This window comes from Nelumbo nucifera, chromosome 8, assembly GCF_055504915.1.
Source record: "Nelumbo nucifera cultivar China Antique chromosome 8, China Antique-T2T, whole genome shotgun sequence".
Classification (NCBI taxonomy): domain Eukaryota; kingdom Viridiplantae; phylum Streptophyta; class Magnoliopsida; order Proteales; family Nelumbonaceae; genus Nelumbo; species Nelumbo nucifera.
In genome coordinates, this window is record NC_142656.1 from 32,586,138 (window position 1) to 32,651,612 (window position 65,475).

Below are 65,475 nucleotides of genomic sequence, written 5' to 3' on the forward strand. Positions count from 1 at the left end.
TAAGATGAACCGTTTGCTATTCTTCAAAGTATGGATGCATCACTTGTTATTCTTGAAAAGTTGTAGAGGATATTGATCATGAATGGTGGTTACTCAGTGCTCACAGTTTGCGAATAGAAAAGACGGAGGGAGAGAGGAAAAGGGAAGGAGGAAAAAAATCTATAGAGGATATTGATCATGAATGGTGGTTGCTTGGTGCTCATAGCTTGAGAATAGAAAAGACGGAGGGAGAGAGGAAGAGAGAATGAGGAAAAAGCAAGAGGAATGAAATTAAAAGTGATGGAGGGGAATGGAAAGGAGAGAGAGAGAGAGAGGAGGGGTTATCAAGAATGGGAGTACTCAAGTAGGTGACATGTTGCAACCTTTTTGGCTGAGATGTCATCTTTGAGGGATATGACCACTCTTAAGTTTAAATTGATATAAATTTTATTATATTTATTATTAATATATATTAAAGTTATATAATAATTGAATTCGAATTTTAATCGAATCGGATCGATACGAATTCAAATTCAAATTCGATAAACTAATCGGTAAGATATACAAATTCGAATTCAACCATTAAGTTTATCGAACCATTTGAATTCAATTCGATTATGTCAAATATCAAATTTGGAATCAGATAATCGGATACCGTTTACACCCCTACTTGTATGGCAAATGACCCACATGCCAATTGGATCAATCATTATTGGGCCCTCTCATTCACTTGAAATGAGTTAAGGCCCACTAAGCCAATTTCACTCTAATTAAAGAGTGAATCACCTCATAAGTTATGGGCTTGAACATTTCAGTAGTATTGAACACTTGCTACTTAGTGAAGGGATGAGAGATCCATCATATGGATGGCTGAACCCTGCAGGTAGGTTGGGCGAAATTTCAAAAATTTCTCTCTCCCATGTGGGAATCACATTTCCTATTTTAGAAAACTGCATTTTCAAGGATCAATCTTGAACCCAAACAAAACCAGATCTGAAACCAAAAGGTAGGAAAGGGATATACCTGATACGGGGTAGTAGTAACCTACAACAAAGGTGTTCACACCCAAGGAGATTACCAAATACTGCTCCCACTGAAGATGACACAGCATATGGTGGAGCAGAATCAGTAGGATGGTTCTTCAGCAAGAACCGAATTCTTCAGCAAGAACTCGATGGAGGGCAGGTGAGCACAACTTCTGATTATCTTTTCTCCCAAAAGATAATATCAATAAATCTTTTTGATCGCTCTTACAGGTGGAGGTCGAACTAGTAGAGGCGGCAAGAGCAGGAAAGGGTAGAAATTTGAAGTAGTCGAACTACAAGATTTCTTTCTTGTGATCTGCGAACCAGAAGATCTCTCTTCTTTTCTATGTGTTTTTGGTTCGCCTTTTGCTGCTCTATTTATAGCCTTTAAAGAGAGGTTCTCCTAATCCCATTAGGAGTTTCCTGATCCAAATCTTGTATTTGGATCTAGACTCTCTTTAAAAGATAAGGATAATCCCTTATCTTATCTGCAGATAAAGATCAACCCTCTTAATCTGATTAGGAGTTTCCTAATCCAAATCTTTATTTGGATCTGGACTCTCTGAGTGGATAGGGATAATCCATTATCCTATCTGCTGATCTGAATCCCAAAATCGCCCTCTTTTAATTAATCACATTAAGCTAGTTCGATTTGGGCTTTAGGCCCATTAAGTCCATTTGCTCACTTACCCTCCTATCTGCTACCCAGTTGGATATCCTTGTGTGGCGTGGGACCCAAACATTGATCTACACAACAGCCACATGGGTTCAGCCCAGCCTCTGTTATAAGGCCTGGCCGAATTCACTGTAGGAGACAGTGAACCCATGAGTCCATCACCATGGGCTCTTAATGGGCCCAACATTTACACTAAATGGTTCCTGGGTCAAGCCACCTTATAAAAACCCAAGAACTGTGGGCAGATGCAAGATTAGCCCATCAGGTATTACCCTCAATGGTCTTACACTTAACCTCCCAGCCCATAATGATCAAACACTGCCCGACAAGAGAGGATCTCTCCCTCGGCTGCAGGGTACAGTACTGCACTCTCTACTCACATGGATCCCGGGAATTAAAACCTTTTGCAAACATTTTAAAACCATTATATATATATATATATATATATATATGTATGTATATCTCTATATAAATATATTTTGCAAAAACAAATTTCAACGGTTGAAATTGACTGCCGATAGTTTTGGTTTCCACCAGAGAGAGTGCATCATCGATCATTCACTTTGTCCGACAAAGGGGCTGATCCTGTCACTATGATCACCCACTTAGATAAATTCTCGAACTGTCCCAACATACCTAGGTTTTGACCCCCTCTAAGGATCTCACTGATTGGAATATCAAAGACAGCCCAATCTGACACCTAGTGCAGTATCATAATCGAGTCTAGGGGTCAGGTGTAACATTCCAGTTTTGCCCATCTATCTCCAAGGTCCAGGGCAATACTGGAATTCTGGTCCGGTTCAGGGTTTCAAGAAAAACCCACACTGCATGTACTTCTAGTCTCACCCTGGCAGCTGAGACAAGCTACCCCAACCAACTTGGCGGCACATTAGTGTCAGCCTTGGCAGAATAAATCTCCCCATATCTATCCAACGGCTGTGAAGATTTTAAACTAACACGAGTCTCATATGTGTCTAGTTTAAGGGTATTACACAAAAACACACCATAATAACATGAATCAAATATGTATTTTATTCATTTACATTAAATGTTATAATGTACATCATTCTAATTGGAGCTAAGGGCATACACTGTCTAACACTTAGGCCTTAGGCACCCTATGAGTCCAAGTCTTAATGGCCCAATTCAATTATATGTCCATCAACATTTTGGTTCAAATAAGACATTTGCTACATGATTTCTCAACTATTAATATCCAACACTGGGATTCAAAGGACTTATTCCCTCAACATATAGCCTAATGTCACACTCTCATTAGTGGATCCCGGGAAAAATTTCTTTGCAAACAACTTTCAAAATAAATTATTTAAATTTATACATGCACTTTTGCAAAACAAATTTCAACATTTTTTGAAATCCACTACCGACAATTTTAACCATCCACTAAAGAGGGTATGCTTACAAATTAGGGATGGCAATTTTCTCCATCCTCGATGAGGGGGATGGGGATTATTTTGGCAAGACGGGGAGGGGACGGGGATTAATAGGAATCCCCGATTGGGGTTGGGGTCGAGGATGGGGATTGAGGTCCCCGCCCCGCCCAACCTCGATTATATTATATATATATATATTAAATGGTATTTATATTAAATATATATTATTATATTATTTCTATATACCAAAACATATTTAAAATATTATTTATAATTTTAGTTTTTTATTTATTTTAGGTAAATTTATTTTTAAAAAGCTACTGTTATTTAAAAATATTTCGGGGATTCGAGCCCTGTAGGGAACCCATCCTCATCGGGATGGAGGACACATTTTATCCATGACGGGGATCGAGGACGGGGATGAGGGTTAATTTTAGAATCGGGGTTGGGGACGGGGAATATGATCCCTGCCCCGTTGCCATTATTATACAAATATACGAGTAGTTTGAAACTAAAAGGATCTCACTAATTAGCATATCAAAAGAAGTTAAGTTAAATATATGACTATGTACCATTATCAAGTCAAGGATCACAAGTAATGGTTTAGCTATTCCATCCATCTATCCAAAAGTCTAAGAGTAGTTTGAAACTTGATCCAATTAAGTGCTTTAAGTAAACACCCATTCCAGTATATGCCCTTAGCTCTAATATATACTGTCTAACATCGTTAATAGAAAAAAAAAAACTTATAATCCATAACAAATTGATTTAGATGTAATATACAAATAAAATACAAGAAAAAAGCTCATAAAATAGTTGAATATGTATTTACTTTTATAGGCTTGGTTGGAAAGTTTCTCCATTGGTTCTCTCATATTGCCACACATATTAAACATATCAAAGTATGTCCTTAATGTTGATACTCACCATTCTATTTTTCCTTCTTATGATAACTTCATAAATTAATGCATTCATGATCCACTCTAAAAAATGATAGTCTCATAAGACAGAATTAATTTTGAAAAAAACTAAAAATATTAAATTAAATTAATAAATCTAATATCCATGTGTTAAGTTTAAAAGAAGCATTGAGAGCATTTTCTATTCTTTTGTTTTTTTGATTTAGAAAAATAAAGTTCATTTATTAAATTTTAAATGGAGGATACACCCATAGATAAATATATGTAGATGTATGACATTTTTCACAATTAAATACATTCTCTCTCTTTGCCATTAATAAATACTATGAATTAAAGCTTTCAAAATGTTATGGATTCAAAGACATCTTGAATTTACAATGTTTTGAATTAGTATAATTTATTTTTAAAATGATAAATTAAAGGGAAAATCTATGCTGCAGAATAGATATTGTATAGAAAGAGTTTTGATCAATCAAAACCCACCCATGATTTTTGATAAATAACACCATGTTTATGATTCCAATTTATTAATCAGTTGTTTTTCAGATATCATATCTTTTCTATATCATAATCGAACCCTAAATTAAAAAATATCATCATGTGCGACCTGTGAACATTTACTAATAATCTTAAAATGTACAAAGATTAAATTAATAGAAACATACACATGGCACATGAAATAATTGCAATTTTATTTGTAATTATAATCAATTATAAACATTACTGGACCTCAGGGCATACATTGTCCAATGTATAGTTACATGGACAACTTATGTGAGCATAAGGTAAGATTTGAACAATAAAAATAATAAGGGCCTTTCTAAAAGTATTGAAAAGTCATGGTAAATTTGAAAGATTCAAAAAAAGTAATGGTGAGATTGTAGATAATATCTCTAATTCTTTCCGGTTCACAAATTTCGTTTTTATCCATACAAAATCAGATGATGAGGCTTGAAGATAATTGCCAAGTTTTTGAGGCTCGCTTTAAAAAGGGGGAGAGAGAAAGAGAGATTTCATGGCGCATATCACCATCACTGTCACTGCCAAAGCCAAGTGGTCGACTTACTCCCACAGATTATTAGACTCTTCTGATCTTATGTACGTTTTTGGTTTCTCTTTGAACTGGGTTTCACGGGTTATACGAGAAATTTCAGCTTCCATGACCGAAAAGAAGAAGAATCCACCAGCTAAGTTCTGACATTTGTTGGGCTTTCTGGAAATTTTAATTTTTGGGTCTCTGGATTAAATTTTGTTCTTTATTTCTTCTTTAAGGAGTTGTTTAATTTATTTATTCTTTGGAGAGCTAATGGCTGTGGCTATGGCTGCTGGGAGTTTGGGGGTTTGTTCTGGTTTGAGAACTGTTGAAAATCGTTTTAGTAATGGGGGTTTTATGAAGAGGCTTTTCGGATTGGATAATAGCCGATGTTGGGCTGTTTCCAAGAAAAGGTATGCTAATTGGTTTTGTATGTTTTATTTGTAGGACTGTTTTATAATTTAAAATTTCTCACTGAATTCTGGGAGTTCTTGTGAATTAAGGATATGGGTGTCCATCAATGTAGCTTATATTCACTTGAATAATTCTTATTTGGATTTGTTTTGTGTGTCTGAATGAATTCTGGAGTTCAGTTGAATAATTCATATTTTCACTTGAATAATTTTTTCACTGTCTTTTGGATATGAGATACATTGCGCGGTGTTGTGTCGATATTATTAATGTCTTATCGGATTCTTCTATTTTTTTTTCCTTTTTCCTTGCTTTGTGGCCTTCTTCAAACAAAAGGTTCCGGAGATGGTTGTGATTCCAACTTTGTTATTTTGGTTTTTAATAGTCGTGCTTTCAAAATTATTCTTTTTCCTTGGCATTGGTGTTGGTTTAAGCTAAAATTACCCCCTCCCCCACCCACCCATCAACCGTCAAGTGAACATTTCTTCCTTTTTCTTGTTTGGATTTTTTTTTTGTACTTTTTCCTCCATGGCTATTCTTTTTCCTCTTCAGACCTGCAAAAATGAATGGTTAGATTTGTGTCTATTCTATTAAATTTGAACCCTTTTCTTGTAACGTTAGGTCTTCAGAAATTTGAAAGAGGAAGGGGCTTGAGTTATTTCTATTTCATGATATTTTAGCTCATGTCATTTAAAAATTTCAAAAATTCGTGCTTCTTATTTAGTGTCATTAATGTCTATTAATGCATACTGGTTTCATCCAATTTGGAAGTGGACTGGCCAAAAGGGTCATTACCTTATGTTTGTCCCAGCTACCTAGGGTTTTGGGAGGGGTAGACTGGATATGGACCTAAGCTTTATGGTAAATGAAGATAAAGAAATTGATTTTACATTTACATTCACTCTTCTGAGAAAAAGATTACATAATGTCAAGGAAAAGAATGCATTAATAAGTGTGTATAATTGATCTCTGACATGTCCATGCTGCAGTAAGGTGAATTTATATCCACTAAATAACATGATTAGATGATAATTATTGCCCATATATTGATTGTTTATATGTCATCAAATCATAAGGATTTGTATTCTGTGACTACTTTTTTGTGTTAAGAGATAACTTAAGTTGGATATACCAATTGGATGGCCAGATGACTGAGCATTTGCATATTATGGCAGAGCTGTGTGGTATTCTGAGATGAAACTGCCATGGTGGTCCACCATTTTTATGAAAGCTACATTATTATCATTCCTCAACTACCAAATTCTTTCTTAGCTGTGGTTTAGGGTGTTTCCTTCTGGTCATTAATAAGTGCATGTACATTGATATTTGGTTTTCAGAACATCATCTTATACAGGTGTTATTATTCCACAAGCTTTATCCAAAACTGCTGTAGAGGTATTGAACAACCCATTGTGTCTTTGTGTTTTTATTTTTACTTTGTGCCTACTTATTTAACCCTTTGTTTTAACAGGACGGAAGTGCTAAAGAGGCTGATACAATTCCTACTCCTAAAGTTATAATAGACCTGAATTCAGATCCTGATGCAACTATTGTGGAGATAACGTTTGGTGATCGTCTTGGAGCTCTCCTTGACACGGTATATGTTTCTATTTCCTCTATTAATATTTCCATACTATCCAGTTTCTATTGTTGGACATAGGTTGTTTGATAGGGGAGACTTCCTGCCTCCTCCTTCCCAATCAATGTTTGAAAATCATAATCGTATCGTAAATCGTAAGATTTTTTTCTGATTTTTCTAAAAGCTGTCAAAATAACTATAGAAAATACCCAAACTTCTCAAAAAACAGAAAAAAATGACTTGTACTAATTTTCAACCTATAGACATAATATAAGTAGGTAGTAATAGTGAGCCAATGATCTTACTAATCTACAATACTACTAATCTACTATTGAAAATTTAGCTATCCTGTGATCTTACCTCCACATTTTTAAGGGAAAAGAATCATAATTTTATCTAATCCCTAATTCCCTATAGTTTCAACTTCAATTTTCAATAATTTAAGTCAGACATGCAATTGATGAAAAATATGAAAATAAGAGAGAGAGGGAGAGAGAGATAACTTCTCAACCCAAAACACATCCAAGAAGATGATAATTCAACAAAATAGCACATTTATAATGAATTACATAAGGAGTTAACAAATTATAAGCCAAACCATGTCCAACAAACTAGCATAAATAAAGACTTACACACTGCCATACCGGAGCTAACAAAGAAATCTTCAGAGTTTCAGAATTCAAACACAAATACCTTACCAAAACAACATGGGGCGGAGGCCCTGTTTTCATGTCATAAAAGACTTAAAAAACCATGGAGTAGAGGTCCTATTTTGCATACAGAAGAGGATGAAAAAACAATAGGGCAGAACCCCTGTTTTGTGTTAAAAACAATGGGAGAAAATGAGGAGCAGACCCTGTTTAGCATAAGAAAAGGAGATAAAAAAATAGAGTGGAGCCCTTGTTTTTATGTTAAAACAGCTGAAAACACGATGAAGCACAGCTCCTGTTTCACATTACAAAAATAGGCGAGAAAAATAAGGTGGAGCCCCCTCTTTTGTGGGGTGCAAGTCAGGTGGGTTGGGCCGGGTTTATGGTCAACCCAGGCCTGACCCTAAAATTTGGGCTCAAGGCTTGAGCCCGGACTGAGCCCAGGGTCAAGCCTAATCTTCCCAACCTGAGCCCAACTCGCACTGTAATTTGATGCACTTAGGTTGGGCTCGAGCCCAGGCTTGGTTCAGGTTGGTCAATGAACTCGCTCTAAAATTATATATGTATATATGCATTTATGTAAATATGTATACATGTATGTATATACGTAAATATGTATGTATATAGGAAAAAAAAAAATATATATATATATATACATATGTTTGTGCGAATTTGTATAGTTGGGCCAGGCTCGGGCCAAGTTTGGGCTCCCCTAGGTTAGGGCCCCACCGAAAAATAAAGAAGCTTGACTTCTTGGGCCCAAGCCCAGCCCGAGGACCGAAAATCCAAGCTCATCTCATGTTAAATTTCAGGCTGGGTCAGTTCGGGCTCAGGCTAGGCCTGCCCAAGTTGCACCCCTACTCTTTTGTATCAGAAAAAGAGAAAACAATAAGAGGTCAGAGCCCCTATTTTTTGTAAGAAAATGCTCCTATTTTGCATCTAAAGATGAAGGTCAGAGCCCCTATTTTTTGTGGAGGTTCTTTAAAAGAGGTGGATATATATGTAAATATGTATGCAAAATTTACATATATATACATATGTATGTATGAATGTGAATGGTTGGGCCAGGTTCGGGCTACCTAAAGGCTAGGCCAGGGCCCACCCGGAAAATAAAGAAGCCTGACTTCTTGGGCCCAAGCCCAGCCCGAGGACCGAAAATCCAAGCCCATCTCATGTTAAATTTCGGGCTGGGTCAGTTCGGGCTCAGGCTAGGCTTGCCCAAGTTGCACCCCTACTCTTTTGTATCAGAAAAAGAGAAAACAATAAGAGGTCAGAGCCCCTGTTTTTGTGTAAGAAAATAAGTAAGAAAATGCTCCTGTTTTGCATCTAAAGATGAAGGTCAGAGCCCCTATTTTTTGTGGAGGTTCTTTAGAAGAGGCGGGTATTTCAAATCTGGAAGCCGCCACCACGAGTCTATGAGCTTCCAAGCCGAACAATATTCTAAGGGCCTGTTCGTTTGCTCTGAAGTCTGACATCTGAAAGTGCAATAATTACATTAAGAGGTGATAATATTTCAGACTGCTCTGAATTCTGACATTTGGAAGTCGCCACCATGAGTCTATGAGCTTCCAAGCCGAACAATATTTCAGACTGCTTTTCCTCTTTATTGGTATTGGTGAACTTTTCTTTCCTTTGAACTCTGAATGCAGAGAATGTTCTGAATTCTGAAAATCATCAAATATCCATTTTGACCCCATATATGAGAGTTTTTGTTTGTCTTTTTGGGGTTATCATTGGAAGACAAAAAGTTGTATGATTGCACTTTAAGAGATAAGAGATAAGAGGAAACAAAAACCATTTTTCTCTTAAAGTTAATAGATTCCTCTTAAGATATAAGAGTTAAGAGGAAACGAACATGCCCTGAGAGTGGTCAAAGTTTTTTCTGATGGCAGGTCTGGTTAGCGTTGGAAGTTGGATCGATGCTATGTTAGAGAGGGAGAAAGATAGAAGATGAAGTTGACATGGCGAGTAGCAGGCCATGTGGTATAGAGACAAAGGCAAGTTTGGCTGGCACTGTTGACTTTCCTCGTAGGGCAACTTAATCATTGGGCAAGGCTGATTTAGGCTCTAATTTGCCTCTACTAATTGCATTCTCAAATAAATTTGAATTTAAAAAGAGTGGCCCTTCATCCTACATCGAAGCTTTAAAAAGGGATAAGTTGAGTTATAATTTTACTAAACTTGGGGTGGGCCATTTGGCTCGATCGAGATCTAAACCATTTACACATGACAATTTAAGTGTAATGTGTGAAATTAAAGGGGGGGGGGGGTGAAGGGGGATGTTAATCTGGGTATATCATTGTCCCTAATGGACTAAGCACTCCCCTTCGGTGCAAGACAAAACCAACCCAAGATATTTCAGATCAAAAGAAGCTTGGTCGGATGATGAAGAAGATGGCCATTGGATTAGTTGCGTTGATTCTCAGGAAGATAGTGCATCTGATAACAAGTCCAATATTAGAAGTGTTGAAGAGGTTGTCTAAGTGTGCATGGACAATGAAGAGGACACTAACATTGGCTCTCTCTTTGTGGTGGAAAAGGTCACAGTACAGTTTGAAGAGCCTCCCGGTGATAAAGAGGAAAAGCAGTCTGACCAAAGCTTCGTAGAGTTCCTCTTGTAGCCGAAAAGACAGGGGATTAGGAATGGCAATGGGGCGGGGCGGGGCGGGGCGGGGCGGGGCTGGGCTGGGTTTTTCTTGCCCCGTCCTTGACCCTGAACTCAAATTCCCTGCTCCATCCCTGCCCTGAACCCTGGCTGGGAAGAGAGGAACTAGAGAATCTTTCTTGATAAAGACAGAAGCAGGGATTCTATTGTTGAAGCCATTACCATTAGAGTGGTCCATTGGGTGAAGTCCTTGGATCTCTTTAAGGACATTCCTAGGGGTGAATTGATGAGGAAGTGGAGGGAGGCAGCTGACTCTTCTCCTTTAAAGGAGGCTATTAGGCCTTATTGGTCCCCACCATCTGGAGGATTTATTAAGTTCAATTTTGATTGCAACAGTTAAGGTAATCCAGGTCTGTCCGGCATTGGAGGAGTATTTAGAAATGAGGATGAAAAAGTCATTACGATTTATTCAGGCCCAATTGGAGATGGTGATTCATTAAGGGCTGAAGTTCTGGCTTTTTTGGAAGGAATTTAAAAGGCTAAGGAGCTGAATATCCGAAAGTTGTCAATTGAAGGAGACTCGAAGGTTGTGATAAGTTGGCCTAGAAAGGATGAGGAGGCTGGATGGTTGTGCTACATCTTTGATAAAAGGAAAGTTATGAGGTAACATTTAATTGGGTGAGAAGAGAAGCCAGTGCTTTTGCTGACACACTTACTAAACAAGGGGTGGGAAGGAACAGTTTGTTTTGGGCTATGGTGTAGTTTGAATTATTTTTGGGAGGCCTAAGAGAGTTAATCTCTCCCCTTCTCCTATGTACTTAATTGTTCCTTTTTAATGAATTTGTTTATGTTATTGATAAAAAACTAGTTAATGACCCCGTACTAAGTATGTGGAATCAATAATGTTAAATTTACATTATGGAATCAATAATGTTAAATTTATATTTACTAATATTTTAAATAATTATTAAAATTTCAAGAAATATTTATTTCAAAAAATAGCTTTTCAATAATTATTAGAATATGGATTGTTTTTTTTTTTATGATACGTAGAGGGTTAATGATTAACTGAGATTGATAGAGTGTAGGCAGAAGTGGTTGTGGATAACCACTTTTGCATTTTCTGCATTTTTTAGGAATGGATTGAAAATGGTGGTAGTGGGTTGTGGGCTTTAGCAGCAACTTCTCAAAAAATGCCACGTGTCTAGATTTCCAGAAAAATGAGAAGGCCATGTGTCTGAATGGTGGGGGGCTGTAGCCTGATAGTGGGTTGTGGGTTTTAGTAGGAATTTATCAGAAATTGTCACGTGTCTAGCTTTCTAGAAAATGAGAAGGCCACTTATCTGAATGGTGGTAGTGGGCTGTGGGCTTTAACAACAGCTTCTCAAAAAATGTCATATGTCTAAATTTGAAAAAGCCACGTGTCTGAATGGTGGGGGCTGTAGCCTGAAAGTCTTCCTTTAATATATATATATATATATTAGATATATCTTCAAATACACTGGTTGTTTGAATTTGTTGTTTCTTGATTACCCAACATTCTGTTTCATATGGTATTATCTGAAATTTGTTCTCATTCTGATACTTGGATGGAATATATCTTAAATGTGGGCAACCAAATGGTGGTTTCATCCTTGTGAATGTATAAAGTTTTTATTGTTATCATGTGGCTCTCCTTAGAACCTGAACAAAAGTAGATATGGATCTCTTTCTGTTACTGAATTTCAATTGTATCCCTATATCCACTTTTTTTCTGTTTCTTGGATTTATAGGGAAGAAAAACATTACTTTTAAATCATGAACTTATTTTTGTAGGTAAAAGGGAATATGCAATTAGAGATCCTATTATGAGGAATACTTTTCAGTTCATTATCTAACTGTTTTCTTTTTGCTGGTGGGGGTTGGGGTACGGGGCGCTGCAGATGAATGCCTTGAAAAAACTTGGACTCAATGTTGTCAAGGCAAGTGTCTTTTTAGATTCCTCTGGGAAGCACAATAAGTTTGCTATTACTAAAGCGTAAGTTTTTTGATCTACTATTGAGTCTGATTTGTTGTTTTTTTTTATTTCTTTATTCATGTACATGATAGACCAAATTGCAGCTAAATCACCATTGATTTATTATATCTTGTTTGTTATTTTTGTGCTTGGATATCTTGCTTAAGTTCATGTAGCTGGACCCCATATGGAACAAGGCTTAGATGATGATGATGTTGAATAGATGCATTTCAGAAAAAAAAAATCACCTCACTATACAAAAGCAGTAGGCTGAAAACATCAACTTCTCACCATAACAGTTTCTTTACAATTTACTCCCTGTCCCAGGAATTCCCCATACAAGATTCTCCTTAATCCCTGTTTTAGCTACAGAATCTGGCAGGCAGTTGGCGGGTCTTGAAATCCACCTGAACAAGTAATTCAGGCTATTCACAGAAGCCAGTTTTTTTCTTTCCTTCTTTCTTTTTTATGCCAGTGCTTTTGGATTAGTTTCTCATATGCTTTCTTTTTGGAAATTACTAATAAGGTTACTTTAAAATCTCTACTTACAATTAAGGAATGTGGAATAAAATCTTTGCAAAAATCTTCCTCCATGGAAAACTGTGCCCACTGGGTCCTGTTTTTTTTTTTGACAATTGAACAATTAATTCATTAATCAGAAGATAGGTCTGTTACAAGTATCCCAGAGAGAGGCCCAAGATGCAGCCTCACTGGCTCACTCTTAAAGAGGAGATTACATTCAACCAAAGAGAAGTGAGACTATAAACAATTACAAAGCAACCCAAAGCAAAGTTTCCCAGTTAATCCCTTGCTTTGCAAGAGAGTCAGCCATCTCATTTACTGACCTCCTTACCCATTGGAATTTCACTGTCATATTCCTTGTTAATCAAATCACTTTCTTAAGGAGATCCCTAAAACCCCAAACAACCGAATCCAGATCCAGCAACCATCCCACAACTAGACCTGTTCATGGGCCGGGCCGGGCCAGGCTTTGTCTCTGTATTAACAGAATATACTTAGGCTCGAGCCCGAGCCCAGACTGACCATTGGGCCTAGGTCTTGAGCCTGATCCTGGCCCTTATATAAAGCTTGAACCTCGGGCCTGAGCCCGAGCCCGGCTAGAAAATTGGAAAAAAGGTTTTTTTCTTTTTTTATTCAATAAAAAACTGTTTTATTTATATTAAAAGACCTCAAAACCTAAAATATAATGAAAGATCTCACCATTACTTGAAAAAAGAGAAGAATAATAAAGAAAAAATATTATATATATTATTATATAAAATGTATTTTTATTATATAATACATTATCAAGTCAGGCTTGGTCTTGAGCCGGGCTTTTGTGAGAAAGCCTGAACCTGGCCCAGAAAAAGGTCGGGCCTGATGTTTTAGGCCCAAGCCTGGGCCTGTGGGCCTGAAATCCTGTCTAAGGCCAACTTAGATCGGTCCGGGCTGGGCCGACCCGTCAGGCTACCCAACCCATGAACAGGTCTACCCACAACTACCTTGGAGTCATCTTCAATTAATAGTCTTTTTGTACCAACTTGACTTGCAAGTTGAATCTCCTATATGGCAGCTAGGCTTGAAAATAAGGCTAAAACAGTGCTGTCCTTATCTCTCAAAACCCCTCCTATGCCAGAGGGGCTAGGGTTACCTTAACTTCTCCCATCAAAGTTTGATTTAACAAAACCCTTTAGGAGGAGGAACCCAATCTGCAATAAAACTTGTCTTAGAGGAAGAGCTACTAGCCATTGCTAAACAATTTATCCAAAGTCATCAAAAGAAAAGGGCTGTAACATGTTGGTCATTCTCGAACAGTGTATTATTGCCATTGCCCTTGTCAAAATGTAGTCCTTGACCTCTGAGATGCTTCTTATTTTGGAATATTCTGGCATTTCTTTCATCCCAAATGGTCCACAAGGAGGCTGCTCTAGTACACCTCCACATCAACCGTCCTCTTTTTGTAGGCCATACAAAGGTTGAGGGTACAAACAATTGAGTTACTTCATCTGGAAAAAGCCAGCTGCAACCAACGAGGGCAAAAATCCAAAACCAGATAGTTGCAGCAAAAGGGCAGGATAAAAACAAGTGGTAACAATCCTCACCATTAGATTTGCATAGAAAACAATATTTTGGGGATAGGCACACAAGTAAGGCCTTTTCTTCTGTACTTTGTCCAAAGTATTAGTCTTCCCATGGAAAACTTCCCAGCAAAACACAGACCTTAGGGGGAATAGGCTTAGTCCAAATTTCCTTTACAGGGAAAGGCAGAAGGAAACCAAATCCTTTTGTCTGGCTTAGGAGGGTTCAAACAAACATTGCCTAGTAGGAGATCTGTAACACAAGCCAACTCTTCCTCCCTTAAACCTCTTCTGAACCCAAAATCACAATTCAAAGAATCAGGGATGATGGGAGAAGAAAGACACCTAGCAACAAATTCATTTTCCCACAGGGAAACAGAGTAGAGAGAAGGAAATAGATCCTTCAGGGCTAAATTCCCACCCAAACATCTTCCCAAAACCTTACTAGGTTCCTAGAGCAGACATCATACCTTATGCAAAGGAGGAATTGGGGGAGAATCCTTGAAATTGCTTTCTATGGTGAAGCCAAACTAATCACTTCTAAAGTTTCATTTTAGGCATCCGGTAACCCTTCTATTGATTGCTATTATTAATTATGAGAGCGTGACCAAAGACTAAATAGATTTTCTATATTTGCCTTTGTTTTTATACTATTTTAGAATGTTAACAATATATTTTCTTTTTGAGAAAAGGTACTGTATATTTGCATTATATAAAATCAAAAGTATACATGATCCTCTTTACAAAGAGATTCTGTACATAATTACAATCACATTTTCTTTTCTCTTTAATTTTTTTTTTCTTTTCATCTTTGTTTTATTTAGTTGATCATTTATCCATTTAGGTTTTGATTAACGTGATTCTAAAAAGCAGAGTATCATTTTAATAACAGAGAGAAAAAATTAAAAGAAACTTAAGAAAAATGTTCTTAACTGATAAAGTATTGAAGTAACACAAAATGGGGTTTGTGCTAGATCTACGACTTAGTAGGCATAATTTTAGAAATGAGGAAAACCAGTGCAAATAATTCCATGCACTATCCTTAATTGTCATAAAGAATTAAAATCATGCATTTTTAGAAATTTCCCTTCTTTTTATTGTTTAAATTGGTACTTATTTTTAACTTGAAAGAAAGACCTCAATGCATCAAGATATGATGCATGTCAGTTTTAGCTAAACTGGCATGATGTCTACTGATATGCTCATAACTTGAAGTATGTTGACTAAACATTGTAAGTGAGATCCTTGCCTTTTGAATGATTAAAGTACCACCAAAGTTTTCGTGATGAAAATCTGAGGAAAGAAAAGAAGCCAAAAGATTGAAAGTTCCCCTTGCAGGGAATTTGAAAATGAGTGGACTTGTTTTCAGTTTATGTTTCCTATAGTAATTATTGATGGATTTTCTGTTGGGGTGTTCCTTGCAGTGATACTGGCAGGAAGGTTGAGGATCCTGAGTTGCTAGAGGCAATACGCTTGACGATTATCAATAATCTGCTTCAGTATCACCCGGTAATTTTTAATGAATTGTGCATGAGAGGTACCATTGGTGGAATACCTCTTGAATGACTTACTATAATCTAGTACTGCTTGGTGTTTATTGAATTAGTGGAGTTGGTGGTCCAGGAATCTAGCACTCAATTAGCAATGGGAGTAGCATTTGGAGTTGAGGCCCCAAAGCAACAGGTAGATTAATATTTATACTGAAATGTGATATAAGAATTTGTTGACAGATTTACTTTTAAGTGTTTTCATCCATTATTGGTGCCATATTCTCCACCAGAGGAAGAGATAATTAATGCTTAGATATAAGAGTATACATGGATTAGGTCAAGCTGGGCCTGGGGTATTATAGCTATTCTACTTGTAATGACGGTCAATAGTTGGGTCCTTGTGGAGTTGACATAATTATGTTATTGACATAGGATACTGTAGGGGGTTTTACAAATTCCAAATCTGGCTGTGGGCTTTGTAAGGTGAAAGAGGGACATTGAGTGATTAATATGGAGAACAGGGATGGAAAAGTAAGTAGACAGTTTGCTTTCCACCAAAGAATGAACAAGAAATTAGGGAGTGAACTATTTCTGTTAGGGTAAATGGCAAAGAGATAGATCACTTAGAAGAAGAAATATGTGAGGAAAAAAAAAGAAAAAAATCCTTTCAACGGCCAAAATTCACTAAACCAAATTTTAATTCATCAAATGAACTCTTCCTAAATTGCAATTACAATGACCTTATTTATATATTGAAATTATGAACTCCAATGGCCCTTTACAGACTCTAATTTGAACTAGGAAACTTATCTAAATGAACTTCTAGTTGTTTTAGGACCAAGACAAATTCATAGGTATCCCATAGGGACACTAAAATAAGGACTCTACTACCTAAAGAACTCCAATATCACATTATTAATCCTAACTTAATGTAAAGACTCTAGAGACTACTAGAAATAGTAAACGTTAATTTTATTATAAAGAGAAAGTATGGGAGTTACAGTAAATACTAACTCTAAAAGTTACAATAAATAGTAATTTCGAAATAATAATAAATTTTTGTAAAACATAAAATCCTATTCTTAAGAAACTTGCAACTAGGAATCAGGAGATCAATGGGTTTTGTAATGGAAAAAGAAAGGGAGTGTGGAACATGGAATATGGACATGGGTGGTGTTATTAGGTTTGTTCGAGAATCTGAGAAGACTCCGTTGCTAGAAGCTGAAGCCGTTTGCTTGGGAAAAACATCAACTATTATGATCTTACTGTCTTAGTTGAACGAGATTCAGTCAAGATTTCTGTTTCTGGATCAGGACTGTCAATGGACCGGATATTAGTCCAATCCGATCCAGTCTGCTATGAGTCCATTAGAGATGGACTATAGGTCCAATCCAATCCGATAAATACTTTGGACCATTGGTCCAATACAACGTCTGGACTGTCGAAACTGTTCAAATTGGTTTTAATTTAGATTGGGCCCAATTCCAAACCTGGTCCATTGACACCTGTACTCTTATCTTATGCCAGTGGACCAGATATTGGTTCAATTTGACCCAATCCAATGTAAATCCATTACAAATCGACCAGGTCTGTACCAATCCAATAAATACTTTGGACCATCAAGTGTGAACTGGTCAAATTCAATGTCTTATTGGTCTGTCCAATCCGTTCAAATTGATTTTGATTCGGACAGGGTCCAACCCAAACCTGGTCCATTGATACCCCTATTCTGGACCATGGATGGATAATTCTTCTTCTCAACATCCCAAAGAAGACATAAATGGTGATGGAGCGCATTTGGCTGATGTCATTGATGATGGGAGGACACTTGTTGTAGACTGTGATGAGTGTAGCAGCTCATTGGTTGTGCTAATGAGGTCTTGGAGCCGTCTTGTTTTAAATCGTCTGGTATAAAATGCCAACCTGCATATTTGGTAAGTTCAAACAAGAACCCATTTAAGAATGACAAGGTTCTTCCTCATGAGTTTGGTTATGAGAGTGGTCGAGGATCACTAGAGATAGAAGATGCTAGTAGTGGTAGGGGTGCTCACGATTCAGTTAACCAAACTGTGGGCCTATTTTTGAAACTGAACTGGTCCTACCGGTTTCTGGACCGAAACCGAACTGAAGCCAATCGACCGGTTGACCGGTTCGGTTAACCGTCAGCTCGGTTTGTTGGTTTTTCGGTTTTCTTATATTTGTAATATATATTATAAAAAACATATAAATATATAATAAATAAATAGAAATATATATAAAATATTATATTTGAAACAATAAATAATATATTATATATTATAAATATATAAATATATATATTTATATATAATGCATATTTATTAATTTATAATATATAGAAAATATATAGAAATATATGTATACCAGTTGGTTTGGTTAACCGCTGGTTTTCTATATTGGTTAACCGAAACCAAACCACTACTTTCGGTTTTTTAAAATTACCGAACCGAAACCGAACCAACCGGATTTTCAGTTTGGTTTTGTCCGCTTTTTCGGTTCGGTTCGGTTTTTCTTGCTCACCCCTAAGTAGTGGTCTGAAAAATGGGAGTGATGATTCTCCCACATTGATGGTAACAGAGGTCTGAATGCTGGTGTGGAGATCTACAACCTGGAGTCTTGTGCTGAGGTGATAGTCAGAAAATTGGGCAAAGATTTGGTTCAGAAGAGGTCAGAAGATACTGTTAAAGAAACAAATAATTGTCTTTTAGTTCATTTGACTGAAGTATTTTTCCGTTTGACAGATGGTCTAGTTGTGGCAGGCCCTTGTAACAAATTTAAGAGAATGTATAAGAAGGGGGTGAAAGGTTAAGTCTGAAATCATAAAGAATATGGAAGCTGTGAATCATCTGATCAGTTGCAAAAAATCATTGGGAGAGACACTTATATTCTGTTCATCTCGAGGTTGAGGCTGCTTCTAGAATAATAGATGTAGAAACAGTGGGGAAAAATTGTATTGATGATAAAGAAGGTTCAATGTTGCTAGGGAAAATTAATCCTGGCCAAGTAAGAAGGGTAGAGAAAAAGTTTGACTTATATATGATTATTGATAAGGAAATTCATAGGCAAAACATTGGGACTCTTTTTCTTGGGTGGAGAGGAGTTTGCAAGAAAAGTTTTTTAAAGCTGGAGAAGAAAATGGATTTTAATGGAGACAGCTGGTTATGAGACAGAGGTAGGTGACGGCAGAAGAGGAATGGGCTGATGGGGTGTCAGGCTTTGTAGTGGGGTTTGGTTTGATTGCATTTTTGCTATAAGTTCTGGTTTTGTTTGTGGGGAGGTTTGCTTTTTATAAATGTAATTGAGGCTTTTTGGGTTTGACTGTGTTAGATGTCCTTTCCTGTGGGTGGTTTCTTATCACTTGTTCATGTTCTTTCTTCTATTTTGAAGAAAAAGAATGCTTCACTCCTATTGTTAATAAATTTGTTTGTCTTGTTTATCAAAACAATCAATACATTCATGGTATGACTGAACAAGTTGCAATGATATCATTTTTTTTTTGCGATTATGTGACACATCGCTAAGTGATTGTTTAGAAGATTATAGTTGTGAATCATTTTAAAACGAAGTGGCTGCGACTACCATGTTGCAGTTAATGGAGAGTTGTTATGTATATCCATCCATCACAATTTGCTTTTTTATTTTGTTACAAATATGTATACACATTGAGCAATGAATTACTTTTGCAATAAAAATTAGGAGATTAAGGAAAGAGTGACTAAAGTTCAAAATGATTACACAAGCAAAATTTCCTTTGATGTATAAAAAACTATTTTCATTTACAACTACAAAATACTTTTACATCCGTGTACACTTAGTCAGAAACATGTACATCACGATACATAGTCATTCTTGGAGCTACTCTGCCCGCATTGCGGTTACCTTGTGAAAGATTTCTGTTCTCATGTTACCAAAGTACTGTACACAAATATTCTTTTCCTTGGTAAGCTTATCAACTTCTTCCTACAAACTTGTGTTTGAAGCTTCAAACTTGAAATACTGGCACCCGTTTCTTCAATCTGCTATACGATGACAATCTCGTTTGTTTCTGTTAGAGTTAGCCGAATAAGGGTAGATTAGTCAATTCACCTTAGTTAAGTTATGAGCTTATGTGGCAGTCTTATTAGAGGTTCTCTGTCCCATACTTAAGTAGGGGCAGTTTAGTCCTTGTACATTTAATTAGAAGCCTAATCACTATTAAGAGGTCGACTGATAGGGTTTAGCTATCAGGTTCGACAGTTCTTTCATCTTCTTTTTCTTCTCCTTCTCTTTCTTCTTCTCCTTACTGGTTCGGACTACTGTAGCTACAGTAGAAACATGGTATCAGTTCGTGACAACTTTAGTTCGTGACCTGTTTCAGTTCGTGACAACTTCAGTTCGTGCTTCAGTTCTCTCCTTTTCTTCTCTGGGCTGTCAATGGAGAAAAGTGGTTCGTCCCAAGCCTGAAACATCACAACTCTTCTTTTTTCTGGTGCACAGAACCTCCTTTCCTAAGAAAACAACTTTAGCAGTGAATGGTTGGCTGAAGCTCTCAAACGAAGGTTGGTTATCTCTCCTCTGTGTGCTGTTGGTATTTCTGGGTTGAAAATCTTCAAGAACTTGAGAGGACTGATCAGAACCTAGAGAACTAGGTTGGTTGTTGCCTTGGTTCTTGGAAAAATTCCAAGAGCAAGCTGTGTTTACAGTGACCAAATGGTGTAAGGGCTGCTACTGTAGGTGGCCGAATGGTGCAAGGTGTAATGCAATGGTACTAGTTGAGTTTTTGTTGGTCTTGTGATGCCCTCTTAAAAGCGTTAAAGTAGGTCTGTATTGTGTGTGACAGCTATGGCTGTGTGGTGGTGCTTGTGATGCACAAACTCTGTTGAGTAGTTGTAAGAGAGCTTGCATGTGGTTAGTAAGTGCTGAATTAATGTCGGTGTAGTCTGTGTTTTTTTTTGTGAAATCAGTAGTGGTGTGGATAAGAATAAAGGCGTGTGTATCTATCATTGTGTTTAGGGACTGCTGTAGGTTCTGAAACATCAAGGTGGTTGTAGTGATCAGAAACCTAGTGTGGTGGTTTCTTCTGACTATCTAGGTGTACAGATGACCTCAATTAAACTAAATGGTGAGAACTATGTTCCATGGGCCAAGTCAGTGGAAGTTTTTCTCAAGGTAAAGAGAAAAGTGAAGCATGTGAAAGAAGATAAACCACCGGCTGACTCTCTAGGGTTTGATGATTGGGAACATGAGGATGCTCAAATCATGACATGGCTATGGAATAGTATGGAACCCAAAATAAGTGCCAACTTCATGTTCTTAGATACAACTAAGGACATATGGGAACATGCCAAGAAGCTGTATTTTGGGCAAGATAATACTACAAGGGTATATCAGCTCTATCAGGAGTACTTTGGTCTGCAACAAGGAAATAAAACCCTAGAAGAGTACTATGCCAGTATGAAGAACCTCAAAAATAAACTCAATGTCTATCATCCTCTCACTCCAGATGTTAAGGTTCAGTAACAACAGAGGGAACAACTAGATGTCACAAGGTTCTTAGTGGGGTTGAAATCAGAGTATGAACCAGTTAGGGCCCAAATATTGGGGGGCTCTACCCTTCCTACACTTGAGGAAGTGTTTGCTCGGCTTCGCAGGATTTCTTTGGGACAGACAGAGAATCCCAGACAGTTCGATAGATCAGCTTTTGTGACAGCCAGAGGAGGTGGACGTGGTACGAAAGGGGGAGGACATGCCTCCCAAGGAGGTCGTGGTGGTTCCATATTTGGCCGTGGTTGTGGTCGTGACTCAGGGGGAGGTCGTGGCAAAGAAAAAGGCAGCTCTACAAGGAAGTGTACCCACTGTGGCAGGGAAGGACATTCCGTAAATTTCTGTTATGATCTTCATGGCCGCCCTTCCTCTAAATGGGCCAATCATGCTGTTGCTGGTGGGGTTGATGTCAGTGATAATCAACAGGCAGACCTAACTCCTTCAACATCTACATCTGTTTCCGGAAGGGAGATGGTGAGTGTACCGCGTGATGAGTATGAGCGGTTCCTTCAGTCCACTTCACAGCACACTACTGCTACTCTTGCCCACTTAGGTATAGCTTGCTTGTCATCTAAAACCTCTCATTGGATTATTGACTCTGGAGCCTCTGATCACATGACCGAGACTACAGGTGCGTTCTCTTCTCTCTCTAAAACTTTTACATCTCAAACTGTTACCCTTGCCAATGGTTCCTCCTCTCCCATCTGTGGTGTTGGCAATGTTGACATGGTTTCTCTTTCTTTATCATCTGTTCTATATGTCCCTAAGTTTTCATTCAATCTTATGTCTGTTGGTAAATTAACCAAGACTTTTAACTGCTCTGTTACTTTTTTCCCTTCTTCTTGTGTTTTTCAGGATCTCAGGACGGGGAAGAAGATTGGTGGGGGGCATGAAGCTGGTGGATTGTATTACCTTGACAGTGGTGGATCGTCAGTTACACTTCAGACTTCACTCACTCCTCTACAGTGGCATTGTCGACTGGGACATCCTTCTCTCAAGGCACTCAAGATACTAATTCCGTCTTTGAGTCATTTGTCAGTGTTACAGTGTGAGTCGTGTCAGTTTGGGAAACATCGTCGTGTTTCCTTCAGTCATAGAGTTGAAAGTCGTATGTTGAGTCCTTTTGCTTTGCTTCATTCAGATGTTTGGGGTTCGATCAAAATAGTCTTATAATGGTTATAAGTATTTTGTCACTTTTATTGATGATTGTTCAAGAATGACATGGATTTATTTAATGAAAGAAATGAGTGAATTATTTTCCATTTTTCAAAAATTCCATGCTGAAATACGTACACAATTTGGTGTTTCAATCAAAGTTCTTCGTTCAGATAATGGTCGTGAATATTTTCTAACTTCCTTTCAACAGTATTTAGAACAGCATGGCATCATTCATCAAACTTCTTGTGCATCCACTCCTCAACAAAATGGGGTAGCTGAACGGAAGAACCGTCATCTCCTTGAAACAGCTCGGTCTATTCTTCATCATACGAGTGTTCATAAATGGTTTTGGAGTGATGCTGTACTTACTGCGTGTTTCCTCATTAATCGGATGCCCTCCTTTATTCTTCATGGTCGGTCTCCCTTCTCTACCTTGTTCCCCACCTTGTCTCCCTTTCCATTAACACCTCGTATCTTTGGCTGTGTGTGCTTTGTTCACAATCTGAGTCCTGGAATAGACAAGTTGGATGCACGCTCCATTAAGTGTGTCTTTCTTGACTACTTTTGGACTCAAAAAGAGTACAAGTGTTACAATCCCATTACTCGGAAGTGCTATGTCTGTCTTGATGTCACATTTTTTGAGTCTGTTCCCTTCTTCTCAGGAACTGAAGCATCTTCGTCTCCATCTTTACTTCCTCTTCCTCTTCCGGTCAGTGATCCCGTTCCGGGTGTTCCTGTTAGAGTTGACTCGTCACCTCATCCAGTGCAGATCCCTACTGAACGACCACCAATTCGGCAAGTGTATACACGTCGAACGACACCGGCCCCTCCTCCAGCTTCTACCTTGTCCGCGGATCCTGTCGTTGCTTCTGTTGCTGAACCTTCAGGACTTGACCTACCCATTGCCTTACGGAAAGGTAAATGTAGTTCTACTCTCCATCCCATTTCCAATTTTGTTTCAGTATCTCGCATTTCCGCCTCATATCGCCAGTTTGTTTCACTATTGTCATCTATTTCCATACCTAACAATGTCCAAGAGGCTCTTAATTCACCTGGGTGGAGGCAGGCAATGGAGGAGGAACTCTCTGCTCTTCAGTATATTCACACGTGAGAGCTCACTACTCTTCCTCCTAGTAAGCATGTTGTGGGTTGTAAATGGGTGTATACTGTTAAATACTTGCCAGATGGTAGTGTGGAGCGTCTGAAAGCCAGACTTGTTGCTAAAGGGTATTCACAGTTGTATGGAGTGGACTATATGGAGACCTCTCCAGTGGCTAAGATTAGCTCTGTCCGTGTGTTAATTTCCCTGGCAGTTATGTATGATTGGCCCTTATTTCAACTTGACATAAAAAATGCCTTCCATCATGGTGACTTTATAGAGGAGGTATATATGGAGCAACCACCTGGGTTTGTTGCTCAGGGGGAGGCTGGTAAGGTGTGCAGATTGAAAAAGGCAATTTATGGGTTGAAACAATCGCCTCGTGCTTGGTTTGGGAAGTTTAGTGAAGTGGTGAAGAATTTTGGAATGAAATAATGCCAGGTTGATCACTTAGTGTTCAGCTATGACTCAGAAGCTGGAAAGATTTTATTAGTGGTCTATGTGGATGATATTGTCATAACTGGCAGTGACAAATTGGGGATCGACAAACTCAAGGTCTTTCTGCAAAATCATTTTCAAACAAAAGACCTTGGGACATTGAAGTATTTCTTGGGTATAGAAGTTGCTAGATCAAGACAAGGTGTAAACCTGTGCCAAAGAAAATATGTTTTCGATCTATTGGACGAAATAGGACTGTTAGGTGCAAAACCGGTTGAGACTCCTATGGAACCAAATGTTAAGTTGAGCAGTGATACAGGGGAAATATTTGATGATCCTGGAAGGTATAGACGACTAGTGGGGAAGCTGAACTATTTGACTATCACGAGACCAGACATCTCCTTTGCAGTCAGTGTGGTGAGCCAATTTATGCAGAACCCTCGTATATCTCACTGGGATGCAGTTCTTAGAATTGTAAGATATTTGAATGGAGCTCCGGGCCGTGGGCTATTGTATAAACCAGGAGGAAAACTTGAAGTAGTTGAGTACACGGATGCAGATTGGGCGGGCTCTGTGTCTGATAGAAGATCTACTACAGGTTACTGCACATTTCTTGGAGGAAATTTTGTGACGTGGAAGAGTAAAAAGTAGACGGTTGTGGCTAGAAGCAGTGCTGAAGCCGAGTACAGAGCCATGGCACACACTACATGTGAATTAGTGTGGCTGAGGAATCTCCTACAAGAAATCGGGTTCCACATGGATAAACCTATGAAGTTGTACTGTGACAGTCAAGCTGCGTTCCATATCTCATTCAACCCTGTTTTTCATGAGAGAACAAAGCACATAGAGATTGATTGCCACTTTGTGAGGGAGGAGGTTTTTACTGGAGAGATAAGCACAGAACATGTAAGCTCAGGTGATCAGTGGGCAGATTTGTTTACAAAAGCCTTAAGCTCAGGGAGAGTGAACTATATATGTAACAAGTTGGGATTATATGACATATATTCTCCAATTTGAGGGAGAGTGTTAGAGTTAGCCGAATAAGGGTAGATTAGTCAACTCACCTTGGTTAAGTTATGAGCTTATGTGGCAGTCTTATTAGAGGTTCTCTGTCCCATACTTAAGTAGGGGCAGTTTAGTCCTTGTACATTTAATTAGAAGCCTAATCACTATTAAGAGGTCGACTGATAGGGTTTAGCTATCAGGTTCGATAGTTCTTTCATCTTCTTCTTCTCTTATTCTTCTTCTTCTTCTTCTTCTTCTTCTTCTTCTCCTTCTCTTTCTTCTTCTCCTTACTGGTTCGGACTACTGTAGCTACAGTAGAAACAGTTTCCTTGAGATCAAACGCATTGAAGAGCGATGACTTCCACCGACAATGACCGATATGTACTGAAGGGACGAGAGATCCATCATATGGATGGCCGAACCCTGCAGGAAGGTAGGGTGAAATTTCAAAAATTTCACTCTTTTCCATGTGGGAATCACATTCCCTGTTTTAGAAAAATTGCATTTTTTAAGGATCAATCTTGAACCAAGAACCGAACTAGATCTGAACCAAAAGGTAGGAGAGAGATATACCTGATACGAAGAAATAGTATCTCCTAATTAAGGTGTTCACGCCCAAAGAAAATTTTCAAAGACTGCTCCCACTGAAGATGACATAGTGTAGGGTGGAGCAGAATCAGTAGTGTTCTTCCCAAAAATCGAACCCTTCACAAGAATTCGATGGAGGCAGTGAGCACAATCTTCAAATCAGTCTTTCTCCAAAGATTGATATCAAGACACTTCTTGATCGCTCCTACAAGGAGATCGAACTGGCAGTATGGTGGTGGCAGGAGGAGAACGCAGGGAGAAGGCGCAGTCACACTGTATTCGACTTCTCTCTGTGTTCTGAAATCTTGTATCTCTGGAAGGCTGGAGAGTTTGGGATGATCTGAATGGTTCGCCCCCTCATTTTATAGGCTTAAAGAGAGTTCCTAATCTCATTACGAGTTTCCTAATCCGAATGCAGATTTGGATTAAGAGTTCTCTTTAAGAGATGTAGAGAACACTGATGTGGGCCCCACAACTGTGGTCCCACTCTGTCTGTAGGGTAGAATGTGCCCTAGTCATCCTAGGGTTAGCTGATGGCTAATCTGTTATTCCAGTTGTTATATTGTTTTGTGTGTTATATAAATACCAAGGGCAAATTTGTCCTTTCATGTAACTAGCATAAACTATAAATACTAAATAGAAGTGGCGGCGGCAAAATATTCAGATTCTGTCATTCCTTTCAATTCTTGTATTCTACTGCTCTCTCTCTACTCCTCTCTTCTCTATACCTTTTCTCCTTTTTTGAACCTGAAATCTATTAGGGTTCAAGGCTAATAGTAGTCTTGAACATCTAATTGGTATTAGAGCAAGGTTAGGGTTTCTCATGTGAGTCTAGTCCAGCCGATCACATAAGAATCCCCTAGGGCTAGAAGCTGAGAAAGTGGAGTTCGTGGACTGATTCTTGGAGATCACCAGAGGGTTTAGCAGCTGTTAAAGACTTGTCACGGTTACAGAGTGTTGGTGATCAGGAAGAATCAGAGAAGACTAGGGTTCAGGTAACCTTGGAAGGCAACGAACAGTTTTTTCTTGTAAGTCATTTATTTTCTAAGAGTACTATCGGAGAGGATAAGTTGGACCTATCTGGAAAGGGCGGTCGAACCATTCTAGGGTTTTCTCCCTTCTATTCTCTAGGGTTTGAAAGTGATCTTGCGGCAAACCCTAATGATAGATTGAACCTTGCGATTTACCTAGAGCTGTCCTCAAGTTTTGTTAGCATTGATCAACTTTTAGGGTTTCATATTAACCCTACTACAAGTCTATCTGTACGGTACTGATTGGAATGTGCAATTGAAATGTTTTCTTTAAGGACTGATTAAAACCCTAATTCTGTCAAGCATATCAGACTTATTTCTAAGCTGATTTTTCAGATCCTTTTGGGGTTTTCGAACTCTCTTAAGGGGTGAGAACTGTACGGACTATTGCTGTTGTCTTTGCTAGTTGGTTTTAGATCAAATTTATACCTGTTTTGTGCACATACATTGTGAATACAGATTGGTCCTACCCTGTTTTGATTGTGATTGGTAGTCCAAGTGCTGTTTTTGGGACTTGACCTAGATGGAGTTTAAAAATCAGGCAGAAAACAGTTTTGGGAACAACAATTATGGTAGTGTTTCTGAGACAGGTGGTCAGATTACAACCGTAAAGTTTGATGGATCAAACTATTTGGAATGGGCCCGATCAGCCGTGATGGCTATTAGGGGAAGAGGTAAATTAGGGTACCTCTTGGGAGATGTGAAAGAAAACCCCAAGGGAGACCCTACGTATACCAAGTGGATCCAAGAAAACTACTTGGTTATGACATGGCTGTGTAATTCTATGCAACCTCATATTAGTCGAAATTATTTGTGGGCAAAGACAACTAAGGAGATATGGAATGTTATGAAAGAAACTTATTCCCAACCCCTTAATGTTGCCAGAGCATATGAATTGAAATGTGAAGTGAAAACCTTAAACAAGGAGAGAAACCGATTTCAGTATATTTCTCTACCTTGCAGTCTCTGTGGCGTGAGATTGATCACTTAGAGACTCTTGAGTGGGAGAGTCCCAAAGATGCGCAGATATATAGAAAGCAAGTTGAGACAAACCGGGTGTTTGAGTTTCTGGCGAGCCTAAATTCAGAGTATGATATTGTGCGGCAACAGATTTTAACTAGAGACAGTGACTCTCTCTCAGGCATACTCCTTAGTACATAGTGAAGAGACCAGAAGGAAAGTTATGATGCAACCTCAGCCTCTCACACCAGCCTATGTACCTGTCAAACCCAAATCAGGGGGTGATTTAGAGGACAAGAGGAAGGAAGACAAAAAGGATGTGGTATGTGAACATTGTAAAAACCCAAACATACAAAAGACACATGTTGGAAACTGCATTCTCACTTGGTTCCGGCAAAGTTGAGAAGCAAGAAGGGCAATGCTCATGTGGCCGTGAACACTGATTTAGCATCCTCATCTGGCACAAGAGGAACCCCTTTAGAGACCTTAACTGCAGTTCGGGCTACTCTAATACAGTTAGAAAAGGAAGTTGGAAATTTAGCTCAGCCACCGCAGTCACCATCAGCTCTTGTTACATTTGCTTTCGCACATTCAAGTACTCGAGCTTCACCCTACCATGCCTCAACTCTAGGTATTATTGAACCTTGTTGGGTAATAGATTCAGGTGCATCCGACCACATGACTAGCTTGCCTTCACTGTTTACCACTTACCATTTGTCTTCTGGTAGGGATAAAGTATCTATTGCTGATGGCTCTCTGGTTCATATTTCTGGGAATGGTGACATCAAGTTATTAGATACTATCTCCCTGTCATCTGTTTTGCACGTTCCTAAACTTGATACTAATCTTCTTTCAGTCAGTAGTATTACCACGCATATGAACTGCTCAATAACCTTATTCTCTGACTGATGTGTTTTTCAGGACTTGGAGACGAAGAAGGTGATTGGGACTGGCCATGAGACGAATGGAATCTATCTGCTCGGGGAGATGTCTCGTCAGGAAGAGTCAGTAGAGAAGATGTCATTTGTTTCTTAGAGTGAGTCCGGTTATGCTTTGGCATAATCGATTGGGTCATTTGTCCTTTCGGTCTCTAAAGAGTCTGTCTCCTGCTTTATTTGAGTCCATTGAGTTGTCTCAGTTGCAGTGTGAAAGTTGTGAGTTTGCTAAACATTGTAAAAAGTCTTATTTATTGAGTAATAAAAGGAGTAATAATTTTTTTGATATTATGCATACTGATGTTTGGGGGCCTTATCACATCCCTTCAATGGGTTGGGTATAGATATTTCTTGTTATTTGTTGATGACCATATCCGTTTTTCTTGGGTTTATCTCATGCGTTCACGATATGAGGTTTCTGCCCTGATCCAAAACTTTCACCAAATGATCCTAACCCAATTTGATGCCAAGATCAAAGTTCTTAGATCCGATAACGCAAAGGAATACTTTGCTAAACCATTGGCATCTTACCTTCTTAATCATGGGGTTATACACCAGAGCTCTTGCCCTCATACACCTCAGCAGAATGGAGTTGCAGAAAGGAAGAATAGGCACATCTTGGAGGTGGCTAGAAGTCTTATGTTTACCTCCAATGTTCTTATTCGCTTATGGGGTGATGCTATCCTCACGGTGATATATCTTATTAATCGGGTTCTTTCTTGGGCTCTTGATATAAGATCTCCTTTTTCCCTTTTATACCTAAGTGAGGAGTTGTTTTCTATTCCCCTTAAAACATTCGGTTGTACCTGATTTGTTCAACTTCTCGGACCCCATCACTCCAAATTCGAACCCAAGGCCTCCAAATGCATCTTCCTTGGTTATACACAAACTCAAAAGGGTTATTGCTGCTATGATCCTGTCTCAAGGGAGAAAATGTCTCCATGGATGTCACTTTCTTTGAGGAGACACCCTATTATCCTCGGGTTTCTCCTAGGGGGAGAGCAGTGAGAGTGGGGTAGTTCCTTTATCTATTCCATTGGGCAATGAGAGCTGCAATGGTGAGGGTGGTCAGAGGGATCAGGAGTTGAGGGTCTATCACAGGCGATGCAAGCAGGTTGATCTCGGTCATCAGCAGTTTAGGCCAACTCCAATCTCATCTGCAGCTCCAAGTCCAGGTGTTACAGTCCTAGGGCCCATAGAGACTTCCTCTATTGTTGCCATTTCACCTCTTGTAGATGACCTTGACCTTTCGATTGTCGTCCGTAAAGGGAAACGACATTGTATCACATCTACAGCCCACTGTATTTCCCAGTTTTTATCCTATGATCGCCTATCTCTTACCTATAGATCCTACCTTAGTTCCGTTGCCAATGTCTCTATTCCAAGAACAGTGCAAGAAGCCCTACCCGTCCCGGAATGGAAAGATGCAATACAGGTTGAGATGGATGCCTTGTTGAAAAATAACACCTGGGAGCTAGTTGATCTGCCCAAAGGAAAGAAACCAGTTGGCTGTAGATGAGTATTTACTGTGAAGCACAATACAGATGGATCCATTGAGAGGTATAAAACTCGGTTAGTTGTAAAAAGGTTCACCCAGACTTATGGTATAGATTACTTGGAGACCTTTGCCCTGGTAGCCAAGATGACCACCATTCGAGTCCTATTATCCCTTGTAGCAAGTCACACTTGGCATTTATATCAAATGGACGTGAAAAATGCTTTTTTGAATGGAGACCTGCAAGAAGAGGTTTACATGCGTTTGCCTCCTAAATTCTATGATGCAGAAACAGGTAAGAAGGTCTGCCGGCTCAACAAGGCTTTGTATGGTTTGAAGCAGTCACCTACGACTTGGTTCAACAGATTCAGACTAGCCCTTGTGAAGTTCGGTTACGTACAGGCCCAGTCAGATCATACTCTATTTATCAAGAGGATAATCCTCCTTGACACTATTTGCAGTATATGTTGATGATATTGTGGTGACAGGGAATGATAGCAATGAGGTTGAGTCCCTTAAACATCTCCTTCATCAACAATTTGAGGTGAAAGACCTTGTTGTACTTCGGTATTTTTTGGGTATTGAGGTTGCTAGATCCAAACAGGAGATCTTTATCTCTCAAAGGAAATAAGTCCTAGATCTGCTGGCAGAAACTGGAAAGTTAGGTGTCAAGCCTACGGATACACCCATTGAACAGAACCATAGGATTAGTGCAGAGAGTGGGGAGCCTCTTGAAGACAAAGTTATGTTCTAGCGATTGGTAGGAAAGCTCCTATATCTCTGCCTCACTCGGCCAAATATTACTTATGCTGTTAGTGTTGTCAGCCAGTACATGCATTCTCCTAGAACCACACGTCTTGCGGCAGAAAGAATATTAGCATACTTGAAGAGATGCCCGGGTAGGGGTATATTGTTCAAGAACAATAACCACATGAAGGTGGAGGTCTATACGGATGCCGATTGGGCTGGGAGTGTTGATGACAAAAGGTCTACCTTAGGATATTGTGCCCTTGTGGGAGGTAATCTTGTCTCTTGGAGAAGTAAGAAACAAAGTGTTGTCTCCCGATCTAGTACTGAAGCAGAATACAGGTCAATAGCTAACGGAGTGGCTGAAATCCTATGGCTGAGATCTCTACTTGAGGAGTTGGGTATCGAGTATGAGAAGCCCCTAATGCTGTATTGTGACAGAACCAAACACATTGAAGTTGACCGACATTTTGTACAAAAGAGGGTCTCATCTCAAGAAGTATGCCTCCCTTACATCACATCTAGTATGCAACTAGCAGATATCCTCACTAAAGCCGTATCAAGAAAGAAGCTAGAGGTGGATCTATCCAAGTTGGGAATGATAAACATTTATTCCCAACTTGAGGGAGAGTGTAGAAAACACTGATGTGGGCCCCACAGCTGTGGTTCCACTCTGTCCGTTGGGTAGAATGTGCCCTAGTCATCCTAGGGTTAGTTGATGGTCAATCTGTTATTCCAATTGTTATTTATATTTCAGTTTTATATTGTTTTATGTGTTATGTAAATACCAATGGCAGATTTATCCTTTCATGTAACTAGCATAAACTATAAATACTAAATAGAAGTGGTGGCGACAGAATATTCAGATTCTATCATTCCTTTCAATTCTTGTGTTTTACTGCTCTCTCTCTCCTCTAATCTCATTAGAAGGTTTCTAGATCTGGATTCAGATCTGGACTCTCTGAGTGGATATGGTAAGACCCTATCCTATCTGCTGATTTAATCCTAGGTCCGCCCCCTTATTTAACTAGTCAAACTAGGCCAGTTTGAAATGGGCTTTAGGCTCAATAAGTTTAAGTGCTCAAACTTCTTCCAAACTGCTGCCCAATTGGGCTTCTTTGTATGGCGTGAGACCCAAACATTGATCTACACGTCAGCCACATGGGTTCAGCCTAGCCTCTGTTACAAGGCCTGGCCGAATTTACTGAAAAGACAGTAAACCTCTTGAATCCCAACACATGGACTCTCAATGGGCCCAACACTTACACTAAGTGGTCTCTGGGCCAAGCCACCTTATAAAAACCTAGGGATTGTTGGCAGATGCAAGATTAGCCCATTAGGTATTACCCTCAATGGTCTTACACCTAACTTCTCAGCCCATAATGATCAAACACTGCCCGACAAGAGATGACCTCTCCCTCGGCTGTAAGGAACAGTGTTGCACTCTCTACTCACATGGATCCCGGGAATTAAAATCTTTTGCAAATAATTTGAAACCATAATATATATGTATATCTTTATATAAATATATTTTGCAAAACAAAATTTCAACAATTGAAATCGGCTGCCGGCAGTCTTGGTTTCCATCAGAGAGAGTGCATCCCCGATCATTACCTTTGTCCGACAAAGGGGCTGATCCTGTCACTATGATCACCCACTCAGATGAATTCTTAGACTGTCCCAATATACCCATGTTTTGACCCCCTCTGATTGGCATATAAAAAACAGCCCAATCCGACACCTAGTGCAGTATCATAATCGAGTCTAGGGATCAGGTGTAACATTCCAGTTTTGCCCACTTATCACCAAGGTACAGGGCAACACTGGAATTCTGGTCCGGTTCAAGGTATCAAGTTAAACCTACACTACATGTACCTCGGGTCTCACCCTGGCGGTTGAGACAGTCCACCCCAACCAACTTGGCGGTACACCAGTGTCAGCCTTATTAGGATAGATCTCCCTAGATCGATCCACTAGCTGTGAACATTCTAAACTAACACGAGTCTCATTATGTGTCCAGTTTAAGGATATTACATAGAAACACACCACTATAACATGAATCAAATATGCACTTTATTTATTTACACTAAATGTCATAAGTACATCAATCTGATTGGAGCTAAGGGCATACACTATCTAACAGCTCCCACTTGCACTTAGGTCCAATCTAGCTTCTGGTGAAGTGTGTCTACCTTTCATCACATCTGAATGACAGTTAGCAGATTTCCTCACCAAGGGCATTCCCAAGGCTAAACTTCAGCATGATACTGGCAAACTTAGTATGATTGATATCTATACTTGGCTTGAGGGGGAGTGTAAAGAAGATGGGCGGAATGACCCATAGGTTGTTTATCCTTTTTATCTTTTATGTTATTTGCTGTGTGTAGAGAAGATGGGCCGAATGACCCATAGGTTGTTTATCCTTTTTATCTTTTATGTTATTTGCTGTAATGAGCCTTAATCTGGGCCTATTCTTTCTTATGTTATGTCTTTTTAATTTTCTACCCAACTAATGGCTTCTTTGTAAATTACCAAAGTTTAACTTAATAAAATAGAACTAAGGGTGTAAAAGAAGAGATTATGTTCAAAAATCTCTCTCTGAACCCAAGTTGTTGCCACCTTCTTCATCTTCTCCCTTCTTGAACTCTGATTTCTACTATTTTTTTTTTTATTTTTGCATCTTTCTAAACAGTCATTTCTTCTCAAAAGGCTGTTTTTCTTCTTGGTATCAGAGCAAACTTGTTTTTCCCATTTTTTTTCACTTTTTTTCCCATACAAAGTGTGTATGGAGAACTAAATCGTATGAATAATTAAAGACATTTTTCAACCCAGTTATTAGTGGTTTCTGGAGAGAAGAGGACTGACTTTGTTGCCCCCTTGACAGATTCAAGTGTGTTGCCCGAAACCCTAATATTTTGGAGAAATCTGATTGCGGGCCCCACAGGGAGTTTGACCTGGGTGCTCAGTGATTGAAGGCTTTTTCATTCTCCTTCTTGAAGATCAAATCAAGTGGATTAGTGTTCTGTGAAGTCTACAAGGAGTGGTTGAATTTTCTTTGTTTCTTCCAGCTTCCGGGTGTGACGCAGATTACTGGCACGGTTACATAGAGGTTGGCTCGCAACACAATTTTGTTCTGTCTTCATTTGGTGTTTTTCGAAGTTGTTTGAAATCATTTTTGAGGTGTTTAAGAAGATGAACTCCTTAAACATTGAAAACAAGCATGTTGTTGAATCCGGATAGGTTTCGGGAGCCTCTATAGACTCTCTACTAGCTGTGACCACAGTCAAGCTGGACGGAACTAATTATATGGCTTGGTCACAATCAGTAAAGATTCATATTTGTAGTAGAGACAAGTGGGGTTTTATCTCTGGGAGCAAAAAGGCTCATTCGGAAGATGATCCATCATATGAAAAGTGGATACAACAAAATTATACTGTTATTGGGTGGCTTGTGAACTCAATGCAACCACAGATTAGTTAGCACTATTTGTGGATGAATTCAGCAAAGAAAATTTGGGGTAGTGTTGGTGAAACCTATTCCCAAAAATTAAATGTGGCCAGAGCTTACAAGTTGAGAAATGATGTGAAGAATTTAAGACATGGGGAGAAACCATTAGCTGTATACTTCTCAACACTGAAGTCTTTATGCAAGAAATAGATTTGATAGAAGCTATAACCTGGGACACCACTAATGATGCTGAGACCTACAGAAAACTAGTCGAGAGAAACAGGGTGTTTGTGTTTTTGACAGGACTAAATCTAGAGTATGATATTACAAAACAAAATGTTTTATCCAAGGATAGTGTCTCACTATCTTAGGCATATGCCTTGGTAAGTAGTGAAGAAAGCAGGAGACTTGTCCAGGTTCAATGGGCTGGTCTAAATGATCACTTTGCTAATATGGGAGTGAAACCCAAGGGGGTTGTAGGGACTCCAAGTAGCTTAGGGAAGAAAGAGATTGTCTGTGAGTACTGTAAAAAGCCAAAACACACTAAAGACAAGTGTTGGAAATTGCATCATGAGCTCCTACCACTTCGGTTTCAGAATAAGTCTGATAATAAAAGGGCAGGAAGTGCTAATGTTGCTGCTGGTCCAGATAGTGACAGATACCAAACTGAAGAGATGACGGCTAGTGTGTAGTTAGCAGTTATAAAGGCAGAATATGAGAAGTTTGGAAGGATGATCAGTCACCTAGAGGGTGTGACCTATTCTTCTAGCCTTTCAAAAAATTCAACATCTTTTGCATTTGCTCATTCAGGTATACGGGCTTCTGCCAATCATGCAACTATTTCAGGTAATTGTAGGATCCCTTGGATTATTGATTCTAGTGCTTCTGATCATATGACCAGTTTTTCTACTTTGCTTGTTTCATATGATTTACTTCCTGGACGTGACGAAATCACCCTAGCCGATGGATCTCTTGCCCCTATCTCTAGCAAGGGAACCATCAAGACTATAGACTCCTTGGTTCTTCCTTCTGCTCTTCATGTACGTAGACTAAATACAAACTTGTTATCTGTAAGTAGCCTAACTAAGTCATTAAACTGTTGTGTGACATTCTTCCCTTCCTACTATGTTTTTCAAGATCTGGAGTCTTAGAAGGTGATTGGGAGTGGCCGTGAGGCGAATGGAATACACCTGCTTTTGGGTCTACATCTATAGAGTTCATCAGTTGAGTCATGTTATGTCATTTTCGTTTGGGTCATCTTTCTTTTTCTGCATTAAGTCATTTATTCCCAGAACTGTTTAAGGGAATTAGTTTGTCCAGTCTTTATTGTGAGTCTTGTGAATTGTCAAAACATTGTAGAAATAGTTATCCTTTGAGTAATAAAAGATCTTCTTCTCATTTTAATATTGTACATTCTGATGTGTGGGGGCCTTATCACTTACCCTTCATGGGTGGATACAAATATTTTATCTTGTTCATTGATGATTTTTCTCGGTTCACTTGGATATTTTTTATGAAGTCTTGTGATGAAGTTCCCAGACTTGTGAGGCAATTCCATGAATTTGTCCTAACCCAGTTTGATACCAGGATTAAATTTTTCAGATCCGACAATGCAAAAGAATATTTTGAGAAAAACTTGACCTGCTATCTCACTAATTTAGGGGTTATTCATCAAAGCTCCTATGTTAGGACCCCAGAACAGAATGGAGTTGCTGAAAGAAAAAATAGACATATTGTTGAAGTTGCAAGAAGTATTCTATTTGCCTCACATGTCCCTATAAAATTTTGGGGTGATGCTGTTCTCACTGCTACATACCTTATAAACCGTATGCCATCCAGGTTTTAGGGTTTAAATCTCCCTTCAGTCTCCTTCGTGCAGACAATGACTTTTTTCCTATTCCTCTTCGTGTCTTTGGTTGCACCTGTTATGTACATATCCCAAGTGTCCAAAGACATAAATTTGAACAAAAAACCCACAAGTGTATATTCCTTGGTTATTCTCCCACACAGAAGGATTATTGTTGTTTTGATCCGAAGACTGGCACGATATCTCTCAATGGATGTCACCTTTGATGAGCTTTCTTCCTTTTATGGTTCCTCTCTGGAGAGACATTGTCCAAAGGGGGAGGATTTGCTGAGTCTCTTCCTTCTTCAAATGAATCAAGGGAGGATCAGTCACTTCACTCTCATTCCAATGTTCCTATTCCTCCCCCTTTACCTCTTCGCTCTCTTTTTAATCCCAGGATGTATCAAAGGCAAAGAACCATAAATGAGCAGATTGTTTCCCCTACAACACATGAGCCTCATGCACTTCCAGTTATAGATGAGACAATAGGTATTGTTACAGCCCCTTTGGAGCCATCATTCCCAGACCTTGATATCCCTATTGCTATTAGGAACGCAAAAAGGAAGTGTATTGCACATTACATTTCCAAACACCTTTCTTATACTTTACTCTCTCCTTCATATTTTGCCTACCTTTCTTCTGTTGCTTCTAACCCAATTCCCAGGTCTGTGTCAGAAGCTCTTAATATTCCAGAATGGAGGAATGCTATGAGAACAGAAATTGATGCCCTGCATAAGAATGACACTTGGGAAGTGGTTGATTTGCTTGAAGGGAAGGATCCAGTAGGCTGTAAGTGGGTCTTTACTATCAAATATCATGCCGATGGCACCATTGAAAGGTACAAGGCTAGGCTGGTTGCAAAAGGCTATACACAGACATATGGGATTGATTATCTGGAGACTTTTGCCCCTGTTGCCAAGATGACTTCTATGAGAGTTCTTCTATCTTTGGTTGCACACTCAGACTGGTCACTTTATCAACTGGATGTAAAGAATGCATTTCTGAATGGAGAATTACATGAGGAGGTTTATATGTCTCTTCCTCCAGTGATGTATAAAACAGATATGAAAGGAAAGGTTTGCAGGCTGAAGAGATCTTTTTATGGATTCAAACAGTCCTCTAGAGCATGGTTTGAAAGATTTAGGGTTGCCCTTGTTAGCTTTGGCTATGTACAGACACAGTCTGACCATACCCTCTTTGTGAAGAGAAGAGGATCCTTGGTTGTTTACCTGATTGTGTATGTTGATGATATTGTTGTGACGTGTAATGATGTCTCAGGGATTAATGATCTCAAATCTTTTCTTCATACAGAGTTTGAGATCAAAGATCTGGGGGAATTGAGATACTTCCTTGGCATAGAAATTGCTAGATCCAAGGATGGGATCATTATCTCTCAGATGAAGTATGTTCTTGATTTACTCTTTGAAACAGGGAAGATGAGTGCTAGACCAGTTGCTACTCCTATTGATATGAGCCATAAACTCTCTGCTTTAGATGGAATATTGTTAGAAGACAAGGGAGTCTTCTAGAGACTACTTGGAAAACTTCTTTATCCATGCATGACTCGGCCAAACATTGCATACGCTGTCAGCTGCATCAGTCAGTTCATGCATGCTCCTCCCAGGGATACTCATATGGCAACAGCAGAGCGGATTCTGTGTTATTTGAAGGTCTCCCTTGGAAAGGGAATTTTATTTGCCAAGCATGGGCATATGAAACTTGAAGCCTACACAGATGTTGACTAAACTGGAAACATTGATGACAGAAGATCTACCTCTGGGTACTATAGCTTGGTGGCAGGTAATATTGTCTCTTGGAGAAGCAATCGAAGTTGTTGTTCGATCTTCAGCCGAAGCAGAATAGCCATGGCACATGGAGTTTCTGAACTATTGGGACTTAAATCATTGACTGAGGAACTGGGTATTGAGCATGATAAGCCAATGATGTTATATTGTGATAATCAGGCCGCCATTAACATTGCTCACAACCCAGTGCAACATGACAGAACTAAGCATATCGAAGTTGACAGACACTTCATTCGAACAAGAGTGGCTTCTGGTGAAGTGTGTCTACCTTTCATCACCTCTGAAGGACAGTTAGCAGATTTCCTCACCAAGGGCATTTCCAAGGCTAAACTTCAGCATGATACTGGCAAGCTTGGCATGATTGACATTTATGCTCAGCTTGAGGGGGAATGTAGAGAAGATGGGCCGAATGACTCATAGGCTGTAATGGGCCTATTCTTTTTATCTTTTATGTTCTTTGCTGTAATGAGCCTTAATCTGGGCCTATTCTTTCTTATGTTATGTCTTTTTAATTTTCTGCTCAACTAAGGGCTTCTCTGTAAATTACCAAAGTTTAACTTAATAAAATAGAACTAAGGGTGTAAGAAAAGAGATTATATTCAAAAATCTCTCTCTCTGAACCCAAGTTGCCGCCACCTTCTTCATCTTCTCCCCTCTTGAGCTTTGTTTTCTGCTACATTTTTTTTGATTTTTGCATCTTTCTAAATAGTCATTTCTTCTCAAAAGGTTGTTTTTCTTCTATTTTTATCATTAGCCGCTGATAAAGAAAATTTTATATTTGGTTTTATAATGAATTAGATCCAGTAAGAGATAAAATTACTATATTTTAAACCATTCCAAACTTGTCTTAGATGGCATGCAAATTTCCATTTCATTTACAAGGAACCAATTTCTCCTTTCCTCAGTTGTCTTCTCCTCAGCCCCACCCTCCCTTTTCCACTTCCCTCTATTTATCTTCTTTCTCCCATGATTTTCTATAGGCACAGCTGCAAATGAAACTGGTATATCATGTCCTAAGAGATGATATGTGAACAGAGGGAAGTGGACAGAGCAACTATTTATCAATAATGGAGAAAAGAATTAAAAGAAAAATAGGAAACGTGTCTACTAGGTACTAGCCATGTTGTTTTCCATTGCATTAATTTGAGAGCACAAGTTATACCACATAAAACAAAATCATGTATGAGAAAATCATAATTTCTCAGAAAACCCTATTTTTCTTTGATGTTGTATCTTTAAGGCAGGTAGCGTCAATTTTATATATTTGTGAAAATTTTAATATATTTCTGCATTTTTTTATATTTTCTAGGCTTTATGTAAATATTAAAGATTCATTTAATTTGGACCGGATTGGGTCCATTCCGGTCCATTTGCATTTCATTTGGACCGGATTGGATCCAGTTTGTATGGGATTTGGTCCGGTCCATTTTTAAATGGACCAATGATGGATTAGATCGGATTGGACCAAATCCAGTCCAATTGACACCCCTGCCATCAATGGACCCACAAAAATTGCAAAATGACAAAAATACAAAGTTTCATAAAATTCCAATTTTGACTCTTCAGCTCCTGCATCAAAGGGGTGGACTTTCTCTCTTCGGGAAAGTAGTTACGAGTTTGTTAGATCTAAAACACTTGAGCCATTTAGGGTTTCGCTATGTGTTCATGTAGTTATCTCAGTACTTGAATTCCTACTCTTTCTCGATGTTCACATGTAAGCAATAGTGTTGTTACTCCCCTTTCTAGATCCTCAGGTGGATGCACTTTTAGGGCTGTTAATGGGTTAGGTCTGACCCGATGGACCCGAACCAATTGGGTCGATTTTGGGTCCTAATATATTGTCCTGATTATTATCGGTTTGGAATCGGTTCCACCCAGTCTTGAACAGATTCAGACCTGACCCGAGATATATACATATGATATATATTAAATGTATAATATATTAAATATATATATATAATATTTTTAATAGGTTTATTATAATCGGGTCCATTGAGTCACACCCGATTGTCCCAAAAATCGATCGGTTCGATTATGAGTCTGAAAATTATAAACCTTATCGGGTCCAATTCAGTTCTGGTCCTTAGTAGTTCTTGTCAGATCGGTTCCGGTTCCAATTGGACCCGACCCAGTACCCCCATTTATAGCAAATAGTATGATGTCTAAATCCATATACTTACATTAGATTCTCTGTTTACTGATAGAAGTATTTCAATATAAGCAAGAGCTTTTGACTACGGGTTTACCTTGTTGTAGCCCCCCTGCTTACTGATAGAAGTAGTTCTGTTAGTAAGCAGAGGTGCAACGTCAGTATGAAGTTTTGCGATTAGGGCCTGTGATTGATGAGATCAAACATGCAATGGGAGGTTCCTCGTATTATTAATAGTTGTGTATTTATTAAAAATGTGGGGCTGGTGCAAACCCCCCAATGCAATGGGTGATGTTATCGATAAGGAATATTTCTAGTAGGTGAAAAGAATGAAAATGGGAACATGTAGTGTAAAGGAATGATTACTAAATGACGTGTCGGCTCATTGATGGTAAAGGCATTAAATGGCTGTCAAGGGTCATTGTTAAAAGCAGGGGCTTATGTTGCAAATATGTGAAATTGGCAACCTAATGATGTGTGGTTGTCAAGTCTGAATGACACGTGGTGCTAAATGCATGTGTCAAACGATTTAAATTAAGCTTAGGGGCTAACCGACCACCCACCTTGTCCGAAAAACAATTAGATGATTCAGTTCTAATTCTTTGTGCTTTCGTCTTCTCTAGCATTTCCATTCCTTTCTTCTTATTCCATCTTTTGTCTTCTCCATCGTTTCCATGGAGGAATCGAAAGTCATCAGATAAGTAACTATAGTACGAATTTTGTGGAGGGAAGCAGAATAAAGTCCACAAGCAGAGAGCCAGACAACCTAATTGCTGCAACGGTAAATAGCACACAAGCTCCAATACTTGTTGGCTGCGCAATATCTCTAGATTGCAAGCTATGTATTGGCACACATTCGCCGAGAGGTTTTCTACAACCACCACAATAAGACTGTTGGAAACCATCTCTCCTGTGTATTCGCCCTCTCCTATTTTTTGATGTTGCACTTCTTCTTTCACTTCAATTCAAATATTCATTTTAATTCTTCTTGCGAGTTGCGACAGGGGAAATCAAGGTGAAAATGGAAAAGAAAGAGAATGGAGTTCACTCCGGCCAAACCTTCACCGGAGACATTGAAGGAAACAACTGGCTTTCCAACCATTGAGGGGGAAATAAAAGGGATCGAGAAGGAAGAACGAAACAAAAAACAAAATAGTAGGTGAGCAAAGGAAGTAGAAGATGGATCTGGTTATACCTTTGAACGAAATGGCCGGAGATCCGATCGTTGGGATGGGTAGAGGTTGAAGAAGAAGAGTCTCTTGAAGCTCTCTACTCTAACAAGACCCGCAATATTTTCTTAGTAGAGTTTTCTCACCGGGATAACTGTTTTGGTGAGATCCCAATTACACATCCCACATTTTTCTCATTTCATCTCCCTATTTCCCTCAAAACAAATAAGACAAAAAGTAATACTTTTGAAATATTTTCTTTTTCTCATCCCATCCTAAGGAACAAGCGCTTTGGATTTTGTAAAGTCTAAAAATAACTTTGTAAATTCGTTGACCAAACCATAGGTTACTAATGTGGTTTACGAGGTATTGATAGAAATGGGGTTGAAACCTATTATATAAGTCATATGTTATGGACACTCATCCTATGCTGAGATCCCAAGAATTAGGTTCAATGGATAAAAACGAGTTACTAAATGACTTGGGAAGGCATCTTGTGCTCCATTATTGATGCCGAAGTAAGATAATGCTCACTATGAAATGTGAACGGTGAGCATAAGACTCTTAATCTCTTCATTCAAAATGTGTTTAGTGCACACTAAGTAATTGTCCTAACATTTCTATGAGAATTTTAAGGGTTAACTCTAAAGTACTCATGAAACCAAGAGGGGAACAAGGGCGAAATGTTCTAAAACAAAAAGAATCATAAGGAATTGATGAGTTGAGTTTGTTAGCAAACTAGCTAATTACACCTGAGAGGAAAGGTTGAAGGAGTCTGACTCTACCCATATCCTGTAACATAATCTATCATACCCAATGTTTTAAAAGCAGAAGGCGCAGGCGAGGCGTGCGCCTTTTTAAAAAGGCACACAAAATAAATAAAAAAACTAAAAAATAGAAAAAAAAATTTGTAAAAATTCTAAGAAATCAGGAAAATATCAAAAAACAAAGTTAGTTAATTAATTATTTGCTCAATTGGTTAGAATTAGATACTTAGATTATTAGAATTAGACATTACTCATTAGAGGTAATGCAATCAGCTTATCAGCAATCTGAATTCTGAAGTTAATGAATCAGGAAAATATGCAAATATGCAATCATCTTATCAACAATGATCAATCTGAATTAAGAAATCAGCATGATTAAATATAAATGAATTATAGAATATGCAAAGGCAATATTGCAATTAGCATTAAATATAAAAGAATTAAAGAATATGCAATCAGCAATGATTCAATTGGTTAATCAGGAAAAGATGCAATAAGTACAGAATTAAGAAATCAGCAATAAATAATTAAAGGAGACTAGACTACAAAAAAAAGAAAAATAATAACAGAACAGTATAACACATTCAAACTTCAATTTCAATGATTCAATATAAAAATATAAATATAAATATAAAAGAATTAAAGAATATGACATATGAGAACAACCTATAGTCCTATACAACATTAGATAATCAGCATTAATGAAGTTAACTGTTAACACTTAAAAGACACTTACCTCTTGGTATTAGTATCCTCTCCATTGCTCACACCGTTACACTCACACATAACAAAGTCAATATAAAAATTAATCATTTATTGTAATAAGCAAGTAAGGAATCAGATTTGAAAAGTATTTCAAAAAACAAGCTATATATTAAGAGTCAAAAAACAAAATCATATTCTTTAATTCTTTTATATATCAAAAAATGAGTCATAGACAATTTTCTACAAAACAAAATCATAGACAATTTTCTATATTAAAAACAAAAAGAGTCCAAGGTTGGAAGTTGAAGCTGTCTTGGTCTTCTTCCTCTTCTTCCTCTTCTTCATCTTCCAATTGAAGCTGTCTTGGTCTTTTTCCATTAGATTTTGTTGCTCTTGCTTGGGAAGTTGAAACTCTAGACCTTGTATACCTTAGTGGCTCTTCAACTCCAGAAGCACGAGCAACATCTCCCCATGTTAGTGTATCATCATCAAATACCAAATCAGCTTCTGCACCATCCTCATCACATCCTACCTCCCCCATTAACCATTCATTGCTCTCATTTATATCTTTTAATGAAATGGGGTCATTTCTACATAAGTCAAAACTTTCTTTAAGCATCTGGTTGAACTTAACAAATACCAAGTCGGTCCAACCGATTTCTTTTCTTAGTATGAATCTTTAATTCAAAAAAGAAAAAAAATAAATAAGTGTAAATTTAAGATAGTTTATCCAAAAAAATGGAAGTATTTGAGTGTAGTAGTTTGGCATACATGCTCAAATACGCTCCAATTTCGCTCACACCCCGATGCACTACATGTCAAACTTAGAACTTCCACTGCAATCTTTTGTAGATTCGGGGTAGAAGCACCAAATATGGTCCACCAATCAACTAAAAATTATAAATATTAATGTATTAGGCAAACTAAAAATATTAAGATAATCAAATATTGTAATTATTAAATCAATGTTATTTACCTGGTGCTTTAGTCTTCCTCTAGGAAATAGTCATATCAAAACCAAAAATGCCTTCTGCATTCTTGTACTTGGATATTTCATCAGTGATTACACTTCTCTTGTTCTTGTCCTTCTCAAGCATCTCAATTACTTTAAAAAGCCCCGTCATAACCTCTTCATCTGTTTAATTCTCTCTTGATCATCATAATAAAATTGGGGGTTTAAAAAGTAACCAACTGCATGCAATGGTTGGTGGAGTTGGCATTCCCACCTCTTATCAATAATTTCAAAAATTTCTTCATATTTTTCTTTCCTTCCACCAAATGCCTTGTCAATGGTCTCCTTTGCTCGATCCATAGCCTCATAAATATAACCCATGGAAGGTTTGTTTTCACAATCCACCGACCTTAGTATACTAACAAGATTGCCACACACTTTAAGAGTAAAGATGACATTAGTCCAAAATGTGGGCATCATGACTGTATCCCCTATTCTTTTCCCTTTTGATTCTTTTATCCATTTGTTATCACTCCATTCCTTTGAGTTGAATAAATCTCTCAAATTCTTTTTTTGTTTGTATATACTCTGCAATGCGAGGAAGGAACTAGTAAAACGGGTTTTTTCTGGCCTAATCAATTCTCTCTGATTTGTGAACTTCCTCATCAAGTTCAATAAACCCGGATGGTTATAGATATAACCAGTATGTGCAATTGCCCTCTCAATTGTTCTCTTCACAGTAGGCAACTTCCCAATGTCTTCCAATATCAAGTCCAAACAATGGGCAGCACGATGTCCGTGTTAGATGAGGATGCTTTGCCATCAAAAACTTCCCTAATAATACAAGAAAACAATTCAATAAATAAGAATTAAGAAATGTGACTTTAACATGTCAAAAGACTAAAGTTAAATAGAAATAATTAATAACAAAGTATAAAACTCACCGGCTAGGACAAAATTTGATGCATTGTCAGTAATAACTTGGAGAACATTGTTCTCACCAGTCCTCTCCACCATCTTGTCAAGCAATATAAACAACCTCTTAGCTGTCTTTACTTCACTTGAAGCATCAATGCTCTCTATAAACATTGTCCCCGCATGGCTATGGACCAAAAAATTTATGAGGGTTCTATCCTTTCTATCTGTCCACCCATCAGACATAAGAGAGCAGCCCCATTTTTCCCAAGACTCCTTATGGTGCTGAAGCATTGTTTTTGTATAATCAACCTCCTTCAAGAAAGGAACTTGCAACTCATAGTAACTTGGGATTTTTAATCCCGGACCAAATTGCCTTATTGCCTCTACCATTGCTTTAAAACTTTTCAAGTGTACGGTATTCAAGGGAATACCAGCTTGATAAAACCACCTAGCAATGTGTATGCATACTTGATCTCTCCCTTCTTTATTATACACATCACTAATAGTGGTTTGCTTCATCTTTTTCTGTTCTCTTCTCAAATTCACAATTTCTTTTGGGCTTGGAGTAGGAAAAAATTTATCCAAAGGCCCCTTTTGCCTTCTTATGGGGGCTGTTTAGAACTTCTTTTTGAACCGGAAGCAGAAGGAATGTGATAACCACCGCCAACACCAAGAATTTCCACCTTGTCCCCCATCTCATCCTCATCTTCAATTATGTTTTCAAAATCATCAAAATCAGGAATTCTGCTCTCTTCACTTCTAACTATGTCCTCTTTCATTGATTTTTTTCTATGCATGTATGCTAATATCTCTTCTTTCACCTCTTTCGGGCATTTAGGACAGACTTTTACATTTCAAAATCCCTCCATTTGTCACTTTGCCACAAAATTTGCAAGTGACAGAATTTGTATTCTTAGCATCTTGCAAATAGCAATATTTCCAGCCCGGGTCTTTCCTATTGCATTATTGAGTATTGCCGGACTTATCTCCCATCTCTTTACTCGGTTGGCAAAATTTCCTATTGACAAATAACAAATTACAATTTGCAACTATCAATACTCGTATTTGTGAACCTATCTTTGAAAATAAACAAACTATTCTAGTTCTACTTGATAATAACATAAATAAATAAACTATATCCTATTTAATAATGAAAAAACTGTTTTTTTTTTAACTCACTAAGAAGCAAGCATGCAATTCTGCAAGTATTCAAGACTTGCAAGTATGCAAGTCTTTGACTCTTTGTATAAACTATAAAGAAGAACGGGCAGTAATGGCAGTTTTAAACAATGGGGTGGACTGTGGAGCCCCAATTTTAATGAGAAAAACTGAAAACTAATCGGGTGGATCCCCTGTTTTTATGATAAAACTGAAAAGCAGTATGAAAAAAAAATGGGGTGGATCCCCTGTTTTCATGATAACAACTGAAAAACAATGGGGCAGAGCCCCTGCTTTAATGTAAAAAAAAGGGGCGAATCCCCTGTTTTTATGACAAAAACAGAAAAAACAAATGGGGCATAGCCCCTATTTTTGTGCAAGAAACAAGACTGCAAGAAAGAAGAAAGAAGAAGAAGAAGAAGAAAGAAGAAGAGTGAGAAAACTGAAGAAGGCGGAGCCCCTGTTTTGCTGAGAAAACCGAAGAAGAAGAAGAAGGAAGAGGGCGGAGCCCCTGTTTTGCTGTGTAAACTGAAGAAGAAGAAGAAAGAAGAAAGAAGAGGGTGTAGCCCCTGTTTTGCTGAGAAAACCGAAGAAGAAGAAGAAGAAGGAAGAGGGCGGAGCCCCTGTTTTGCTGAGAAAACTGAAGAAGAAGAAGAAGAAGAAGAAGAAGAGGGTGGAGCCCCTGCTTTGCTGAAAAAACTGTAGAAGAAGAAGAAGGGCAGAGCCCTGTTTTACTGAGAAAAATCGAAAACAATAAAAGGCCCCTGTTTTATTGAGAAAAATCGAAAAAAAATAAAAGGGCGGAGCCCCTATTTTACTGAGAAAAATCGAAAACAATAACAGGCCCCTGTTTTACTGAGAAAAATCGAAAAAAAAAATAAAAGGGCAGAGCCCCTGTTTAACTGAGAAAAATCGAAAAAAAAAATAAAAGGGCGGAGACGCTGTTTTACTGAGAAAAATCGAAAAAAAAATAAAAGGGGCGGAGCCCCTGTTTTTATGCATGTATTGTATGAAGAAGAAGGAGAGGCTGAAGAAGGAGAAACATAGGGCGGAGCCCCAGTTTCAGCCTGGACTGCTAACTGCCACAGGAAGAAGAACAAAAAATAAATAAATAAATGACATACCTCTGGTTTGAATGAGCTTTGTTCGATTCAGGAATCAGGCTTGGATTGGAACTGGACGAACTTGAGCTTGATGAACTTCAACTTCCTCTGGTTTGTCTTCTGAAGTCTAACTTTTGGACGAAGGAAGCCTTCCCTCCAAATTTTCTTTTTTTTTTTTTTTCTTTTGGTAGTTTTGGTAAAGGGCTGTCAATTCAACTTCCTTTTTTTGTAAGTTTCCTATTTTGTGTTTTTTTTTTTTTAATATTATTTTGAATCCTATTTTAACTCGGATTGTGTATATCATACAGACGCTCGCTTGGGCCGCCTATCACCTGGCCTGAGGCACACGCCTAGGCGCAAAGGTGAGCGCCTGTTCAAGTCTTATGCGCCTTGGCCTTGGCGAGGTGCTTAGCCTGGAACGTGCCTCGCCTCTGCGCCTAGGCGCGCCTGAGGTGTGCCTTTTAAAACACTGATCATACCTAAGTGTTGATTGAAGTCCAAAAGACATCAACATGAATAGTTTTTTTCATCTTGGTGCTCAGATTGTTCCTATATTTTAAATCTTGTGGGGGATTGTTGGATTTATGCTTTTTGGAGGGAAGAATCGAAATATATAAATCTTTCTCTCCCTCTCTTTTTGGAAAAGTTTTATCTTTCTTGATTTATCAAAAAATAAGTTGTCTTTCTTGCTTTTGTTTTTTCTGTAATTTGTCATTTTCTCTCTTGTCCTAGCCTCTTTTAAGCATGTGGAAGCACCTTGTCTCACATTGCTTAGGAAAAGAGGTGGAGCTTGTCTTATAAGATAACTTGCTATCCCTATGGCTAGGGACCCATTAGAGGAGAATACACTCTACATTCTATTCACATGCTTGTGAGGCGTTGTGGGTGCTTTTCACACACATGTGTGCTGAGCTGGGTCAGCCCAGGTTGGGTTGAGGCATGGGTGTGGGTGTGTACATGTATCACACCATATTTAATTAGTTTAATTCGGTTTAACTGTTTTTAACCATTTCTTGTTTTATTTAAACGACTCTTTGTATTAAATATTGTGTTATCTTCTTCCTTGTGTCCTTGTCTCCTTGTGTCTCTTCAAGTAGGTGGCTTGTACACTGTTCAGGAGAGACACATCTCTCTTTTACAGCATTTCAATGCCCATTTGGGTAGCTGTAAACCGTCTATAAATAGAGAGTTGGTCAACCCAGTGGTATAGACAACAACTACTGTAAGTGAATGCAAGTTTACCAGAACCCTGTGGGTTGTTTCATCTTAGAAACTGATTTGCAAAGATCCGGTTGCCTCATAGGGGGAAATTACGGTTTTAAGGAGTGTAGCCAAGTGGCATGACTCAGCCCATTACATATTATTTGCAAACTTTAACTTCTTGTTTCACAGTTCACAGTCAACTACAGAAGTGTTTTCACGCCACTTCTTGTTTTGCAGTCTGCAGTTCACAGTTCACAGTCAACTTTTTGTACTGTTCCGCACCTTCTACAGGTTCGGGAGGCACCAAAAGATAAGATCTATTCTCCCCCATTTTTTAAACCCCAAAGTTAACTCCAGGTGGAGGGGCGGCCATCTTAAAATTTTATTGAAGTTCCATTCTCCCCTTTCAATACTACATTCACAACAAATAATTTAGTTCAGTTGAGTTGAGGTAACATAAAACACATTAGTTCCATGCCCCACCCATAGAATAACCAATTTTTCTATGTACATACTACTCTATACTAATCACTTTATAAACATACATGCAAGCATAAAAAAGAAAAATAAAAAATTTGGATGTGACTCAATTTCAATTAATTCTAAGATTGCCAAGTAACCATTAACATAGCAGAATAGTATTTGATTTGTAATTTTGGTGAGTTCCCGCTCACCTCGGAAGCCTCTTCGAGGGATGGAGAGAAAAAGAGAAGGGATGGAAGGAATAAACTGGACTCAGGGAGAAGAAAATTAAAGGGGGAATAGTCATACCAAGTTGCCTTGCTAATCGGCAAGTGATGAAATTCAGGGTAGAGCCACTGTCAATCAAGATCATCATAGATCGGCCCACCAACCTTCTACTCGCATGGACTGAAGAGGGTTGAGGCCCATGACGGCGTGTAAGGAGATCTCGGCTCCAACAAGTTCAGGTTCATCTAAGATTAGTTCACAGTTTTCTACGTGTTCTGGGACGGTCCCTTCCGGTTCTTCCTCTGTCTGAAGGAGAAACACTCGCTAGACTTTGCACTTATGGCCCGGTCCAAACTTGTCATCACAATTGTAACAGAGGCCCTTCTCGCGTTGGGCCTGCATCTCAGCCCACGAGAGGCGTTTGAAGGGCACAGTGGGCCTGGGCAAAATGGGCTTCTGAGAATCCCCAACTTGTTTCATGGGTTGCTGTTCAGCCCGCTGGGGAACCCTCACATTCGGGTAGGATAGCTTGCTGGTTCTGCGCATACTATCGATCTTCTCTTCTTGCAGGCGAGCCATACCCACCGCCGCCATGACTGTCGCTGGTCGAAGAGCTCTCACTTCCAGGCAGATGTCTTCTTTGAGACCTCCCACAAAACACCCTACCAAGGCCTTCTCTGGCCACCCATGTACCCTGGTCGCCATTCTTTCGAACTCGAGCTGGTAGTCTGCTACCGTCCCCGTCTATTTTAGTCGAGTGAGGAGTTCGTCGTAATCCACGAACGCCATCGGCCCAAAACGGATGCACAGAGCTTTCGTGAACTCCGCCCAAGTTACCTAAGGATGGGTTTGTCGATACCACTAGAGCCAGAGAATAGCGTCTCCTTCTAGGTGAATGGAGGCGATGGCGACGCACTGGTGTGCAGGGGTTCATGGTACTCGAAGAATTTCTCTGCTCTGAAAATCCAAGGAATGGGATCTCCACCAGAGTAGTTGGGAAAATTGATTTTAGTGACCTTTCCGGCGGGGTAATTCCCAGTTCCTTGTCTACCGGAAGCAAAGGCGTCAGCCCCTACTGGATGACTGGTCTCGCCGGATTGTTGTTGAGAGGCGAGGTTAGAGATGACCACCTTGAGATCCCTGAGTTCGTTCAGTACCTGGTGGAACCCAATCTCAAGTTGGTCGACTTTATCTTCCATGGTAGAGGATCTTGTCTGCGGCATAGCTGGTCTGCGACTTGGCTCTGATACCAACTTGGTGAGTTTCCGCTCACCTCGGAAGCCTCTTCGAGGGAGGCTTGACCTCCTGAAACAAAAGATGGAGAGAAAAAGAGAAGGGAAGGAAGGAATAAACTGGACTCAGGGAGAAGAAAATTAAAGGAGAATCATTCATTGCTTTCATTATATGATGATGGCCTTATATAGCTGGCCTACAGGTGTAATATCAGAGGGAATATCCTCTGATTTCTGGGTAACTAACTCTGGTAGATAACATGGATGGAATATCCTCTGGCGGCAGAGTAACCAACTCTGAGTGTAACTAATTCTAGGGCTCTGTCGCCTGTCTTCTCTGTCTCCTTGTGAATGGTTGATGGGTGGTGGCCTGCTCTACTCCCCTAGTGGGTTCTGGAAGGAATGTTTGGGTCTCAACAGTTCCTCCCCCCTTAGCACTGACCTTGCCCTCAAGGTCTAGGTTGGGAAACCTCTCATTCAGCCTTAGATAAGGTTCCCAAGTGGCCTCTTCTGGAGGCAGTCCGGCCCATTCAACCTTGGCTTCTGGCACAACCTGCCCTCCTCGCCGAACCCATCGGAAATCCACAATCTTGATAGGCTCCGTGTAAATGTTCCCTTCCTCGGTAAATTGGGGTAAGTTGGGTGAGATAGGGGTATGATTCCCCACAACTTTCCTGAGAAGTGAGATGTGAAACACCGGGTGAAGCTTCGAGGTAGCAGGGAGGTCCAATCTGTAAGCAACAAGGCCCACTCTCTCCAGCACCTTATAGGGCCCATAATATCTGGGAGCTAGCTTGTGCCAAGCCCTTCTCATCACTGAGACCTGGTGGTAAGGTTGGAGCTTAAGGTAGACAAAATCACCTACCTGAAACTCTAGTGGGCGGTGGTGAGAGTCATAGTAGACCTTCATCCGTTGCTGGGCTTTAATCAAATTGGCCTTGAGCAGTCTAAGGATCTCGTCTCTTGCCAGTAGGCGAGTCTCTACTTCTGCCACCTTAGCCGACCCAAATTCATAAGGTAATATGGGAGGAGGTTCTCTACCATATAGAGCCTTGAAGGGTGTCATTCTTGCCGCTAACTGATAAGTCGTGTTGACCAGTATTCTGCCCACGGAAGCTAGTGGGCCCACTGTTTGGGCTTCTCCCCTATGAAGCATCTCAGGTAGGCTTCTAAGCACCGATTAAGAACTTCAGTCTGTCCATCTGTCTGGGGGTGGTAACTTGTGGATGGGTGCAGTTGGGTTCCTTGCAATCGGAAGTATTCCTTCCAGAATGAACTCAGGAAGGCAAGGTCACGGTCCGAGACAATGGATCTTGGTGTCCCATGCAATTTTGCGACGTCCCGTATGAAGATATCAGCCACCGTTGCTGTGGTGTAAGGGTGAGGCAGGGCAGAGAAATGGCTATACTTGGTGAGACGGTCAACTACTACCATGATAGCCTCCTTCCCTAAAGAACGGGGAAGTCCGGTGATGAAGTCCATGGAGAGGTCTTCCCATACTTGCTCTGGAATCTTGAGGGGTTGTAGAAGGCCCACGGGAGACTGTGAGGAGTATTTCTGTTGTTGACAGGTTTGGCATTCGGATACATAGTGTAACACATCCTTGCGCATTCCTACCCAATGGTAGTGGCTGCTGAGCCTCTTTAGAGTCCTTAGCACTCCTGAATGTCCCCCCAAAGTGGAATCATGAAACAACTTCAATAGTTCAGTTTTGTGGCTGGAATTTGGAGCAATCACGAACCTGCCCTTAAATAAGAGGTCTGGTCCTACAATTTGGTAACCTACAACTTGGGAAGGGTCCTGCCTCAATTTTTCCCTAATGTCCTGTAGCTGTGGGTCAGACCTTGCCTCTTGCCGTATGGCTTCAAACAAGGGAAAACTGGGCTGAGAGTAGGTTAGTTGGGCCAGCTCCTCTACCCGCGATAAGGCATCAGCTACCCTATTGGCGGGCCCAGGTTTATACTCTATTCGGTAGTCGAAGCCCATCAGTTTACTAAGCCACTTTTGCTGCTCTGGGGTGTGCACTCTTTGTTCTGCTATATACTTCAGACTTCGTTGGTCTGATCTTATGTTAAATTGGCGTCCCAATAGGTATGTACGCCATTTCTGGACTGCCTACCACTGCCATCATCTCCTTGACATAAGTGGACTGGTTCTGGTGAGCGGCTGATAGGGCCTTGCTGAAGTAAGCAATGGGCTGTCCCTTTTGCATCAGGACGGCCCCTACCCCTGCACTTGAGGCATCACACTCTATCTCAAAGGGCTGGGTGAAGTCCGGAAGAGTAAGGACTGGAGGGCTCGAAACTGCTGTCTTCAAGTCTTCAAAGGCCCATTGGGCCTCATCAGCCCAGCTGAAAGAATCCTTCTTCAACAGACGCGTTAGAGGGGCAGCCATGAGCCCATACCCCTTAATGAAGCGCCTATAATACCCGGTAAGCCTAAGGAAACCCCTGAGAGCCTTTACAATAGTGGGCTTGGGCCATTTTTGGATGGCATCTATCTTTACTGGGTCTGCCATGACCCGCCCTGCTGCAACCACATGGCCTAAGTATTGTATCTGTTTTTGTCCAAAAGAACACTTGGTCATTTTGGCATGTAACTGATGTTCCCTTAGAGTGGTGAGGGTAAGTTTCAGATGTTCCATATGGGTGTCTCAATCCTTGTTGTAAACCAGAATGTCATCGAAGAATACTAAAATAAATTGCCTTAAGAATGGCCTGAAAATGTCTTTCATGAGGGCCTAGAAGGTGGAGGGGGCGTTTGTGAGTCCAAACGGCATAACCAGAAACTCATAATGGCCATCATGGGTTCTGAAGGCTGTCTTGTGGATGTCGGCCTGGTGAACCCGGATCTAATGATACTCGGATCGCAGGTCAAGTTTGGAGAACACCTGTGCTTCTCCTAACTCGTCTAGCAATTCATCAATGAGGTGTATCGGGAACTTGTCCTTCACTGTAATCTGATTTAGGGCCCAATAATCTACACAAAACCGCCAACTACCATCCTTCTTTTTACTAGGAATACAGGGGATGAAAATGGGTTGGTGCTGATCTGTATATGCCCCTTGTTCATTAGCTCTCTTACCGCCTTCTCAATTTCTAGCTTCTGGAAATAGGGGTATCTATATGGCCTCACATTGGCCGGTTTAGAATTTGGTAAGAGGGGTATCTGATGGTCATGGGCCCGGGGTGGAGGTAATTGGCTTGGTTCCTTGAACACATCACCAAACTAATCTACACAAAACCGCCAACTACCATCCTTCTTTTTTACTAGGAGTACAGGGGATGAAAATGGGTTGGTGCTGGTCTGTATATGCCCCTTGTTCATTAGCTCTCTTACTGCCTTCTCAATTTCTAGCTTCTGGAAATAGGGGTATCTATATGGCCTCACATTGGCCGGTTTAGAATCTGGTAAGAGGGGTATCTGATGGTCATGGGCCCGGGGTGGAGGTAATTGGCTTGGTTCCTTGAACACATCACCAAACTGATCGAGTATCGATTGTAGTGCCTCGTGTTGGGCTTCCGTGGGTTGGTCACAGCCTTGATTGTTTAAAGTTGGAACTGTGTGCTGCATGCCTAAGTGCATAAATAAGGGCTGTCCAGTATCCTTGGAGGCCCGTAACATGGAAGCTACAGTATCACCTTGGGGACTCGGAGGCTGCACCCCTTGTAGATGGCAAGTCTGACCATCCTGATAAAAGTCCATTGTCATTTTGGCCCAATCACAAAGTGCAGGCCCTAGGCCACGTAACCAATGAATTCCCAGAATAATATCAGCCCCTGAGAAATCCAATGGGTGGGGATCTACCACGAAATAATGGCCTTGTATAAGGATCTTTTCCTTCTTGCACATTCCATCACATAACATCTGACTTCCATTAGCCACATAGATCGAAAAGAGTGGAGTGGGTTGTATAGTCATACCTAGTTGCCTTGCTAATCGGCAAGTGATGAAATTCAGGGTAGAGCCACTGTCAATCAAGATCATCACAGATCGGCCCACCAACCTTCTACTCGCGTGGACTGAAGAGGGTTGAGGCCCATGAGGGTGTGTAAGGAGATCTCGGCTCCAACAAGTTCAGGTTCATCTAAGATCAGTTCACAGTTTTCTACGTGTTCTGGGACGGTCCCTTCCGGTTCTTCCTCTGTCTGAAGGAGAAACACTCGCTAGACTTTGCACTTATGGCCCGGTCCAAACTTGTCATCACAATTGTAACAGAGGCCCTTCTCGCGTCGGGCCTGCATCTCAGCCCACGAGAGGCGTTTGAAGGGCACAGTGGGCCTGGGCAAAATGGGCTTCTGAGAATCCCCAACTTGTTTCATGGGTTGCTGTTCAGCTCGCTGGGGAACCCTCACATTCGGGTAGGATAGCTTGCTGGTTCTGCGCATACTATCGATCTTCTCTTCTTGCAGGCGAGCCATACCCACCGCCGCCATGACTGTCGCTGGTCGAAGAGCTCTCACTTCCAGGCGGATGTCTTCTCTGAGACCTCCCACAAAACACCCTACCAAGGCCTTCTCTGGCCACCCATGTACCTTGGTCGCCATTCTTTCGAACTCGAGCTGGTAGTCTGCTACCGTCCCCGTCTATTTTAGTCGAGTGAGGAGTTCGTCGTAATCCACGAACGCCATCGGCCCAAAACGGATGCACAGAGCTTTCGTGAACTCCGCCCAAGTTACCTGAGGATGGGTTTGTCGATACCACTGGAGCCAGAGAATAGCGTCTCCTTCTAGGTGAATGGAGGCGATGGCGACGCACTGGTGTGCAGGGGTTCATGGTACTCGAAGAATCTCTTTGCTCTGAAAATCCAAGGAATGGGATCTCCACCAGAGTAGTTGGGAAAATTGATTTTAGTGACCTTTCCGGCGGGGTAATTCCCAGTTCCTTGTCTACCGGAAGCAAAGGCGTCAGCCCCTGCTGGATGACTGGTCTCGCCGGACTGTTGTTGAGAGGCGAGGTTAGAGATGACTACCTTGAGATCCTTGAGTTCGTTCAGTACCTGGTGGAACCCAATCTCAAGTTGGTCGACTCTATCTTCCATGGTAGAGGATCTTGTCTGCGGCATAGCTGGTCTGTGACTTGGCTCTGATACCAACTTGGTGAGTTTCCGCTCACCTCGGAAGCCTCTTCGAGGGAGGCTTGACCTCCTGAAACAGAAGATAGAGAGAAAAAGAGAAGGGAAGGAGGGAATAAACTGGACTCGGAGAAGAAAATTAAAGGAGAATCATTCATTGCTTTCATTATATGATGATGGCCTTATATAGCTGGCCTACAGGTGTAATATCAGAGGGAATATCCTCTGATTTCTGGGTAACTAACTCTGGCAGATAACATGGATGGAATATCCTCTGGCGGCAGAGTAACCAACTCTGAGTGTAACTAATTCTGGGGCTCTGTCGCCTGTCTTCTCTGTCTCCTTGTGAATGGCTGATGGGTGGTGGCCTGCTCTACTCCCCTAGTGGGTTCTGGAAGGAGTGTTTGTGTCTCAACAAATTTGGTTAAATATATGAATCTGAAGTCTACTCAGATTTTGATAAGATGCTAATTTTGGATCTGTATCCCTCTGAAACTGGATATGTCATTGGTACTGCTAGTTCTGCTAGATGATCACATGACCTTGGGCGTTGGGAAATGGTGCTTGAGAACATGCATTATGACATTTTATGATCACAAGAACGTTACTGCAGATAGTAAATTTTATGTGTTTTGTTAGCAAAAGGAAAGTTTATTTCGACTTCATATTATCCCTTTTGTTAAGATACAGACTTTACCATTCACAATAACATTATGTAGGTCTAACTTGTACTAACATATGCATCTTAATTGAAAGTATTGCAATATGGAGATTGTCAATATGATGTATAAGACTTAACCTTTCCCTATGTTGCTACCATTATTGTTATTGTAAAGATGACAAATAGACTGGATAGTTATTTTCATCTCAATAGAGTGAACTTTGTTTTTAGGGAACATAATAGGTTTATACCGTATTACCATTCACAATAACAATATGTAGGTCTAACTTACACTAACACACACATCTTAATTGAAAGTATTGGAAATCATAACAATATGAATTGTAAGAATTAACCTTTTCTTTTTCTATAGCCATCATTATTTTTACTGTACAGATGATATATAGACTGGATAGTTAGGATTATCATCTCATCAAAGTGAACTTTGTTTTTAGGGAACGTAGTAGGCTTATACCATATGGTGGTAGTCCACAACTAGACTGCAAGTCTGCTCTATGTTGAATGCGTCTTGCTATTTCTCCGGTCTTTATGTAACTTTGAATATATTGTGTGCATGGCTTCTCAATCTTCTTTCATTTTGTTTTTCTTTTATTTTGTTTTTTCTGTTTACAGGTATCTGAATCTTAGTTTTTGCTTTATTCAGGTTGATGTGGATATTGCGACTCACATAAATGTCTATGATGATGGTCCAAATAGGAGGTATAGATGTTACATTTCCTCTCTCAATAGGCTGGGTTGGGCTGGACTTATCCCCCGAATGATCACAAATATGAATTAAACCTAGAAGACCAGGCTGTCCCAGTAAATTTTATCTTAGCCAGACATCTAATTAGTCCTTTGTGTAAAGCAGTTCATCCACTTTTAGCTTGACTTACAAAGTGAAAGCTAGAGCTTTTCACCTTTAGCCTTGAAGATTATTAAATGAGTCTCACTGATCAAGTTTTATATGCAAGATACAGAGCTCAGAAAACATGGAGGTTGATGTAAATTGTTATCCTTGCCTGCAGCATGCTTTATGTGGAAGCTGCTGATCGCCCCGGATTACTGGTTGATCTTGTCAAAATTATTACAGACATAAATATTTCAGTTGAATCTGGAGAATTTGACACTGAGGTAGTAATACTAATAACAGCATAGTATAAGAAAATTAAAATCCGTTTGCCTTTCTTTTGCATATGCATTATTAGTTTGAGACTGTGCACCAGGATCTTACCCTTAGTTCTTTTGCATTTAGGGGCTCTTGGCCAAAGCAAAGTTTTATGTCAGCTACAAGGGCAAAGCCATCATCAAGCCCCTCCAACAGGTAATAGCTAGGAAGTTCCTTACGTGCTCATCAATAGCATATCAATGTATAATATAAATTAATTTCAAATGAACTGCACAGGTTCTTGCCAATAGCTTGCGGTATTACTTGAGACGGCCAACCACTGAGGAGGCGAGTTTTTGAGCCATCTAGTGGAAGTCCATTTTAATTTTAAGATCATATGCTCCATGATCAGCTTTTCCTGCATTGGATAAGTAACTGACGATAGTTGTTTAATGTTCCCTGCATAGTTTCTTTCATTTCTCCTCATGAATAGGTCTATAGAAATCAAACACAACTTTAGTATTTTATCACAACAATATGTTGTAACATTATAACTATTCAATATAAATGTTTTACAATCTTATTGATTAAACAAATACTTTTATAGGTGGTTCAGTGCTAGTTACTCTTTTTTTTCTTCTAATTTTCCTTCCCTCCAATTTGGATTCAGAGGAATTTGAAACGAACTATTTGCATAACTAGAACCTTGGACTGAATTTTTGTTGAGGTTCAATTATGGCAGATTAAACAAACATTTTTTATTAGGTTTATATTGGTTTTTTCTACCCTTTGATATATGATCCGAGTTGATGAGATGTTGATCTAGGCATCATGAACGATTAGTTGCATAACTAGTTAAAAGTGTTCCTTTGAAATAAATGATCCAAGTTGACACTGAACTTGAGGTACCAAAGTTGTCTGCCACCCTTTTGGATCCCATCCAATTAACCAGAAAAGTTTTGTAGTGTATAATGCAAAATGGCAGATGGTACGTAAAGAACCACTCCTGAACGACATTCCTTCATCAATTTAGGGATACTGTTCTGAAGAATCGTGGTTTCTCTTAACATCCTAGCCCATTTGCCTTGATTGACTAAATGGTTCTTCTTACTTCTTCTTGGTAAGTAAACAAAATGATTCTTCAGTCTACCCAGACAAGGAGATGAAGCCTATTACAACTGACACTTTTGGTTGACGTTATTGTCTTGTTGAATAGAAACCAGAAAAATGTTAGTCTCATCGATTGAGTAAAATTACTGATAATTTTAAGAAAAAAATTAAGTGAAGGTGAATAGAAATCCTTGAAAATGGAGCTCTAGTTGTGGTTAAGGTCAATCAGGAAGCACCCAGAGAAGCTAACAAAAACCTTTCAAGGCATACTAGCTTGGACCCGTGTGATGCACGGGAAATTTGAAAGATTTAATAATTTTATTTCTATTAATTAATAATCAAATTTTGTTGTTAATTAACTAAAAGTATTCAAAGTTATTATTAATATTTAAAATTTTAATAGTTGTATTTTTCATTTAATGTTGATTTATAGAAACTAATTATTGTTAATTTAATATGAATAAATATTTTTTAATAAATTTAGTTTTATTAATAATTTGTAGTAATTTTAATAATTGTTATTCTTTTTATTATTTTTAAATGAAAATTTGATTAACTTTAAATAAATAAAAATAATTACAAAAGTTAACATTTTTATTAATTTCACTATTAATTAACAATTATATAGGAATGACAACGGGGTGGGTTCAGGGCGGGGCACCCCATCCTTGTCCTTGCTCCATAGTCAAGACACTCTACTCCATCCCCACCTCGTCCCTAGTGTCAAGCAGGTTCAGGGCAAGGCAACCATTCCCCAATATCAGGCGAATTTAGGGGCAAGGCACCCCACTCCTCATCAAGGATGGGGAATCCTCGTGCTTGGGGTTGCACATTTTCTGTTGATAAAGAGGCTATTAAAATTTTTATTTAATTATGGTCTAGTATAAAAAAATATATAGCATTTCTATATATATATATTAATATAAAATTTGTTATTTAAATATTATATAATAATATTTATCATATATGCATATATAACTTTCAAGTTGAACTTATTAGGGGTTATTTAACTTGAGCCCTATCTGCTAAAGCCATTATTGGACTCCAAAAGTTTGTTACCCAATTAGACATCGAATATGATTATCCCAGATAATGTGTGGGCATGGTGCATATATTAGCTAGACCTAATTCAAAAGAAAATAGTTGTTTGAGCCTGCAAATTTATAGATCTAATAGTTGCTTAAGTTATAAATGATTTGTTACTTTTTATTAATTATTAAATTACCGTATTTATTTAAAATACAATAATTTTTGGAAATTATCATATTTTCAGAAATATTGCAAATTTCTTGGCTAAAACTAACTAAATGTAATTTTTTGGTAATTAAATGTAATTTTCTATTGTTTATAACTTAAACTATAATTACTGTTAATTACAGTTTAAAAATAATTATTGTTAATTATATTTTTATTAATAGTTAAAACACATTATTTTTTTCATTATTATTCAGTAATTTTTGCAATAAAATACAATTGATTTAATTTTTTTAATTATTTTTAGTATTTTAATTAAGCTTTAGGTTTTTCAGAATTTTCGGATTTTTAATTAAATTTTGGTGTTCTTTATTATTATTTAGTAATTTTTGCATATGAGTATTTTTCAATAATTTTCATTATTTTCAGCATTTATTTTTGTATATTAGTCACTACAAAATTGATTTGCATTTGCTTTTAGTAAAAATAAATTAAATAACTAAACAAATACCATAGCTAATAAAAAATACAACTAATAATAATTGTCCATAATCTTTTTGAGTAGAACAAATCAATCAAGATAGAACAAGAAACATAGAGGGGATTATAAAATGTGGATCAGATTAATAATAAGTTTTCTAATCAACATTCAAAGACTTGTGCATCACCTCTTCTATCAGATAATCCCTAATTTTATTATCCTGATTTCTTTTTGATGATCATGTCTCTAGGGTCTGGAAAGCTTCCACTTGTATGGCTCACGATCACTGTCATCACTAGGCTATCCATCAACCTCAGTTTCTAATGTAAGAAGAAACTCTTCATCAAACTCCTCATTTTGGTTTGATGCAATTGGTAGTGTGGTGGAGATATCATTGTTGAGGCTGAGCCTACTAAGACTGATTCTCAGTGCCATCCTTTTTTCATGAGAATTGGGTATCCATGCAAAGAAGTTGCATCCGTCTTCTTTGATAGGTTTTGCAAAGATCCAAAACCTTTTTGCCTTTTGACCTCTTCTACTTAGATGCTCTGACTCTGCACACTCCCTTTCCATAAGGACATACTTTCAATTCGTCCTTGCAGAGAAATAATCCACAACCAATGTTATTATCACAATAGAAAGGGTAGGCGAAGTTACCATCTTTCATGATTTTCTGGCTTTCCATTTTGGCACTGAATAGACACATTCTCCTTGACCACACAAACAGACAATACTTACTTGTAAGGGTTTAGGTATTTTGTGTTTTACATCATTTATCTCAATTTTTCATATAGGTCCTGTTCGTTTTTCGGTAAGTTATTTATTCGGATAAATGCAGTTATCTGGGTAAGTTTTTCCTGACAAATACTTACCCGGGTAAATGTATTTACCCATGCTCTTTTATTTGTCATGTAAATAAGGCAATGACCATTTTAGCCATACAAATCCATTATTAAAAAGGGCATTTTTATCCCATTCAAGTGTTGGCAATTTTACCCCTAGGTGGGAAAGTTATTTACCCACCTAGGAGATGGGTATTACTTACCCGGGTAAGTGGTACTCAGGAAAATAAACTTTCCCTGATCCCCACATAAATCCGAAAAAAAAATGGGAATCTTGGTCAATGGAAACCAAAATCCCATTGACCAACTTTCCCCCCTCTCAAAATCCAAAAAAACAAACGCCATAAATTCTACCTAGCCGACTAGTATTCCAGTAGTGATTGATTTGTGTGGATGATAGATGACTGAAACTTACACGATTTACAACAGACTTTCTAAAAGAAATCTGATCCTTTAATGCATAAGCTACGTAACAGACTCTGTCACATATTTCTGGATTGTTATCCTCCTGACTGTAGCTACCCCACTTAGGATAGAGACCTTCAAGGGTTGGGAAGGCAGTGGTTTTCTCTATATTCTTTCTTAGAATGAAGTAGTTCTTCATTGTTTTCCACTACTTGTGGTTGACAAGATGATTCTCTGATTAAACGAAGGCATCAAAAGCTTAGATGAATCCTTTCTGGATTAGGGGTCCAGCAAAAGTAGCCACATCCTCCTTTAAACCTTGCTCTAGGGCATTGCCAGAAACACCTTCCCATATGTGTTCCTGAGCTTGGATTCTCATATCCTACAAGCTCCAATTCTGCATGGACACCAGTGGAGTTCATCTATTCATCACCAAAACTCACATTTCCTATTGAAATTTACAATGGGACAGTACATAAACCACCTTTCCTGCTCATTAATTTTTGTTAAAACGACAGATTCTTGCACCATAGGACATGATACTCTGATTCTTGGGTGGCTAGCCATTGAGACTTCCTATTACTTGGGATGTTTTTTCTACGAGGATGGTCATATTTATGGAATATTCGAACCTGGATCTTTGTTTCCTTTGGAATCTAAGACTTTTAACCTTTCCTTTGGTTTAGAATCCTAACATTAAAACCTGGTTACTTGAATTTCCCCTTTTATTTGTAATTTCAATTACTTGTAGTTGGCCTTAACAAAGGTGCCATCAAGATCTTAATGGTGTTTAACAAGCTAAACACTAAACCTGTTCAAATATTCTTTCTTTAGCACTGGAGTAGGTTTACAAGCAAGAGAAACTTCTTAATTGGCAAATGTATGCAATACATGCTCAAACTATCTCAGTTGTTAGGGTACTTACGTATACTCATCTTAATTAAAAGAATCCCAATAGATGGATGAGACTGTATAAGCTTATTAATGGCTTCTTAGCTTTGCTTACCCCTAACACTATTGAAGCTCAAGGATCTTCTCAACAAAATAACCCTACGTTAACTTGCTCTCTCTTAAAGAACAACTATATACAATATGTATAAGGAATGCATTTGTTTTTACAATATTCAAATTTCTTGCTTCTCCTTCCTTATTTTTTAAGTCAAGCTAAACTCTATTTTTTTTATATAATTTATAGAAGATTTAAGTGATTGTTTTCTAATTGTTGAGGAATTTTTCTTTCTTTGGTAATGATTCAAATTTCCTCCAACATATTAAAAGGCTTCCCAAAGACGACAGGTAGCCATTAGAACCTTTAAATGGTTAAATTTCTTTCAAGTAGTTGACTATCAATTTTATTAATCGACCACTTGACGAAGGGAAGAATCCTTTTTCTCTCTTGGTTGATTGGTTCCTCCTTATCAACTGACTGATAAGATTTGAACTTAGTTTGTCTGGGACAATCAATTCATCTTCTCAAATTGAGCATTTTGTGCATGCCTCAGTTGTCACAATTAGTTGACACATCTTTTTAGGGTAACCGACTGCTCTTTATGGACTTGGAATTTCATTCATCGACTATCACAATTAGTCACTTCATCTTTCTGTGGTAGTCAACTATTCTTCATAGTCATGATAAACTTGCTTGATAGGCAGCCCAACACCAAACCTTGAAGATTTTTGTTTAAGGTTTGGAAACTCTTCCATTGGCTTTCAATAAGTGTTTTCCTATACTTTTTAACTCTTATTTAAGCTAAAGAAAACTTAGAAACCATACCCATTAAAGCATATGGTTTCTAAGGTTGGTTAATTGAGTTTAATCTTGTAGAGCATCTATAGAATCCTTCATGTAATTGATTGCATAAGATCAATTTGAATATAACTTGATATAGTCTTGTCCTTGATGAGATGTCTTTGAGCAGCTTTAAAACCATTAAGTTCTTTAATAACCTTGATGCCTGAATTGTTTGGAGCTTCCTCAATTAGAGAGATGATGATGATGATGATGGTGTAGATGCTCTTTGAAACACAAGCAACCAACTTATTAGAGCTTCCACTTCATCTTTTATATTTTGTAGCATTCAAACTTTAATACTATTTTACTGTAGATAAATTTACTAAAGAATTATTGTACACTTAGATACACTATTAGTACTCTCAATGAGTTTATTATAATCAAAACACATAAGATCAACACAAATAGCCCTTTCCATGATAGATTTCAAAGCATGGTTTTCAAAACCTGACCGGACCGGAAAAACCAGAAACTGGTCACCTGACCGGTTCCGTTTTCCCCCAAAATGCTTTTTTCCCCAAAACCATTGATTTTGGTCAATAAACCGCTGAACCGGCCGGTTAACTGTTCAAACCATTCAAACTGTTTTGACTGTTTTTCAATTTTTTTTAATTTTTTTAATTTTTTTTGTCAAAACGGGCCGACCGTTCGAGTCAAACAGTCAGGCCGTTCAAACCAGTAACCGGACCCCTGAGCAGTTCGGTTTTAAAAACCATGTTTCAAAGTATCCCTTCTCCCAAAATAACCTTCTCTATAATTTGAACTTGAGATGTGTGTAGGCAGTGATACCATGTCATGTGCTTAACAATTCATCAAAAGCCTTATGGCTATTCAAATGTGTCAAACTAAGCACTTTTAACATTTAACACCATAAATATATATCTGTTATTGGGAAATAATAATAATATGATGTAATTATCAAGGTGAAAGGTGTGAAAAATTCACTTTCTAAAGTAGATTTTGCCTCCCACCCCACAGCACCCCTTGTTAGACGGCGATTTCTTCAGTTGTGAATGTGCACAACCTTCAAAATTCAATGGTCAAGGATGTCAAAATGGCTTGTTGGTTAAATTAGTAATAACACAATGGTATAGCGGTTTTGTAACTGCCAATTATAAACTGATCAAATTCGAATTTTCAGTCTTATTCTATGGGATGTTCATGTATCCTTCAATACAGCACTGATATCGTACCTGTAGACTAATACACACATAATTGGATATATACTTGCTAATAGAAGGCCATATTGTGCCTATATTGAGCAATACTTTGGATATGGATGACATACATAAATAATGTTGAGTTTTGGCCATTCACCCCATTCGACATATCTGTAACATTAAAACTGATTTGCATCAGAACCAACCGATATATATTGATAGTTTAAACCATGCAAATAGGGATGGCAATGTCTACCCTATTTGCTGGATACCTGGCACAATGGAATGGGTTTTTTTATTTGAAGGATGGACTAATTGTGACTAATTGGGTAGTCAGTCATAATTAGTAACGCATACAGGTATGGGTAAGGTATGGTATTAGACTAAACCTGATCCTCCACAATCTGTATGTTTTTGGAAAGTATATGAATTTGAATTTTACATATTTAGTGTTAAATTTAATAATATTTTGAATTTTCTGTGAGGAATAATTGATAGCTTATGTGCTTTTTTACATTAAATTTTGTTGTTTGTTCATGTTATGTTACTTATTTATTATTTATATAGAACAAGAAATAATAGAGAAATTAGATGTGAGTTGTAAATCCAACCCACCCTACCCTTGAATGCAAAGTGGGTAGGATCGGGGAGGGTTTTGCATATTCTCAAAATTCAACCCATTACAAGTTTTAAGGTGGGCATGGATTCGGAGGGTTAGGGAGACGGATAGGATTTAGAATTTACAATACCTTCTCTGAAGCTGCCCCTTTATCATCCCTACATGCAAACAGTTAAAGGCAACATGTATGATTTTTTTTTCAAAACAAAAACCACCGCATCAGCAAACATCTTTTCAAAAACAATTTCTTGCACGTTGAAGAATACTCCTTAAGGCTGTGTTTGGTTGAAGTGCAAATTTAAACCAGATACAAGATTTGCATCCAGTTGTGTTACATTTATTTGTTTGTAATTATGATTTGCACTCATACCTAATATAAAATTTAAAATTTCGTCTCCTTTGCATTCAGTAGCAGTGTAAATTTTGCATAATACAAAATTTTCACCATAACATCGTATATAGAGCATAAATAAACAAGAATTTACAATCAACCTATTTGCACTCCCATGCATTTATGCCAGTGCAAATGAAATTTTTACTGCAACCAAATACATCCCAAGTAAATGGGGATTCACTTCTGAGTTCTAACACTCAAGTAACTGTAATTCCAGATATGAGGGCCATGAGTCGTTGAGGGAGTGCATTTTAGCACCAATAATTTTACACATTTTATATGTTCACATGTAAATGACCAAATACAAACGGTGCAACCGTGCAACTGAGAGACGAAGATATCATGATCTTTTAAGTTCAAACCTCTACTTCCTCAACAGATCTTACTTTAACAGAAAATTCATAGATGTCATCATGTGTTCCAGTTGATTTATGTTTACACGATCTAGGTGGGATCAGCTCAGTGGTAAGTCTCAATGAGTGAAGGAAATTAAAGTACACTGTACACAACGATAAAGGAATAGAAAGAGTAATGGCAATGCTTTGCCTCCATGTTGAAGTGAATTTCAGCAGGTTTAAATTTCATAATTTGTCTAACTTTCGTTAGTTTATAATATCAATAAGGCCACTTACTACATATTCTTAAGCAAATTTTATTT

The 65,475-nt window shown here is 38.7% G+C and overlaps 1 protein-coding gene across 2 annotated transcripts; it reads left to right on the top strand.

The window, feature by feature from the left end:
• The first annotated feature begins 4,942 nt into the window (after positions 1-4,942).
• ACR11 (uridylyltransferase-like protein) lies at positions 4,943-57,416 on the top strand. 2 transcript variants are annotated; one of them, XM_010267114.2, is made up of 10 exons: positions 4,943-5,440; positions 6,776-6,833; positions 6,910-7,035; positions 12,195-12,289; positions 15,771-15,855; positions 15,970-16,029; positions 56,377-56,432; positions 56,741-56,846; positions 56,968-57,036; positions 57,118-57,416. In XM_010267114.2, exons 1-10 carry the CDS (start codon positions 5,301-5,303, stop codon positions 57,178-57,180), a joined length of 858 nt encoding a protein of 285 aa, XP_010265416.1. In that variant the 5' UTR covers positions 4,943-5,300; the 3' UTR covers positions 57,181-57,416. The 2 variants fall into 2 exon arrangements, 1 of the variants encoding a protein (XP_010265416.1); XR_016079438.1 differs by lacking the exons at positions 4,943-5,440; positions 6,776-6,833; positions 6,910-7,035; ... (3 more) ...; positions 56,968-57,036; positions 57,118-57,416 and adding an exon at positions 23,647-40,861 and having other exon boundaries at positions 56,741-56,823.
• The last annotated feature ends 8,059 nt before the right edge of the window (positions 57,417-65,475 follow it).

What these genes read in the sequence shown, in the direction of transcription:
- ACR11 (XM_010267114.2), top strand. Translation starts at nt 5,301, where the DNA reads ATGGCTGTGGCTATGGCTGCTGGGAGTTTGGGGGTTTGTTCTGGTTTG. An exon ending in TATCCAAAACTGCTGTAGAG is followed by an intron (nt 6,834 to 6,909) that starts GTATTGAACAAC and finishes TTGTTTTAACAG; the next exon opens with GACGGAAGTGCTAAAGAGGC. An exon ending in ATCTGCTTCAGTATCACCCG is followed by an intron (nt 15,856 to 15,969) that starts GTAATTTTTAAT and finishes TTGGTGGTCCAG; the next exon opens with GAATCTAGCACTCAATTAGC.